General features: G+C 36.2%; 1 protein-coding gene and 4 non-coding genes across 5 annotated transcripts; 4 read left to right on the forward strand and 1 right to left on the reverse strand.

Moving 5' to 3' along the window:
* The first annotated feature begins 22,402 nt into the window (after positions 1 to 22,402).
* On the forward strand, positions 22,403 to 22,474 carry LOC138888849 (small nucleolar RNA Z267). Its single transcript, XR_011406428.1, has one exon. It is a non-coding gene; the product is annotated as a small nucleolar RNA Z267 (small nucleolar RNA).
* A 145-nt stretch (positions 22,475 to 22,619) lies between these two features.
* LOC138888850 (small nucleolar RNA R44/J54/Z268 family) lies at positions 22,620 to 22,715 on the forward strand. The gene has a single exon (XR_011406429.1). It is a non-coding gene; the product is annotated as a small nucleolar RNA R44/J54/Z268 family (small nucleolar RNA).
* A 73-nt stretch (positions 22,716 to 22,788) lies between these two features.
* Positions 22,789 to 22,872, forward strand: LOC138888851 (small nucleolar RNA R44/J54/Z268 family). Its single transcript, XR_011406430.1, has one exon. It is a non-coding gene; the product is annotated as a small nucleolar RNA R44/J54/Z268 family (small nucleolar RNA).
* Positions 22,873 to 23,124: 252 nt separating this feature from the next.
* LOC138888874 (small nucleolar RNA snoR122) lies at positions 23,125 to 23,204 on the forward strand. Its single transcript, XR_011406443.1, has one exon. It is a non-coding gene; the product is annotated as a small nucleolar RNA snoR122 (small nucleolar RNA).
* A 6,226-nt stretch (positions 23,205 to 29,430) lies between these two features.
* LOC104216661 (thioredoxin-like 1-2, chloroplastic) lies at positions 29,431 to 31,130 on the reverse strand. Its single transcript, XM_009766773.2, has 4 exons — positions 30,658 to 31,130; positions 30,378 to 30,560; positions 30,109 to 30,273; positions 29,431 to 29,880 (listed from the first exon to the last, which is right to left on the reverse strand). The coding sequence occupies exons 1-4, from the start codon at positions 30,871 to 30,873 to the stop codon at positions 29,635 to 29,637; spliced, it is 810 nt and encodes a 269-aa protein (XP_009765075.1). The 5' UTR covers positions 30,874 to 31,130; the 3' UTR covers positions 29,431 to 29,634.
* Positions 31,131 to 72,089: the final 40,959 nt, after the last annotated feature.

The following is a 72,089-nucleotide window of genomic DNA, read 5'->3' on the forward strand; positions in this document are numbered from 1 at the left end:
TCTTCCACTTCAGGAATTCCCTCTTTCTTTCGGTAGACCCACTTGCATCCAACTGTCCTCTTCCCTTTTGTCTTTTCACTAAGACTCATGTCTGATTCTTGTGAAGAGACTCCATCCCTTTAGTCATGGCTAACCGTCATTGTACAGCATCCTTGCAAGAAGTTGCTTCAATATACGAGGAAGGCTCCAGATCCTTAATCTCTTCTTGTGCAGCTACGAACGCATATGCAATCAAGTTTGCTTGATCTATAAGGCATTCTGATTCTCGTGTCTGCCTCTTTTCCCTCCCCTTCGCCATTGTGTATGGTTCATTGACAGCAAGTTCTTCAAGGTCTACATCTTCTGTCTCATCTTTAACCTGGGTCTCTTGATCCTTTTCCTTGGCAAGCTCTACCGGAAGCTCCACCTGCTCGTCGTTCTTGTTTCCTGAAAACTCCATGGAAATTTTACGAGGATCAAGTATAGAGGATTCATCGAAGGTGACATCTCTACTAACTATAAATTTGAGTAAAGACAAACACCAAAGTTTGTACCCTTTTACTCCATCCACATACCCTACAAATATGGCCTTCTTAGCCCTTGGTTCAAGCTTTCCTTTATTAATGTGATAATAAGCTGGACACCTAAATACTCGTAAGTATGAATAGTTAGAGGGTTCACCTGACCATACCTCATTCGGAGTCTTAAAGTCAATTGCCAATGCTGGAGATCGATTGATAATGTGAGCAACAGTGTGAACTGCTTCAGCCCAAAATACTTTGGACATTTTGGCCTGTAAGAGCATACAACGAACCTTTTCAAGAAGAGTTCTATTCATTCTCTCGCCAACTCCATTCTGTTGTGGGGTATGCCTGGCAGTGCTATGTCTTGAGATCCCATGAACCTTGCAGAATTCATTAAACTCTTCATTGCAAAACTCCAAGCCATTATCTGTGCGAAGATACTTGATTTTCCGTTCCATTTGATTTTCAACCAAAATCTTCCACTCTTTAAATGCTTCAAAAGCATCACTTTTTGCCTTCAAAAAATGCACCCAAACCTTTCGTGAGAAATCATCAATAAAAGTGAGAAAATACCTCTTTCTGCCCTTCGATAGAAATTTAGAGGTACCCCATAAATCTGAATGGATGTAGTCTAGCACTCCTCTTGTCTTGTGTTTGCCAGTGCTGAAACTGACCTTCTTTTGCTTCCCTAGAACGTAGTGCTCACAGAAGTCAAGTGTGCTGATCTTCTCACCTTCCAAAAGGTTATTATTGCTCAACATCTCCAGTCCACATGCACTCATATGACCTAGTCTCATGTGCTATAGTCTTGCCTTGTCATCATTAGATAACTGCACTGTAGATGCATTTGCGGAGCCAACAATGGTGCTTCCGTCCAATGTGTAAAGGCTGTTCTCCAGCTTGCCTTTCAGCATGACTAAAGAACCTTTAGTCACCTTTATAGTTCCTGCTTCGCTCATGTGCTTGTAGCCTTGTTCATCTAGAGTACTCAGAGAGATCAAATTCTTCTTCAGATCAGGAACATGACGGACTTGTGTAATAGTCCTCACGACTCCATCATAGCAGCGAACCCGAATTGAGTCAATGCCAACTATTGCACAAGTCGCATTATTGCCCATTACTACGGTTCCTCCTCTTTTCTCATAACTGCTAAACCAGTCTTTTCGGAATGTCATATGCAGTGTACAAGCAGAGTCTAACACCCAATTGTTTCCATAACTACTATTATTATTACACGATGTTGTTAGTACATAATCATTATCAAAATCATGTACCTGTTCAACTGTAGATGCACTTGCCTTTTCTTTGGACTTTGACATTGGGCAATCTCGTTCAAAGTGCCCCTTCTTGCCACAACCCCAACACTCTGTATTATTCTTGTTCACACGAGACTTTGATCTGTGCTTTGATTTGCTCTTTCCCTGTTGGCTAGTCCGGCCTCTCACAAAGAGCCCACTTGCATGGTCATCTCTATCTCTTTCAATGTACCTCCGCACATCACTAGAGTTAAGTGCCTACCGCACTTGCTCAAGCTTGATAGGCTCCTTTCTATACATCATTGAATTCTCAATATCACGATATCCTGAAGTCAATGAAAATAGCAAAGCACATGCAAGCGTCTCCTCCTCCTTTTTAATTCCTGCAATCTATAAGTCCATGACAAGTTTATTGAACGCATCTAAATGATCTTGTAACGAAGTATCTGACCTCATCTTAAATGTGTGAAGACGTTGTTGTAACAACATCCTTGTTATCACTGATCGGTCTTGGTATAGCCCTTCTAGCTTTTCCCATAATTGTTTAGCCGTCTCTTCGGTACCCGTACTCACTTCACAAAGCGCGTTAGGTGCAAGGGATAGTTGGATTGCACTCAGTGCATCCCCTTCAATTTTCTTCTTGTCGGGAGCTGATATATCCTTAGGATACTTTCCATCAATAGCATGGATTAAACCTTCCCTCCGCAGTAACGCCATCATCTGGATCTTCCATATATTGAAGTTGTTGCGTCCACTGAATCTATCAATTTCAAACTTCATAGAACTCATCTTTGCTTGTTCTTCCTCCTTGGATCGTTAAAGAATCATGTTGCTCTGATACCAATTGTTAGCGGAAACGTAAAAGAAAGAACACATGATTTAACGTGGTTCGGATCAAAATAATCCTACGTCCACCAGAGAACAGTTGCCTTTTTAATATTAACAAAAGAAGGGGAGATTTCCCAATTACACTTAAGAGAATTTTTCTCTTAACTCTCTACTCACTACAATGTATTGTATTATTTTTGGAATGATTTCTACAAATGAAGGAGTGCATCTATTTATAGAGGTAAAGACCTCCTCTTGATGTCATTGGTGACATCAAACTACCTCTTTTTGATGTCATGGGTGACATCTAAGGAGAAAGCTTCCTCCTAGAATCCACACCAACTCTTTCCACCAACTCTTCCAATTGGTATGCCATTGTTGACTAAACATAAACCAACACTTTCATTGCTTTATTTCTGTTTTAAAATTATTTTACTTCCGCAAGTTTGGTTATCTTCCGCAAATTTAGGCTTACCTAGTTGTAGAGACTAAGTGCCGTCACGATGGTTCACGGAGGGCGAACCGGGGTCGTGACACCAGAACCCGGTGTCACAAGTGCGGAGCAATTTCAAGGAAATAAAGTACAATATGATAACTGTCCGGAATACAATTGGACAGAAAAGAATTACAATACTCTGAAAGAGACTTTGCTGGTTGCGGGTCGTCTCGAGAGATGCATCTCACCTAAGTCTCCATGTCAACCATGCCGCTGCGCCCAACGAGGCTACTAGACATACATGTGCATGTGCATGTGCAACAAAAATGCACAACAATCAAGACTTCATTAGGGAAACAATTATTCAAGGAGGTGTCAATTTCTCTTTTACAAGTCAAGAAAAACGAAGTTTAACTCTCTTTAAAAATCATTTACCACTTCGATATGATTTAAGCAATTTAAACTGTCAATAAGGTTATAATTATTTCAAGTAAATCATACTTTTGGGTTCTAGACTACCCATACTTAAACATAATAGTAGCTACGCACGGACTCTCGTCACCTCATGTGTACATAGCCCCCACAAATAGAAGCACATATCCAATTAATTTACTTATGGGGACAATTCCCTCATACAAGGTTAGAAAAGAGACTTACCTCGCTCCGAAGTTCCAAAACCAGCTCCCAAGCCCTTTTGACGACTCAACCCGATTCCCAACGCTCCAAAACTAGTCAATAATTATGCAAACCTATAAATATATACTCAAATACTCATAACAATTCAATTTATATCAATTCCCAACTCCGCTTGAAAAATTGACAAAATCGCCTTCGGACCCACGTTCCCGGATTTCGAAATTTTTCGAAGATAAAGTTTACCCATAACCTCACGGGCTCAAATATATAATTTAATCTTAGTTTCATTCCCAAATTCGTGGTAAAAATCCAAAATATATAAATTTTTAGGTCTGCTACTAAAAACCCACAATTTCTCCTAATTTCATAATTGAATCCATAATAAAACCATGTATTTAACTTACAAAAGGTGGAATTAACTTAACTCAAGCTTGATGATGAAATCCTCCGTCTTCAAAGGCTCCAAATCGCGCAACCAAAGTGAAAATATGAGGGAAAAGAGCCAAAACTCGATTTTTATAAAACACACTGCCAGCCCCCGATTCTCGCACCTGCGGTCACTTGACCGCTTCTGCAGTTTCGCAGGTGCGGCACCAATTCCCCTTCTGCGGGAAAGTCTCCAGCTGCCATAGTCCGCTTTTGCGCTGCCTAGACCGCATCTACGATCACGCAGGTGCGAAAATTCTTTCGCACCTGCAGCCTCAGCCTCTTCACTCCCAGCCGATTCTACGATTCACCTCCTCACTTCTGCGGGGCCGTTTATGCGATTAAGCTTCCGCAGAAGCGGTTACACTAGCAACCAGAACCCTCTTCAGCTCTTCCTTTAAATCCAAATCGATATGTTCGCCACCTGAAATCCACCCAAGGCCCTCGGGACCTCAACCAATTATATCAACATATCCTATAACATAACGCGGACCTGCACGAGCCTCAAATCACATCAAACAATGTTAAAACCATGAATCGCACTCCAATTCAAGCTTAATGAACTTTAGAACTTCAAACTTCTACATTCAGTGCCGAAACCTATCAAATCACGTCCGATTGATCTCAAATTTTTCACACAAGTCATATTTGACATTACAGACCTACTCCAACTTCCGAAATAGGAATCCGATCTTGATTTCAAAAAGTTCACTTCCGGTCAAACTTCTCAAAAATCTTCAAATTTCTAACTTTCGCCAAATGACTCCAAAATGACCTATGGATCTCCAAATCCACACCCGATCGCGCGCCCAATACCAGAATCACCATACGAAGCTATTTCTAGACTCATAATCCCAAACAGAGATCGATATCATTGAAATGCACTTTAACCCAAATTTATGAGATTCTTCCAAAATGCTAACTTTCACAATAGGCGCCGAAACGCTCCTGGGTTATCCAAAATCCGATTCGGACATACGTCCAAGTCCAAAATCATAATACGAACTACTTGGAACCTTCAAATTCCGATTCCAAGGTCGTTTATTCATAAATCCAACTTTACTCAATTCTTTCAACTTAAAGCTTCCGAAATGGGAATTTTGCTTTCCAAATCAATTACAAACTTTCCGAAATTCAATTCCGACCATGCGCACAAGTCATAATACCTGAAGTGAAGCTGCTCAGGGTCTCAAACTACTGAACGACGCACTAAAGCTCAAAACGACCGATCAGATCGTTACAAAATCGAATTAATGGATAAAGAAGAACCCGACGATAATTTGTCAGTTCTTTCCAAGAAAATGAAGTTCCACGACTTGTTGTATTGTTCTCTGTTGTTCCACTTGATGTATATTTTTTTTCTGTTAATTACCTTCAAAGACTAGATTTTTATGGTAAAAATCTAAAAGATTTTCTCTAGTACCATTATTTTCTCTAGTACCATGATTTTCGGTGTTGCCTTTAGAGTAGATGTATTTTGGCGCGAAGAGGAAGTAATTATAAGAAGTTCTACCCTAATAGAGACAAGATATTATATGGGAATGAATAAAATAAAGAATTAAATACTTTAACTATGATTAGACTTTATTTTATTTACTTAAATCTCATCCATTTATTTTTAACCATGACAAGTGTCTACCATCCAAGTAAGAACTTAGAAAAAGAGAGAGACTAGGAAATGTAGGGGAGTTGGTTACCTTATATTTTTATCCCACTGATTTTTATGCATAATTTATAATAATCTTCTCTAAATCATGAGAGAGAAAGAAATGAGATAGAAAATAAATGGGACCGAAGGGGAGAGAAAAATGAGATAATTAGGGAGGGGGTTATGGAGAGGGAATAAATAGGAAGTAAGTTTTTTAGGATTTTAGCTATACAATGCTAATTATTTTGGATTGGCTTTGCCAACATAATTTAAAACAAAAAATTTGTCAATTTCTCTTATATGTTGTTAATGGTGTCAATTTTTTTAAAAAAAATAACCCAAGTGCTTCTACATATGGAGGAATGAAAAAAATATTTTGAACAAGTAGTGTCGAGTGGGTCAAAACTTTAACACAATATTCCTCTTATCTATTTTGTGAAGTTGTTCACGAGTTTTGTCGGAATGACAAAATTCCCCCTGAGTCCGAAACTTTTCTAATGCCTTTTTTGGGCAAAAAAAATATGTTTTTACTACTAAAAAAAAGTTACATAATTAACTAAAACGCAGTATTATACTTCGTTTTAATTTAACGGAAAGTTAGCCGTTAAAGTAAAACGTAGTACTATACTGCGTATTATAGAAAAATGCAGTATAATACTGCGTTTTCCTTAAACGCAGTATTGTACTGCGTTTTCCTATTAATATTGGGACCAACTATATTTACTTAAAGGGAAAAGCAGTACAATACTGCGTTTAAGGAAAACGCAATATTATACTGCATTTTGCTTTAAAATAATAAAAAACCCTTCTTTCCCAAGACAACGACAGAACCATCATCATTAAAAAAAAACACCCCTGCTGGTCCCCCCACACACACACACACACAAAATTTAAAAAAAAAATTGGGCCCCACCTGTCACCCAAAAAGCAAAGAGTGTAGGTCCCGCACATAAGACAAGCTTTGGATTCCTTCATTCGGGTGCAAAATTTCGATTTGAATCAATTTCAAAAAACTTAAATCGAGGTATTTCGATTTTGTTTATGTCGAAACTCGTATAGTACATGCATATTTGTATTGTTGAATATGTTTCCACGTTAATTTGTGTTATGTTTGTGTTTAAATTTGTATCTTATTTATACCCGGATTGATTTATTAGCTTTGGGAAAAAAATTGTTAAAATTTGATAAATAATTTTTAATGTTAATGTTATGTTTTTATTTGCTTAAATAATAAATAAATATTATTTATTTAGTTTGTTGTTCATATTTGTATGTTATGTTTGTTGTTTTTATATGTAATAGTGACCTTTTAGCGTAGTAAAATGTAGAGCCTTTTAGCGTAGTAAAATATAGAGCCTTTTAGCGTAGTAAAATATAGAGCCTTTTAGCGTAGTAAAATATATAGCCTTTTAGCGTAGTAAAATGTAGAGCCTTTTAGCGTAGTAAAATATATAGCCTTTTAGCGTAGTAAAATGTAGAGCCTTTTAGCGTAGTAAAATGTAGAGCCTTTTAGCGTAGTAAAATGTAGAGCCTTTTAACGTAGTCGTAGAGTCTCTGTAGTTTAAGTATGTAGTAACTGCAAACTCTATCCAATTACACTTTACTAAATTAATTATTTAATTTATAAAAATAAACTTACAAAAGTAAAAAATTAATATATGTTGTCAAATTAACTCAAATATCAAGCCTGGAACCCATACATGATTATTCAATCCAATATTAAAAATAATTAATTGTTTAATTTATTAAGCTAACAAAATTCTAAAAATATTGAAATTGACACGCATAATAATTAAGGATAGTTTGGTGCTACCGGGCCTCAAATATCGAGCCGGAAACCCATACATAATTATTAAGTCCAATTCAAGGAATTTTAATTTAATTTATTAAACTAACAAAATTCTAAAAATATTGAAATTGACACGCATAATAATTAAGGATAACTTGGTGCTACCGGGCCTCAAATATCGAGCCGGGAACTCATATATAATTATTAAGTCCAAGTCAAAGAATTTTAATTTAATTTATTAAACTAACAAAATTCTAACAATATTGAAATTGACACACATAATAATTAAGGATAGTCTTGGTGCTACCGGGCCTCAAATATCGAGCCTGGAACTCATACATAATTATTCGGTCCAATATTAAAAATAATTAATTATTTAATTTATTAAGCTAAAAAAATTCTAAAAATGTTGAAATTGACACACATAATAATTAAGGATAGGTTGTGTCGGAAGGTCAAGGAAGTTGGTGACCTGATGACAGGGGAGCCGGCGACCGAAGCCCCGGTGAACGGCGGCTGGATTATTCGTAACTGCATATTTACAATATAGGTGTGGTGATCAGTTGGACCTTTGAGGTGCTACCGGGCCTCAAATATCGAGCATGAACCCATACATAATTATTAAGTCCAATTCAAGAAATTTTAATTTAATTTATTAAACTAACAAAATTCTAAAATGTTGAAATTGACACGCATAATAATTAAGGATAATTTGGTGCTACCGGGCCTCAAAAATCGAGACCGGAACCCATAGATAATTACTCAGTCAAATATTAAAAAATAATTATTTAATTTATTAAACTAACACACACAATTAATTTTTTTAAAATTATAGTAGACGACATGGACTTTCCGCCTGCGCATCCTGAACCTGCCGAGGATCAGCTATTAGTGTTGTAGAGCGACCATAGGTCCTATTTTGTATGGGAGGGACAGCTATCGGATGAGCCTCTCCGCGCCAGGAGATCTGACGATTTGTGGGAGTTCATGGCGCAACATCCTTTCCATGCCCGCGTAGTCGCGCGCCTACAGACTACGAGCTTCTATACGATTTTTCGGATTGGGTGGATGCAGCTTGATTGGTCTCTCATCACGGCCTTGGTAGAGCGGTGGAGACCGGAGACACATACTTTTCACTTGCCCACTAGAGAGGCCACCATCACGCTGGAGGATGTTCAGGTTTTGTACGGCCTGCGCATAAATGGACGGGCCGTGGCACTATCCCAGTACATTAGATCCATGATGTGTGGACAGTATTTGGATATAATGGGGCAGTTTACTGGTTATAGACCTCAGGGTGACGCTGTACAGAGAGGGGCAGTCGCGTTGCTTTGTCAGGCATCAGAGATCATATGACATTTTTGCACCCAGACATTACCGGTGAGACGGAGGATCTCCATATTGAGAGGTACACGCGGTTGGCGCTGCTCCTGCTTTTCGGGTGTGTCTTGCTCCCGAACACTTCGGGGAGTCTAGTGAGTATGCGTTTTTTCCATCATCTTCAGCAGCTGGATGATTTACCCTTATACATTTGGGGTGCTGCTATTCTCGCATACCTGTTGTAAGCACGTGATTTTTGCCCAATATGAGAATTCTCCCAAAAAAATTCAAAAATAAAATGATTTTTCTTTGGTGTGCAATTTTGTGATATTTTGTGATATTTTGAAGAATTATTTGTATTTGTCTGTGCGTGTTTATTCGCTAAATTAATAAAAAATACAAAAATATGTCGCATTTTGCATGTATGATTTAATTCTACAATTGTTAGTAATTAAAATTGTTTTACAAAAATTAAAAATTACAAAAATAGGCATCGTTTGCATTTTTAGCATTTAATGTCCAAATATACAATTTTATGCTTAATTAATACTTAATTGTGCGTTAATTGTTATTGGGAGTTAATTTGCGCCTTTATAACTTAATTTAGTTCTTAATAATAGTTTAAGTATTTTTATAATTTAGTTTTAGAAAAATAAAAGAAGAAAAGAGAGCGAAAATATAAAGAAAGTCGGAATTGGGCCTCTTCTTCAATTTCAAGCTATAGGCCCAAAAAATGGCCCAATCTTCCCTACGACCCAGTCCATTTCGAACTGGGTCGACCCAGTCCATAACCCAAAAGACCCAATACCCCTATCTTGCATTTCAAAGACACAAAAAAAAAAAAAAAAAAAAAACCATAAAAATGACCTAAGTCATCCGCCCCCTATCATTCTTCTTCTTCTTTTCTTCTTTCTTCTCCAAACTCTAAAACACACATCCATGGCTGCCATGGCTAAGCTCCAGCAGCTTAATCTCCTTCGACACAAGCGCACACACCACCAAGAAGCCCATCTTCTCCATGTCAAGCTCAAAAGGCTCGTCCATGGCTGCGTCTTCGTCGTCAACCCATCGCCATGTTTGTTGCTTTTTCTTGCTGCCTCTGCGTCGTCCATGGCTTCCCGAACTGCTGCTCCATTTTCTCCATAAGCTGCTGAACGCAGCAGCAGTAGACGACCAGCTGCTGCCCGTGTCCAGCTGCGACGAGCAGCCATGGCTGTCCGCGACGCTGCCGCTGCTCCTCCTTCCTCCGCCGCTGCTTCTACTTCTTCTTCGTCTTCGTCGTCCTTCGTTCGAGCTTTGGTCGAGGCTTGGACAGATTTGTTTACAATCAAAGTTCGTCGTTGATTCATCTCCGGTTAGTTGTTTTTGAGTTTTATTTTTGTTCATATTTTGTTTGATATTTTCCGGATCCAAAATCGTTAAATGATTTAATCCTTGTTTTGTTCGTTGTTCATCTTTGAAATAATTTTCTATTGTGTTCATGTTGTTTGTTAAATTAATTTTCAGATTTCAAAATAGAAGTTTAATTAGTTGTTTTCATGTTTATTTCATGTTTGTATTATTGTTTAAGTAAGTATTTGTTAGTTTGATGTTTGTTAGATTCAAATTGAAATTTAATCAACTATTTCTTCAATTTGTTTCATGTGTTTATGTATTGTTAGAAATTGTTAATATTGTTAAGTTCAAGTTTAAGTTCATAATTGTTTCTTCGTCGATCTTGTTATTTGTTTAAAGAATTTAGTTGTATTAAAGGAATATATTGTTTTAATCGTTTAATCCGTCATGTTTGTTGTCTTAAAATAGATTCATTCATGTTCATACTTTGTTTGGATGATCTTGAATCCGAATTTTGTATAGTTTGATTTCTTGTTTACCATTTATGATTATTGCTTGAATTGTTCTCATAATCTTGTTTTAAGTTTAATATAAGAATTGTTTGTTGTAATGTTGTTAGAGTTGATTTTAAGTTCAATATGATTGAATTTAGAAATCTTCATACTTTGATTGTTGTTGTTGTTGAATCCGAAAATAGGATTGTTTGTTGCTAAAATATTGTTCAATCAAATTTTAGTTGTTCTTTGTTGTTCAATTCGTGTTCATGTGATTTGTTGTTGAAATGTTGTTAAAATCGTGTTCATGTGATATTGTTGTTATGATGTTCATCCATGTTCATATTGTTGTTTGAACATTGTTAGAAATTGATCATATTGTCTATATTTTGGTTAAGTTTGATTAATTGATGTGTTATAGCTGATGGGTAGTTTGGTAAATTTGTAGTACGTTCAGGGGTAGTTTGGTAATTTCAGTAAGGTCGGAAGGGGTAGTTTAGGAATTGTACATTTTGAAATTGTTTATTTGAAGCATGAGGGACAAAATGAAATGGGGTGGGTTGTGATATGATTATTTAATATAAAGGGGGGACAAGATTTAAATTAAAGGGGAATCTTGTATTATTTTAAATAAAGCATGGGGGACAAAATATAATGGGGTGGTGTGATATGTTTATTTAATGTAATGGGGATGTGTGGAAAGATAATGGGTTGGGTAGAGAAAAAGTATTGATTTAATTGATTAAAAGATTTATGGGATGGGATTATATATATGGGAAGTCTTGAAGACAAATGAGAAAGAACGAGAATACAGATAGAGAGAAAAAAAAACGGACAGAGAATAGAAGAGAGAAAAAATTCCGAAAAATATTTAAGTTTTCAAAATAAAAATAAAACTAAAAAAAAATCTACTGCTTTCTTTCATTGTTAGAAATTAGTATTAATGGTTGTTGTTTTATTTAAAGCTTAAAGCTTTTGTTTTTGGGATTACTACTCCACTGGTCTGTTACTGGGTTGTTACTGTTGCTGGGCAGTTGTTGCTATTGTACTGTTATTATTGCTGCTGATTCTCATCATCATTTTCTTTTGCTTCCAATATCAGGTACATATCTGAAAATTCATGTCATGAAAAGTTTCAACATGGCAAGTAAATGAAGTTTGATTATAAGGATGTCTTCTTACTCATTTAAATTTTATTAGTTTAAGTTTCAGTTTTGTTTTAGTTGGTTAATATAGTATTAAATCAATTGGTAGATTAGGTTCTCTTTCTTAATAACAAATGGCTTAGTTATTTTAGGAACGCGATCAACTCATTTCTTTTAATATATGAAATAATGTCAATGATTCTTTACAAAATATAGAGTTAGTGTTTGCAAATATTCGCATAGGCAGAATATAAGAATTGGTTTATTTATCTCAAACCCAATCTTCGTAAGCAAAATTAACCAAACAATTATAACTTTGGACTAAAAACAAGTATATGATAAGGATATGGGATTTACAAGCACGAATTGCAACATTTTATGTCAAGGATATGTAGAAATAGAATTCGCATTAAATGTAACAATAAAAGTTCTGCAGAAACTATTAATTTGTTTATCAAATTAATTCTTTTTCCAGTTTTATATGCGATTCAATTTTTGGATATGTTAATGTTGTATCCACGATAAAAATGGTAGTATTTTTAGTTACATGTTGTTTGTTTCTTTTTCATATCATTAATTCTTTAAAATTTGAATAGTTTTGAGGTATATAATTCATACGCGTAAAATAAGACTTGTAGCAACGCCTAATAAATTTTGAATTCTTTGTCAAGAAATTTGGTGGCATCCCAATCGGTAATTCTCCACGATTCTTACATTTAAAAATAGATAGATGCAATAAACATTTATGGAAAATCTATACTGCTATTAAGAATCTTTTGCGTGATTAGGGATGCGTTCGCGTAACCTGATTATATTTCTAAAAGCAATTCGGATTATGCGTTCGCGCAACTTCGAACGAACATTTAATAAAAAAAGGGGCTCTTCGGAGAATATCAATATTAATTTCATATAACTCGAGATGTGTGGTTCAATATTTAATTATACAAGAGCGACGAACGTTCATAATTTTATTTTAGCACAATTTCGAACTTAAGTCTTTTTTTTATATAATAAAAAAATTCGAAAAAAATAAATAAATAATAATTATTATATTGTGTATACGTACGCGTGACACGATTTTCACGTTAAAAAATATTAATATATAAAACGAATACACGTACGCGTGATTCGATTCGAAGAAGGGTTTTTAATTATAAACAATTTAAATAGAAGCGGTAACAATAAAATCATGCAATAAAAATGTATTTAATAAATCAAAATAATCAAGCCAAATATAACAGTTGAGCGACCGTGCTAGAACCACGGAACTCGGGAATGCCTAACACCTTCTCCCGGGTTAACAGAATTCCTTATCCGGATTTCTGGTTCGCAGAATAATAAACAGAGTCATATTCTCCTCGATTCAGGGATTAAAATTGGTGACTTGGGACGCCTTAAAATTCCCAGGTGGCGACTCTGAAACAAACAAACAAATCCCGTTTCGACTGTCCTTTAATTGGAGAAAACTCCCCACGCGCCTCGCGGGGGCGGAAAAAGGAGGTGTGACACCTGTATAGGAGCATGTGCCGGGCGAGCATGCTTTACGCGGTGGACATATGTGGATTTCTGCCCCTGCTATAGGTGACAACATTTTCGAATACTCTGTTCATTACTCTGAATTCTATATGGTCGAAATGACTCATAAATTTTACATCAACCTTTTATCTTAGGTTTGGGCCTGGCAGCGGATCATGCCGTTGCAGCCACCTCTACCACCACTTGCGCCCGGTGAGGCTTATCCGTTTCTCCCTCTAGCTTCTAGGTGGGTTCTCCGGCGTGGGAACTACCGAGGGACTGATGCTCATCATAATCTCCCCCTTGTCAGGGATGTGTTAGATATGCTGGTGGCCGGACAGGTAAATATGTACCTAAACTTACTTGTTATAAATTCACTAGTGTTGCACATACTCACTTTTATGTTATTATTTGATAGTTTATCTGGACGCTATACAACGATGAGTTGCTAGCTCAGCTGCCCGATTATTGCTCAGTCGACTGACTGCTTTGGAGCACTTCCGTCCCGATGATCTTCTTTGATATGGTTGAGTATCATGCCACATAGCGTGTGATTCGCCAGTTTCACCATCCGCAGCCTATACCGGGGAAGCCTGCATGGGTCCCAACACACTATCAGTGGGATGACCGTGTCAGGGTGGACGATATATTTATGGGATGGCTAGAGCAACAAGTCCATATTTGGGAGCAGCGAGAGTACCGTATTCCGCCACCACCTTCATTTACCCAGGAGGCTACTATTCATCTGTATACGTCATGGTACCGCCATCACACCCGACTGATGATCAGGAACCCCATTCATGTACTTGGCGAGCGCTACAGACCATACGCCGGGAGGCACGACTCATTGGTATGTTTTTGTGACTTAATATCTTATATTTGTTATATAGCGTTATTTTTTTAATATCATAAGTGTTTCACAGGCTATTGGGCATCACCTGGTCTACCAGTTGGGACAGGAGATGCAGCAGCATGCCGACAGTGCTGCACTCGTTGAGTATGGCTGGCGGGTAGTAGATCTAGCTCGTCGAACCCTATTTCAAGCGAGAGATGGCGCGAGGTTGGATCAGGAGGCTCAGTATGTGGTGCCAGAGGACTACCATCGGGGTAGGGCTATCCCACGAGGCAGGGGTAGGGCACGAGGGAGGGGTGCCCCACGAGGCAGGGTGCCCTACGGGGTCGCCGGGGACGGAGAGGAGGTGGTCCCCAGCAAGGGGGCGTTGAGGAACCCGTCAACCCACCTGTTGAGGGACATGATAAGGATTTTGGAGATGAGGATCTTGGAGATAATCGGTCGGGTTATATACCTCAGGTAGATGAGCCTTCCAGCAACATTCTGTCGTATAGCCTTCAGCTATCTCTGCCAGCATCGCAGGTCACCCCGTCAGGAGCATTGTCGATCATGGGTACATTCGACGGGGATGTAGACCAATACTTTGCATGTCCATCTACTGCAGCTGATGATCGGCCGACCCGATACATGGATGGCGGGCACAGGTTGAGTTATGCCTCATCCCCGGCGGTGATGCGGATCTACCACAGGCGCATGTATGTTTGTATTACTTTAAAATTTCAATTTGTTTTCTTTTCCTTAATGAGCTGCCATTAATTAATTTTTAACTTTCTTATGAAGGCTTTGTCCCAGCCCATCTTTGAGGCTACTACATGCTTTGATGAGGACACCACGGATGCATATACTCAGGAGGCCGACGAGACCACAGTGAGAAAATGCTTTTTGACTTAACACGTACAATACAAATATACTTTGTCATATGCTAAGATTAGTACTTGTTTTGTAGGTTGCTGACGGCCTGACAGCCTATTCTTCCGATCCTGCCAGGTGCGGTATCGATGTTGCTGCACATCCTCACATAAAGAGGCGGCTTGATGATGATGATCCAGACAGTGTACCCGGGCGACAGGGGATGTGACTCAGACCAACAGCAGCACTGAAGCACACAGGCTGCGGGACTCATTGATTTAGTTATGTTTTTACTTTGTGTAAATAGTGCATTATGTAAATAATGGTAACAATTATCTTTTAATAACAATTTTATTTTAATTGCGTTTGAACAACAATTTTACTTTAACAGTACAACACGAGCATAAACCTTGCAAACCTAACACAAAAACAAACAGTAGAACTAATGAAAACACTGGACAAAGGAAACATAAAGATACACTACAACGCTCAACACGTACATGTCATTGTTTAGTCACTACCGCCTAGTATTCTCTGCTTCATCCACTCGAGATTGTTTTCCAGATTTTTTTTTCTCTTTTTCCGCCTCCTTGAGTTTCGCCTTCAAGTCTGCAATTTCAGGCTTGGATTGGCGCTCTCTGTCCCACTGCCTCGTACACACATCATGAAGATGATACAATTTCTCTTTGTAATATTCCTGCTCATATGGTTCATCAATCCATACCTTAAAATTGCATGTAGGTATGCCGGGTTGCCTATACAACATGTTCATACACGCCCAGTAGTGGCGTCCAGCTTCTTCCCAACAATCGTACATCATGCTTTTGATTCCACAGTCGCACTTTGGGCAATAAAGGGGTTGTCGAGACATTTTTTAAAGAGAAACTTTGGTTTTATGGAAATATTTGATATAGGTTGTTGTTAAGCGCAGAAAATAACTAGAATGCGCTTGTTATTTATAGGTAAAATTTCACATATAACGTAGTATTATACCACGCTTTACATACACGTAAAAAATAGTATTATACCACGCTTTGCATATTAAATTTCTCTGAAACAACATTGTTTTATCACATGGTTTTCAGCTTTTTCAGAACGACATGATAACTCAACAAAAGCGTAGTATTATACTGCGCTTTACATATTATTAAGATGCACGGAAACAACTTTTTCACATGCGTTTCTAGCAATATGTTGAATATTTGAACAATTCTATGAAGAAAATAATACATTATGTAGATAATGGCAACAATTCTAGTTTAACGACACAGGTTATTGTGACAGAATTTGAACAACAATTTTATTTAAACATGACAAAACAAACACCAACACGACAAATCTAACGATACACATAACAAAAACAAATAGTAGAACTAATGAAAAGATACACTAGAATGTTCAATACATACAAGCCACTGTTTAGTCACGACCGCGTACTACTATTTGCTCCAAGCACTGGAGTTGGTCTTCCAACTTTTTTTTTCTCTTCTTCTACCTCATTGAGTTTCGCCTTCAACTCATCAATTTCTTGGTTGGTTCGGCGCTCGCGTATCGCTTGCCTCGTACAGGTAATATGAAGATCATAATTTCTTTCTTTGTAGTACTCCTGGTTACATAGTTCATCCATCCATACCTCAAATTCACATGTAGGCTTGTTGGGTTGCTCGTCCTCCTTGTTCATACATACCTAGTGGCGGCGTCCACCATCTGGCCACCATTTGTACAAACTGTATTTTTCTCCGTAATAGCACCTTGGGACATAAACGGGTTGTTCAGACATTTCTTAAAGAGAAACTTTGGTTATTGTGAAGTGCAGAACATAAGTAGCATGCGCCCGTTATTTATAGTCAATATTTCACACAAAACGTAGTATTATACTGTATTTTAGTTATTAAAGTTAAACGACATGACAACTCAACAAAACGTAGTATTGTACCACGCTTTACATATTAAAGCTATTCTGCAACAAAACAGGTTTTTCACATGGTTTTCAGTTTTTTCTGAACGACATGACAACTCAACAAAACGTAGTATTATACCACGCTTTACATATTAAAGTTATTCTGCAATTAAACAACTTTTTCCTCAGTCATTCCAACTTTTTGAGAATGACAATACAATAGATAAAACGTATTATTGTACCACGCTTTACATATTAGATTTATTTTTTAATACGTAATTTTTTTTATTCCACATTCTTGGTCTTCTTCACTAACACAAATAAGTTTAATATTTGAACAACCATATCAAAACGTCACGTTAAAAAATAAGATGTAACAAGATTGTGGAACATAATTTTATTAGATATATATTGCAACATACACAAGTACAGACACATATTAAAAAAACAAAACCAAAACAAAAGACTAGGGGTATCCTTGATAGTTGAGTATATTCTACGAACTTGCACCAGGAGCTGGATTACCACCTCCACGCACACCACTTGAAGGACATTTACGACGGTCGTGTCCAGGTTACGAGCATATGCCACATTTACGCGCATAAACGGTGTCACCAACATCTATTTGGTTCTGTATACGTGTTCTCTTTTTCACTTGCAGCTTGCACAAATAGTCCTTGTTACATACCATCTTAAAAGGTTCCGGCCGCCAATATTGCTTAGCACCTAATGGCTGCAACTGCCCGCTATACGTGTCTACGTATTCAGCAATACTGTATTGCCTATCAATATAGTTGGTTGCCCCATACCCAACTTGTTGAAAGCACTTCAATGCATGTGTGCACGACATGTGGTAGATGGTCCATTTCCCACAAGAACAAAATCTTCTGGCTTCATTTATTGTCTGTAAATTATTCCCACGGTATCCGCGGATAGCGGTCTTAACTTCAAAAACACCCCGATCATCATCGTACTGTAGAAACGAATGCCACTGTGCTCGCCTCCTGTACCTTTCAAATCTTCTTATGGGTATTGGTATAAATTGAACACCCTTGTCCATCAATGTTGATGCAGCTCCATGCCTTTCAACTAACCTCTCCGCACTCTGTTTGAATGTCATGCGGACCATGGCAGTGACAGGCAATCCACGGGCAGACTTCAACAAGCCGTTGAATGACTCCGACACGTTTGTAGTGAGGGCTCCCCACCGTCTGCCGCTATCAGCATGCAATGTCCACATGTGAAGCTCATGTCCCATCAACCAAGTATAGGCTCGTGGATCTATCTGCCGAATCGCTTCCATGCGCCAGGTTAATTTGCACTGCTGGTGCTCAGTTGCAGCCATCCACATTAAGTCATGCAAGGCCTTGTCAGGATATTTCTTATGGAAATTGTCCTTCAGGTGCCTCATACAGTAACAGTGGTATGCATATGGTTCCTGCCATTCAGGAAAGTGTCGTACAGAACCTAAAATACCACCATGTCGATCAGATATTAGACAAATACCTGAACGTTGTTTGACAACGTACTGCTTCAAGTGGTTAAAGAAAAGCGTCCACGTCTCTTCGCTTTCATTGGCACAAATGGCAAAAGCTAGTGAAAATATTTGTCCGTTGGCATCTACTACAACTGCAATCAAAAGCTTAATATCATACTTTCTATATACATGAGTACCGTCTATGGAAATTACAGGACGACAATGCACAAAACCATCAATTGTTGCTTTAAATGACCAGAACACAAAGTTGAAAATATATTCAGGTTTGTCCATACTACGCTCACGCCTCCATTCAACAATAGTGTCGGGGTTAAAGTGTTGCAGTGCGGCCATGTACCTGAGCAGATTTGAAAAAGACTTATACCAGTCGCCATAAATAAGTTCAAAGGCACGTTTGCGACCGAGATATGCCTTTCTTTTGGTTATAGTACAACCATACTCTTGGTGGACGGCTGTAATACACTCTTTAATCTTGAACCTAATGGACACTTCCAAATATGAAATCAAGACAAGAGAAATCAAGTCCACATCCAGGTTGAAGTGATTCTCATGGAATGTGTCCATTTCACATCTGTGGGTGCTAATAAATTTACCCACTTTCCACAAACCTGATTTCTTCTTGCTGGCACGCAACATCAGTGACAACCCATAAAGTCTCTACGGCATACAACCTTGTATACCTCCGTAGTTGACTCACTTACTATCATCTCACGACACTCTCTTAAACTGTAGATTTTTACAGCCCTAATTATGCGAGCTTTGTCGGGGAAATACATGCCCTTTGTCAGAACAGCTGGTCTAGACTCATCTCACATTGCTGACCGAATTTCGTCATCATCCCTTGTGAGGGCATCCACGTTCGGCATACTTGGCAAATTATCAAGGTAGGGAATATTACGCTCGTGAAATGACACGTGGACTCGTACACTCTTGGTCTAGCGGGAGGTGGAGGAACATGCTCCCTCGTCAGCTCAAGTTCAACATTCACTTCCTCCTCCTCATCATCCTCATTATGGAAGGGTGTGTCATCTCCAGACTCATCCGCATTGTTGTCATAATCACTATTATCTTCCTAACTCTGCGCATCTGCCAACTCAAGAGTGAATACGTCGTCTATGGGCAACTGTGTGAGGTCAGCAACATCAAGAAACTCGTTTTCACTACACAAAAAGAACAAAATAATAAGTTACCCAACTAGATAAATACTTTAGAAATAGATATATCACTTTACTTACAAGTCGTAATGTCTTGATGTTTCATGATGGATATTTTCTTGTTGGTGATGACTCCCGGATGGACCACCGTGGTCCAATACTCCAGAACTACGCATATTCCAACTAGGTGCGGGGTCATAACTTGTAAAATTCATATCCGGACGGTACCCCTATGAAAAATATGAGTGTTAATACAAATCCAATTCAAATATAAAATAAACATCGCTAAAGCGTAGAAAAATTGAAGTTTACCAATCGTCTTGTGGATTATATAAAGTCGAAAAATTATTTTGTGGGTGCTCATTCGCCGTTGGTGACAAGTTTAAATCAAGGCAAGCTCTTTCATCAGCAATCTGTCCGTGAAAAACTGCTCCAGAATAACCACCCAATGACTGGGGGGTATCCCTACTATGCACACCCTCATTATTGGGAGCGTCTTCCATCTTGACGTACATTTCCAATAATTTTATTACAATAAATTCCCTGTATTCATCCGGAATTCGCAAAAAATCTCTAAGAGTTTCATCATCTTCGATGTTAAACTCAGAGTAATAAGCAAACCCATGCGGAGTCACTGAATACGGAAATCTACCGGTTACTTTAAGGTTAACCGAACGCTTCCTCTGACTCATTTTTTTACGTAACAATGATACCAATTTATCGTACTCCATTGTAAGCGGCAATTTAATATGACACCGTGGAGGTGAGCTATACCTTACAGAGTTATTCTCCAGCACAACCTCACCCCCCCCCCCCGATATAGTGAAACCCTTATTTTTGGCTCTTCAGACATTGTAAAAAATGATTGATAAGAAGAAGAGAGATGTATGAACGGAAGTTTGAAGGAAAATATTGAATGGATTTTCATAAAATTCAAACGCCTTTAAATAAGTTTGGGGTGCAGATTTTTTTTTTATGTAAAACGCAGTACAATACCACATTTTATGTATTTGAATTATCGATGGGCCCAAATTTTAAAGCAAAACGCAGTATTGTACTACGTTTCCCTTTAAGTAAATATAGTTGGACCCAATATTAATAGGAAAACGTAGTACAATACTGCGTTTAAGGAAAACGCAGTATTATACGCAGTATAGTACTACGTTTTAGTTATTTATGTAATCTTTTTTAATAATAAAAACGTATTTTTTGCCCAAAAAGGCATTAGAAAAGTTTCGGACTCAATTCCCCCCTCCCCACCCCTCCTCCACAAGTTATGACATATGAGTCATAACTTTATTGCAATTTTAAAATCTATCTTGTTCATGAATTATGTTGTGGATGCTATAACTATAGTATAATCTGCATTCTACTCGTCTTCAAATTTTTCACATGGCTTCTCGGTTTGGTAGTATTGATACTATCTTTCATTATATCCATTAGCTTAAGAATTTCACAAATCTTGCAGGGTTAAAAAATTTGCATGTGTTGTTTAATAATATATAAATTTGCCGAACTGCAAATCATGATACGTATTCGTTCTACCTGCCAAAATTATTGAAAGAAAATAGTTAATCACTCATATTAGCTACTAAAAAATGGGTTGGATAATGAACTATTTAAAAACGCATTAAATATGGATAAGAACTATATTATCTATTTAGAAAATGGATAACCAATGGGTAACCTATATATAGATAATCAGTGTGTCAAACTTTTACATTTGTAAAGCCTCAAATTGGGGGTTCCTTGAGTTAGGGAGACTACAAATTTTCCCAAAGCCAAAAGTAATCATATGTAAAAAGTCATGGATAATATGGATAACCCATATTATTAGCCGGTTAACCCATTTTTTATCCGTATTAAATATGGGTCGGGTTAGATAATTGATACATTTTTTCATAATCCGTTTTTGACACGAATCATATCCGACCCGAGTCGCTCGCTGGCCACTCCAAGTTCTACCCATCTTGTTTAACTATTCATAAGTTTTACTAGATTGAAAAAGTTTACGTGTAAGGGAATGGAGTGACTTTTGCAGCTAGTACAAAAATGCTTGAAATCCCACACTACTGAATAAGTTAGGGGGTGCAAAAGAACTAGTTTAGAGAACGTTGAGGAAACAAAACTAGGTTAGCGAAGATTATAGGGGTAAAAAAGATGGAAGGAAGACATAAGAGGAACTAAATAGAAAAAGTACAATTAGAGGGGTATCATAGCAAATGCATTCCCCCCCTTTCTTAAACCCTAGTTTCGAACCCTCCATAGATCAGAGTATGCCACACAGTACACATGTATATATAAACACCCCCATTTAGCTTCAATATCCAGGACTAGAAACCCTAGCAGTAACACATCTTCTTTTACGCCCAGCCGACTTCGCTATGAATTCTGCAGAGCTCTGACACTTAATATCTCATTCCTTGTATGTTTTATTTGCTCATTTGGTCGTTTTTGTTTGTGTTATTTGTGTGATTTTTTTTTTGTGGTGTATGAGTATGATGCCCTTTTGCCTCTGATGGTAGTCTTAATTCTCTACAATTACCTTGAGTTATTATTTTGACCGAGGAATTAAGTCATTCTACTCATGAATTACTTTTTATTTGTCCTATTTTTTTTTTTTGAGATCTTAGTTTACAGGATATTAATTCTCCTACTTATTAGATTGGCGCAAGTGATGATATTTAATACACCATACTCCCTTGTGGAGAAGGATGAAGTTTTGTTTACATTGGAAATCAGAATCTCTGATGCGTTTTCTTTTTCTTTTTTCCTTTTGTGATTTCCCTATGATTTCAGTTATTTACATTCATGTTGCCTCTGCCTATGATGGCATTAAATATACTTTGAGTATTTCACTATGAAACTAACTTAACTCTGAGGCTGGAGGTTATATTCCTTTCCCCCCTCCATTCTGCTTTGTCCATTTCTTTTTTAGGTTTCCCCTTTGTATGAAAATGTGATTTATGTTTTCTAGTCATTTTGTTATTGTTTGTAACAAATTAGCTTAGTGTTTCAATGTTACTGTTGTTGATTTGCAAGTGATGATAAAACAGACAGGGACATCAGAACCTCCATTATATGGGGAAAATGTGATGACTTAGTCTAATGGGAATCTCTCTGATGCAAATTCAAGCCAACTTAAAATACCTTTTTCCCATTATTTTTTCTGCTTCTATTTCATTAAGTCTTTTCTTTTGGTGTATGCAAATGATGATAAAACAGACAGGGACATCAGAACCTACAAGGGTATGATGATTTGTCGATGGGAATCTCTCTGATGCACTATACCATTTTGTTTTCAAATGTGATTTTTGCAGCTTAACCTTTTTTTATCAAATAATATAATCCTGGAATTGATGTTCCTAAAACTCCAATTTTTATGATTTTTGCCTGTGATGATTACTAAATGACTTGTGATTTGTGATCATGTCAATGAATCATCGCATCTGAGGCCAAGTAAATGTTTTATTTTGGGTTTTGATGTTGAAATTTTTATTGTGCTCTTTCCCTTTCTATTTTGACCTTTTTCCCTAGTTTGCCAGTGATGCATTCATATTTGCATGTATTATCAGAAACAAGGATGATGATCTGCAAAATTGTCACTACCTCTGAGGCAAACTATCTATCTCCCATCGATATTTTTTTTTTGTTGCTTAAAATGACGAGGGAAGTTTTTGACTTGGGGTGTGTTTTGTTTGCTGAGTTTGTCCCACAAAAACTTCTTTACAAAATGATATCCTTATTATCGGATATTCTCTATTTGTGGGATTTTGTTGGGGAGAAATTAAAAAATAGCCAGATTTACAATTGGTTGTTTAAAAATAGTTCACTTTCAAAAGTAATTGAAATTTAGCCACTTTTTATGTAAAGATAAATTTGAGCAAAAACAGTGCTCCAAACTCGATATGATTTAAGCAATTTAAACTGTCAATAAGGTTACAATTATTTCAAGTAAATCATACTTTTGGGTCCTAGACTACCCGGACTTAAACATAATAGTAGCTACGCACGGACTCTCGTCACCTCATGCGTACATAGCCCCCACAAATAGAAGCACATATCCAATTAATTCACTTATGTGGACAATTTCCTCTTACAAGGTTAGAAAGAGACTTACCTCGCTCCGAAGTTCCAAAACCAGCTCCCAAGCCCTTCTGACCACTCAACCTGATTTCTAACGCTCCAAAACTAGTCAATAATTATGCAAACCTATAAATATATACTCAAATAATCATAACAATTCAATTTATATCAATTCCCAACTCCGCTTGAAAATTTGACAAAATCGCCATCGGGCCCACGTACCCGGATTTCGAAATTTTTCAAAGATAAAGTTTACTCATAACCACACGGGCTCAAATATATAATTTACTCTCAGTTTCATTCCCAAATTCATGGTAAAAATCCAAAATATATAAATTTTTAGGTCTGCTACTAAAAACCCACAATTTCTCCTAATTTCATAATTGAATCCATAATAAAACCATGTATTTAACTTACAAGAGGTGGAACTAACTTACCTCAAGCTTGATGATGAAATCCTCCGTCTTCAAAGGCTCCAAATCGCGCAACCAAAGTGAAAATATGAGGGAAATGAGCCAAAACTTGATTTTTTTAAAATACACTGTCAGCCCCCGATTCTCGCACCTGTGGGTCACTTGACCGCTTCTGCGGTTTCACAGGTGCGGCACCAATTCCCCTTCTGCGGGAAAGTCTCCAGTTGCCCTAGTCCGTTTTTGCGCTGCCTAGACCGCATCTACGATCGCACCTGCAGCCTCAGCCTCTTCACTCCCAACCGATTCTACGGTTCACCTCCTCACTTTTGCGGGGTAGTTTATGCGATGAAGCTTCCGCAGAAGTGGTTACACCAGCAACCAGAACCCCATTCAGCTCCTCCTTCAAATCCAAATCGATCCGTTCGCCACCTGAAATAAACATCGCTAAAGCGTAGAAAAATTGAACTTTACCAATCGTCTTGTGGATTATATAAAGTCGAAAAATTATTTTGTGGTTGCTCATTCGCCGTTGGTGACAAGTTTAAATCAAGGCAAGCTCTTTTATCAGCAACCTGTCCGGTAAAAACTGCTCCAGAATAACCACCCGATGACTGAGGGGTATCCCTATTATGCACGCCCTCATTATTGGGAACGTCTTCCAGCTTGACGAGCATTTCCAACAATTTTATTACAATAAATTTCCTGAATTCATCCGGAATTCGCAAAAAATCTCTAAGAGTTTCATCATCTTCGATGTTAAACTCAGAGTAATAAGCGAACCCCTGCGGAGTCACTGAATACGGAAATCTACCGGTTAATTTAAGGTTAATCGAACGCTTCCTCTGACTCATGTGTTTTACGTAACAATGATACCAATTTATCATACTTCATTGTAAGCGGCAATTTAACATGACACCATACTGTCCGAAAATTTGGCTATTTTTACATTATGCTGTGTATGTTTGGGTCCAAATGACAGCCTGCCTAATGATGCCTGCTCTATGAAAGCTTCTTGTTGCATAATTTATCTGAAGTTATGTATTGAAGAAGGGTATATTATGTTGCTGTTAAATCATTCATTGTCGATGATTAGCTTTTGAATACAGGAATGAAATTTTTATGTATATTAGTAGGATGGATTTATGCTTTGTAATATTTTCACCTCAAATAAATCGTATGTTAAAACAAAGAGTTAATTTGTATGTTAAATTCATTTCGTATATTGACTACTAAAGTGAAGTCAGTTTCAAACGCGAATAAAGGCTAAAGGATTCTATCCAATTATCCATATTTTTCAACCAACTAATATTCGGTTAGTTACACATTTACCCAAATACATAAATGTATAACTTTTACTATAACGATTTATACTTGGTAATTCTTCTTAATATAATAAAAAAATTTAATAGTTTGTCAGCCATCCTACAAGTGCTTCAAAAAAGTTGATTTAAATTTGAAAAGAGATTTTTATATTCCTATATACTATATTAAACTATATTATCTTTCCTATTCAAGTTTTTCTATAATTACATTTTATATATCCAATTATCATTTATGTATATTTTAAGGGAATTAATGATAATAATTAGTATCATAAAATTACTTTAACATATTTTCCATCCCCCACGTTTCTCTCTCCACGTCTCATCCCGTATCTTGTACCCATTCGCAATTCTACCATTGAGAATTCTCTATTTCTCTATCTCTTAATATAAGTTTAGTAATGTAAAATAAAGGAAAAGAGAGCAGTAATATTACTATTGACAGCCATTAAAAAGTTTTGAAGCTTTAAATTCGAATTTGGATTTTCAAAAATCATTATTTGTTTGGATTGAGTGTTGTTGCAAACAATTGAGAATATGGTTTGCAGTTTATATCTCAATTTTGAGAGGTTTTGGTGAAGATTAGACTTGATTTTTGGCTTAATTTCAGATTAAAATTCGATGAAGAATAAGAAGATATGCATACATTATATTTACGAAATTGTAGAAAAATTTTATTTTGTTGTTTATATATTTTTCTTTTATTTATTTGACTATTGTATGAAAGTTGAACAACGTTATATTAAAATTATATTTAAATTGTATGATATTAAAGTTGTATATAACTGAGTAGAAATAATATATAAAAATTGTAGATGTTTTAGCTCATTGGTTAATTTGGGTTGAGTCCAAGTTAACCTATTATTTTTTATAGTTCATTCTGACCTATTAAGCACTCTAAATACAACCCATGAAATTCATCCAAAACAAAGGCATCTCAAGCCAACTCATCTAGAACTTTACTTAGTTGCCCCAATTTTATTTTATTTCTTATTTTTTCCCTCTCCCCTTCCTGCGCAAACCCTCTAAAAAAAAATTTATTATTTTTTTTATTTTTAATTTTCCTGCACCACCCTACCACCGCAAACACTCTCAAAATTTTTTTCTTCAATTTTCTATTTTTTTGTTTTTCTGCACCTACCCCCACCCCCGGTGCAAACCCTCCCAAAATTTTATTTTTTATTTTTTATTTTTTGTATTTTCAATTTTTTTTCTACACCACTCTACATCCCGCAGGGCGCAAACCCCCTAAAAAAATTACTTTTTTTATAATTTAATTTTTTTTTTGCACCACACACGCACTCTAACCCTCAACTCGCAAAATATTTTTCAACTTACACATTTTAAGGTAACATATTTGTTAATGCAAGATGAGCATGGTTCTAAAATATGGGTTAAATTGGGCAAGTTGGGTTATAACTCATTGTTTAGCCAATCTTAGCCCAACTACACTTTGGATTGGGTTGGACAATGATTCATTTATTAACATAACCTATCTTAAGCTGTCCAAACTCAGCCAACCTGTCCATTTACCACCCCTATTTCCAACCCACCATTCAATGGGACTGGGATTTTGAACAATACAAAAATAGTACCGTATATAATATCGACCCAAAATAGCAGTGCGTGTGGGGAAGACAGTAAAATGAGGGGAAATGGTGAAACAAGTAATGAGTAATTGACATGTCAGTACCACGTACCCATCCCTATCCACATTCAAAATCTAGGAGACGTGATATCCCCACATTAAATAGTAAATGGGGCCATCCTCGTCAGCTCCACGGGGTACCCAGCTAAGGGGAACTCTTTTCTGTGGGTAATGTCGTGTGTTCCATTTGTTTCCATAAACAACTGCGCTATTACCAGTACCTTGACACCATGGGAAGCTCCATTTTATTTTCTTGACAATCCATTATTAATACTAGTATTTTATATTTGGCCCATGTTGCCCACTCTCCTTCTCTATTCTTGAATTAGTCAGAGATCTAAAATTAATGAAAATTTAAATTAAAAAAAAAATAGAGGTAGAGTTCTCTCCTTTAATTTATCAAAATTAATTGTGTCTTTGGAAAGAAATGGCAGCCCGGTGTATTCCGCGTTCATGCGGTATCTAGGAAAGGGCCGCACCTCAAAAAAAATATAATATATACAGTCTACCCTGATGCAAGGATCAACGGCTGATTCTATGACTCGAACCCCTAACCTATAGGTCACACAAAAATAATTTTACCGTTGCTCCAAGGGTTTCCTTCTGATCTTTTATGAATGGAAATCAACTCAACGTTCACATGAAGTTCCACTCCATAAATCCTCAAAAGGAAAAAGCATGTCTAATTTCATTCATAATGTTAAGATTGATGGCAGGGCTGAACTTCCAAGAAGAATAACTGAGGAGAAGATGTACAGAAAAGGTGAAAGAATTGAATTTTTCTAATTGTGCACGCTGTAGGGTTATGTCACGGGTCATTTGTTTCACCTCAAATGTATAGGAACACACAATGACAATTTGCAAAGCAAGCATTATTCTTCACAAAATATATTAAAAAAAGTGACATTAATTAAGGGGAAAAGAAAAGCTAGCAAAAGTTATGGAGAACTACATGTTTGAAAATGAGATGAAGAGCGAAAAAGCTGCCTTTAGTAAAATTGTTTACAAAAGATTGAAAAGGACATTGAGAAAAGGTTATGGAGAACTCGTGTTGGTTTTTAAGTCTTCCAACCAAAATATTGATTCCATGTCCACAAATAGCAACAAGTCCTTAAGGCCATAAAATTAAGTTAAAAACTAAAATTAAACCTAGCTAATGATTTGGAGAAAACTAAATTCTTAGGGTCGTTCGGTACGCGGGATAAGGTGAAATAAGATTGGATAAAGTGTGGTACTAAATTTATACTATGTTTGGTTGATGGTATAAATCTATCTCAGTATAAAATTATATCGTCAATCAAACATGGTATAAACTTAGTCCCGAACATAATCCTGGATATCCCATCTTACCCCATCAAATTTGGTATTATTTTATCCCACCTCCCAGGTGGAATAAATTAGTCTAGGGATTATATATAATCCCAGAACTATAATCCTGGGATAATTTAGTCCGCGTACCAAACGACTCTTTAGATCAATATGGGTAGTGGTGGATAGATAGAATCCCTTCAAGAGGTTTGAGGTTCGAACTCTGGATATGAAAAAAAAAGGAATTAATCAAAATACCCGCGAACCCAACTGCTTAAACTAAAAATAGTCAGTGAAGGTATAATATATGAATAATTTGTATATTATGTGTATAATTATGTATAATCAATGTTATAGACTATGTATACGGTTAGAAAAAGTAAACAATTAATATGATGAAAAAAATCCTATTAGAGAGAGCTTCCCCTTAAATGGGCCTTATACGGCGCAACTTCGAATATAGTCGGACTTCAATGCGGGTAACTAAACACCATGTAAGTAAAACCCAACCAAAAAATTAAATTAAATTCTTAGGGTTGGAATCTTGTCGGCGGACGCACATGGTTTTTAGACTTTGTAAAACTTTGAAAGAGCTACAAATTTGTCTTCTTAAAGCTTTCAAACATGGAATCAACGTCGGCAAATTTTGGCTAACAATTACTCTTATTTTGACACTTGGCTGTCAACTAATTTATGTTGAACGCTATCCTGGACTGGCGTTGAGGATATTTGAATTCAAACTTTATACAATAAAATTTCATCAATAGCCTTTTCTATTTCTTTTGAGATACTTTGGTAGTAGGCAATTGATTCTAAATTCTTGTAATAATGTCAAGGTGGATGTCAAGCTACAAGTTTTGAAATTGGTTAAAAGATTTAATAGGAAATTGCTTGAATCACCTGTTAATGAGAGGATGGAATAAATTAACTACGTATCAAATAGCTAAACACATAATACTAATTATTCCTTCGTCGAGGGAAAGTACATTAATTTGATTAAGTTGGAGAAGAGGAGAAAGTAATTTTAACACTAGCATTCTATAAAGGATAATGGATAAGATAAAATGGTAATCGAAAAGATAAGCATAATGTATTTCATTTGCTTAACAAGATAACTATGTCTGATCCAATGACAGATTGACCAAATATGCAGGGCTTATCCAAAAAAACAACCAGCCCTGCTTATGGAAAACCCCAATTAATAATATTTACATTCTCAAAGCAAATTTGCTCTAAATAAATTTCTTGCAATCTTCTATTCAGATCTCCATTTTAGGCCATCAACAACTCGTTGCTTTCTTTCAGCCCCAGATTTTTATCAAAATTGCTGGATAGATCCACCCCTGATAGCACAAAATTTTCCAATCCATCCTTTATTGAATAATCCAAGGATTGATTTCTTGATAATTGACCAATTGAGGCTAAAGCTAACAGCTCGGATTCATCGAGTCCTTTTGCTGGACCAAGACTACACCTATCAGTCCCATACTTCCCTAATGCATCTTTGAATTTCTTGATCTGCATAATTACAAATTTGCCATAAGAAACTAGGATTCCTATATTTTTTAAAGGTGAGAAACTAAAATTCCAAAAAATCTATGTTGCTCAAACTACTCGAAAATGTTGGTCAGGGCATGTCGGATCCTCAAAAAATAGTATATTTCGGAGGATCCAACATGATTGCGATAATATTTTGGAAAGTTCGCGCAACATAGCAAAAAATAACAGTAGTTTTGAGTAACTTACTGTTGCATTAGTACAGCTGAAGCTACAAAGTTTGCCTTCTGCACCCCTATAAAATCTAAAGAAGGGTAAAACATGAATTCTAAGAGTATGACACATGGCTTTGAGTTCTTCATAGTTTACTTTGAGAAAAATTGCATCTGGGTTTGAATCAGCCAGTTGACATATCTACAAACATTGAGGGAAAAAAGGTGAGATTTTTATGACAAACAAATGGAGAGAAAATTAAAAGTCATTTTAGGTAAATTGAACAGATATATTTGCTACAATACCTTAGGATGTAAAGTCCTGCAACCACCACAACCAGGGGAATAAAAGTCAATAATGACCAATTTGTCCCCAGCATTTAACAATGAATCAACAAGCTCTTTTGCTGAATGGATTTCTACCATGTTGGGTTTTAGGGTTTTTTCCCACCATCTTTGAGCTTTGCTTATACATATTGATGCTTGTGCCTAATAGTCAAAAAACACAAAAAGATTCAATCTTTGAACCCAAAAAAGGCCAAATCAAAACATAAAAGAGAAAGTTACTAAATAAAGTTTTACGTACATTAATGGAGATGGGTTTTGGAGCTTTAGCATTCCAATGGTTCGAACCAATCTGATTCGATACAGCCAAAGATTTGCCCAGAAATTCTTTGGGTGTTAAAGCTGTAATTTTTAGAGCCCCAACCGAAGAGCGAACAGAAAAGCCTTTGTTTGTGTTGTTGAAAAAGCAATCGCAGGAACCAGTAACAGAAAATCCAGTTTTCAACGAACAAGCCATTTTTTCTCTCCTAAAAATCTGAGGATTAGTCAAGAATTTAGCATCCAACAACAAATTCCCACAAAACCCACCTACCCTTTTGGATCAAGAATCAATTTCTTCTAATAAAACAAGAATGCAATAACAAAGCAGTAAATTTTTTCAATAAGAAAAGAAAGGATATGATGCAAAAAGATGTGTTCTTTTGGACCAGTATATGTTTTGGTGGTTGAGAGGTAAATAAGGGCCAAAATAGATTGTGGCTTTGTGTTTCTCTCTGAAAACTTATAAAAAGAGACGAATAAATTGAAGAAGAAAAGAATGGTGGAGAAAGAATTATTAAAGGTCAAAAAGTGAAAAGGAAAAGAAAAAGGATTAGGTGGGGTCAATGAGTCAGATATAAACTGTGGGCTTTATCCATAAACAAATTTTTCCTTTTCCTTTTCACTTTCTTTTTCCTTAATAATAGATTAACAACTCCTAAATTTCAGATTTTGGATAAAGTAATTGATAATGCAGACTATGTGTCGGATCTGATTTGGGATGAGGAGAGGATTAAGGCTTTGTTTATTGACGTGCTTGCGTGTATTTGCGTTGGCATTTTCTTTTTTGTTTATTTGTCATGTTTTAAAATTTGAATTAATTGGATTTAATGGGCGTTTAGACATAAGAGTTATGAAATTTTGGAAAAATTTAAAAAAGAAAATTTAAGTGTAAATAATATTTGAAAATTAGATTTGTATTTGGAAATAACTATAATTTGAAGTTGTTTTTTAATTTTTACGAGTAAGTTGAAGTGAAAATTTTAAAAAATAATTTTTTGGAGTTTTATAATTTTCAAAAATTCAATTTCAGGTGAAATTTGAATTTTTTATGATCAAATATTATTTCAAAAAAATGAAAAGATTTTTTAAAAATGTGAATAATTTGTTATAGCCAAATGGGCCCTTAGATGGGTGTTTTTTGGTGGAAAAAATCCAAAAGATGGGCATCTGGAGCTTCGGTGGAGCAGCTGATTAATTGCTATATTATCGGTTTAGGATTTTTGGCAGTAAGTCACTGCATTTTCACCGCGTAGCTGACTGTGTCCTTCTACCAGTTCGGCATATTTTGGATAAAGACCCCACCAAATCACTATTTACAAGGACATTATATGCCGACAATATCATATGTGGATGCACATTATTGAAAAAAATATGCCACATCTTTATATACGTTACTCATACGCATTATCACAATAAAAAGGATTAAAATACACATATTGTATACGGAAAATATATTTGGACAAATCAAGAATGACCTAAATATCCAGAATGGGGTATAATGGTAACTTCGCACGGCTTTTGAGGGCATAATGGATATTTGTGCATTTTCGTTTTCCATATATACCCTTTTTTTCAACAATTATCTCACTAATTTAATTGTCTTACCTTCCCAAGATGTATGCTTCATCATTTTCAATAAAGCACATAAACATATATTATACTAATTAAACGAAATACACTAAAATATATATATATATATATATATATATATATATATATATATATATATACATACTATATCAATTAATCGAAATACACTAAAATATACAGATAATATATTAGAGGAAATTCGTATAAAAATTAAACTGCTGGTATTTATGATTAAAGTAGTCACTTTCTAACCCTAAACACTTAATATATTTGGCCAAACCTAAAAAGCTTTTCCAGCCCCCATTTTTCTATCTTTGTTTTCTCCTTCTTCATCTCTTATATTTCTTAAGGTTAGATAAATGAGTGGATCACGGGAAGAGGAATAATGCTTCGAAAGTTTATGTAGTGTTTCGTGGTAAGAGGCCTGGATTGTACAACTCTTGGCATCGATGTACTCCTATGGTTACTGGTGTCAAGGGCAGCATCTTCAAAGCCTTCAAAACGTATGATGAAGCCATAGCAACTTTTAATGAGTTTAGAAATGGATATCAAGCTGATAATATATCGACATCGAAGGTGTATGTGGTATTTCATGGTAAAAAAGCCAGGATTATACAACTCTTGGTGTGAGTGTGCTCTTATAGTTATAGGTTTCAAAGAAAGCATCTTCAAGTCTTACCAATCTTATGATGAAGCAGTAGCAGCATTCAATGAATTCCAAAAAGAAAATGTTTACAGTGAAGAACAATCTTCAAGTTCGTGTGTTGATGAAAGTGATGTTGGAGCAAGTGCTATGTCATTTGTGTTGTTAGCTTGAATGTTTGTAGGGATGAAGATTTCAAAAAATTGTTCAGTTTTATTGTTGATAAGAGTATTTTGTTCAACTTTTGATTATTGTTTAGTTTGGTTATTATCAGTTTGATTGTTTAGTTTGATATGTTACTGGTTGCCGCATTCAATCTCTGTATAATAGAGTATTTAGGATGCCAAAGCCTTTGTCTTTTATACTCCATATTGGAATGAAATAAAATATGTCTCTTGAATTCATAAAAACTGAATGTTTTAATTTGTCTATATTGTTGGAACCTTTGTAAGTGCCAAAGTGTTATCATTTTGAACTTGTTTTAATCCGTACTACATTGATTCATAAGCACTCAACTATCTTCAAGTACTCATCAACTATCTTCATAAGTTCAATATGTGCTATATTTTGCATCTTGAAGTACTAAACTATCTTCATATTTATTGACAATACATTTTTCTATTGTTCAATGTTGGTGTCATAAGTTGTATATGCTATATTAATTTGAAGACAATAGGACTGTTTTGTTAACTTGAATCAAACGATCATTATGCCTCATTGTTTTTTGAAGGGTTTTCTATACCCTTATTTTGTATCATCAAACTTTATTTTTGCTAATACAAGACCCCAGGTAATCTGGAAAAAGTTCATAAAAAATAAAAAAATAAAAAAAATTCAAACATAATATTAATTTCATTCGTTAATATTAGATTGCATGATAACATCACCAATCCATAACGAGAAAAATAAAAACATCACCATAGGGGGTAGATAACTTCATAGACTAATAGAAAAACATCACCATAATAAAAAAGACAACATGAGATAAAACTTCATAATCCATGGACTACTCAATATTCTGGTTCACGAAAAGAGACTTTGAGGTCTTGGAGGCGAATTCGGTATCACTAGTGATAAAAATGATAGAATTGCTCTTAGCTCCATTCTGGACGGATGGTGTGGGCATATCGTCAAGCATAGTATAGAGTGAAGTTAGGGGATGCTCCTACAACATCACACTTTTTAGGTAATCAATGCTTGAATCACGAACCACCCTCTCAATCAATTCATTAATCTCACGCTTCAGCTTGCTATAGTCACGCTAAAAATCTTGGTACAAAATATTATGACTAACCGGTGAGCCATGGAGCGGTTGTTCAATAGCTTTCTTGGTCGGAGTCCTATTCATCATTATGCTTAGATGTAGTAGTATTTTCAGTTTGATTGTTTTATGTAGATCTAGCATATTTCACTCAAAATATATAGGGAAGATTATAATCTCTCAATTATAATAGTTATTCCACTTCCCAGTAGGAATTAAAGTCTCTACAACCCTATGCAACCATTACACTTTTCAATAGCCATATCCGCTCCTCCATGCGGATATTACACATTCTAGCAGCCCCTTCCACTCCTACATGTATCCATTGCACTTCCCAGTAGCCCCTTCCACTCCTTCATGCAACAATTACACTTTTTAGTAGTCTATTTCACTCCTCTATACACTATTACACTCCTCCATTACTACAATTAATTATAGAAGCTTGTATTTAATTTATCCATCCGCTTATACAGATTGTGATTTTTTTTTAAACTTCTGCCATATAGTGGTAGTGCACTTCATAGGTTTTATCTCATAGTCTTACCTTAGAAGACTTGATTAATCCATATAAAGTTTATTTGATCCATGTTTAGGTTTAGGTTTAGGTTTAGGTTTAGTTTTAGGTTCTCTTTTGATTTAGGTTTGTTTAGGTTTAGGTTTAAGTTTAGGTTTTGATTTTCCGTGTTGATTTTTCCACTTCTCTATGAGCAAATTAATGTCAATTTTTAAATTTTTTAGAAAAAAAGAAAATAATCTTCCTTGTCTTGTTCTTGGTTGTAAAATGATAGAAAAAAATTGGGATACTTCTGCACTAAATATATTGTTTAATGACTTCCTAATTTTAATTGACTATTTATAAACCAGTAGTCTTCTTAAAATAAATAAATATAACAATAATAAATGGAAAAAACACAAACAATATTATAAAGAACAATTATATTAATCCATTACTATGATCCATTTGAAGTCATTACATATAACTAAAGAGAAAAAATTATCAAGCTAAGCATTAGTTAATCCTAGATCTTCAACAGAGAAGATCACAACCCCTGATGTAGCCTCAACTAGTTCAAAGAGAAGGACATTCCCTTTCTTCGGATTATTATCAACAACAGATTGTTTCCACCCATTGACGAGTCTTCTCCCAACACCACTTGTGAGAGTCACAACCCACTCCTTCCCATTACATCGAAGCATTGAAGATAGCCACATATACTCTTTGGAATAACTGCAAGAACATAATGTATAGATAGGGTTCAGGGTTCATGGCTAGTTGGGATAATCAACAGTTATCAAATCATGAAAATTTAAGAAAAATAAAATTACCAGAAAATCATGCTTAATGTACGATTTGGGCACCTTCATCCGAAACCATGGATAGAATTCGTCTTCAATCCATACGTTAGCATTCATGTTTAGAGTATCTATTTTGTTTAGAGAGTTGGAAATGTTGTTCTTGTGTTTAAGAGATATATAAAGAGTAAAAACTTTCAATTTCCCTCCAATTATATTTTTACTTTTCCTCTTGTTTCCCTCCGAAAATTGTATTTAACATTTTAGTCCAAAAATGTCTTCTTGTTTTCCCTCATAAAAAAGAAGCTAGAATACATTAGTCCTAAAATTTAATCATGAATTTTCTTTTATTATAATTAAGATTAACCAATAAAAATATATATAATTATATATTTACTATTATATAAATAAGGTAATACGTATGACCTTAATTAATGAAATTATATAGACGCCTATTATACAAGCAGTTGACATTTCTATGAATCACACCGATATAATTAGCTTAGGTTATATGACTGCAACCATATTAGTGAATGGACTTATATGGTTGATATAGGCCGATATGTATGACCTTAATATAAACGACTATTATATAAGCGGTCGATATTACTATGAATCACAATGATATAATGGACATTACGAAGTTGACCAAAACTATCCACATCTACGGAGTAGTAAAATTCCCTATCTTTTTGCTTCATGTCATTGTCACACCTCCTTTTTCCGCCCCCGCGAAGGGTGAAGGAGTTTTTCCAATTAAAGGACAATCGAAACGGAATTTGTTTATTTATTTCAGAGTCGCCACTTGAGAGATTTAGGGTGTCCCAAGTCACCAATTTAATCCCGAATCGAGGAAAAGAATGACTCCATATTACAGTCTGTGAACCAGAAATGCGGATAAGGAATTCTGTTAACCCGGGAGAAGGTGTTAGGCATTTCCGAATTCTGTGGTTCTAGCACGGTCGCTCAACTGTCATATTCGGCTTGTTTGTCTGATTTTATACAATTATGCGCTCTTATGCAAGTTTTAACTCTTTACCGCTTTTATTATTATATTTTTAAAAGAATGTGAACATCGTTTGAAAAATATGTCTTTGGATTGCATCACATGAAATGCACCCGTAATCCGGAACACAGTTTTATTCAATGTTTTGGGATTTGGATTTGGGTCGCATGAAATGCGGACCCGAGTTTAAGAAGGTAAGATTAATTAAATCGCGCCTAAAGCGATTAGCGTATTTATTATTTGGGGACAGCCGTGAAGTTTGCTAAACGGCTCCTCCCGTTGTCTAAGTGATTAAATGTACATTTATTGAGGGCTCCGCAATCTGTGCGTTTTATTTGGCGAGGCTCGTCTCATTTTTATTTAAAAGGATGAACCTATAGTGACTACATTTTTTTCTATTAGGTTTGTCTCTAAAATAAAAGAAAATCCCTCAATTAATTACATGCTGAAAAAGACGTAACTTATTAGTTATTAGTTTACGGCTAATGCAAATGGAAAACTGCAATTGAGTTTGTACAAAGAGAGATTGCTTTCGTTCTATATTCTATTATTTAATAACACTAGAACATGAGATTGACACACAATAATATCAAAACAGATTAACTATTCTTTGATTAATTTAAACTAACATTATTAGATGAAGGAGTTATTATACATGCGACCCCATTATTCATTAATCAATCAACTACATTTTTATACAAAGAAAGAAAAAATTCTATTCAAACACAAATCTAAACAGGAGGAATTCAACAGGAACAAAGCCTGGTCAATATTTCATTTCGCCTCAAGCCAAAAGTGTACAAATGTGTACCTGGAAATGGCAGTACAAGAAGAAAAGAAGGAGTCAGCAGCAGTAATAACACACCAACAGCAGGTTCAGCAACACCGCAAAACCAGTAACAACCAGTAGAATAACCCAGTAACAGATTGAAAAATCAGTAATACCAAAGTGCAATCGCAGTCAAAGCAGAAGATAGACAGATACAAGATGCAGTAGTTTACTGATTTTGAATAACACTCGAGGAAAGGCAGACAGAAATTATTCAAGTGAAAGTTCAAATTGTCTTTCTCTTTTACTCTCAAATTCCGATTTCTCAAAATTCAGTCAACTCTCTCAACTTTTTTTTTCTTCTTCTAAAAATCTCTTCCTTTCTCTCTCTCTCTAAGTCAAAGTCTTTCTCCTATAAGTCCCGGTCCTTAAGAATGTGTCAAATGACCCTATATATAACAAGACTCTTGTCTTGAACCCCTAACCCAAAATATTCCCATCATTGCATCTTTTGCTTCCCACTTTCTTAAACAAATGAATTATTCCCCACTATTTTGTGTCTTGTCCCCCACTATATTAAACTAAAGAATTATTCCCAACCAATTATGTCTTTTCCCCCATGCCTAATATAAACAATTACAATATTCCCCCCACTACATTATGTCTTGTCCCCCATTATATTAAACAATTATATCAACCCCACCCCATTACATCTTGTCCCTCATGCTTAACATAAAGAATTATTCAAAATGTTCAATTCCAAAACTACCCCTCCGACCTTATTGCAATTACCATTTTACCCCTGAACGTACTGCAATTTAACAAACTACCCCCTCAGCTATAACCAATTCACCTAATCAATTCCAACCAAAATATAGCAAATATGACCAATTTCTAAACAAATTCAAGCTAAATGATGAACAACAAAGAAACAACTAAAATTATTTTGGTTGAACAATATTTTTTAACAACAAACAAACCTACTTTCAGATTCAACAACAACAACAACAACAACAAACAAGTATATTCAGATTTCTAAATTCAATAATCATTTGAACTTAAAATGATATCTAACAACATTACAACCAACAATTTCTATATTAAAACTCAACAAGATCATGAAACAAACTGAAGAAATAATCCAAAATGATAATCAACAAACAAGAAGATCAAACTTATACTAATTTCGGATTCAAGAACAATCAAACAAGGTATGGACATAAATGAAAAGATTCAACAACAATAACAAGCATGTTTCATTCAAATTCGAATTAAACTCGAATTAAGCTTAAACAAAACAAATAAACATATTCAAATCACTAAACTTCAAATAATCAGTTGAGCTTTTAAAATTAATTCCAACAAAATTATAACAAAGATACATTGAATCAAAAAAAATTAAAAACCAAAACAATAACTTCACATTAAATCACTGAATTAAAAACGAACTTCAAACAAAATGAACACGAATTAAATCTATATTAAACAACAAACAACGGATTCAAGCGATTTAAACTAAATCTAACAATTCTTACAAAAATAAACAAGAAAAATAAAACAACTGAATAAAAATCAAGAACAAGAATCAAACATTTAATGATTTCAGATCCGAAAAATATCAAACAAATTACGGACGGGAACGAAACTTAAACCAACTAACCGGATCGAAACTATGATGAACTCGAACGAAAACAAATCTGCCCGGAAACAAATATCGCACCAAAATAACTCGACGCCGAAGACGACCACGAACGGACCATCGAAGAAGATGGTCATTTGTATCGTTTGAAAAAAACGAAGCAGAAGGCAGCATAGGTGAAGAAACAAGAACGCAGCAAGGGCAGCCATCCACAGCTGGAATATGCAACCATGGAAGCAGCGACGCGAAGGAGAAGAAGAACGCAGCAGCGGCCATGGCGACGTGAAGGAAAAGAAAGCGCTGCCACGCAGCAGTGAAGCAGTAGCAACATTGGAGCTTGACTGAAGCAGAAGCTCGTTGAGGGTCGTTCATGGCGGAGTGACAGTGGAGAATACGAGGGGGGTTAGTCAGACGTGGTGCAGTAGTAGCTGCCGCTACTGGCTGGGCAGTGAAGCGGCAGATACGCGACTGTTTTCTGGTGGTCGTCCGACATGGTGAGGAAGAGCTATTGTTGAGGGCAATGAAGGAGATGAAAGAGTAGCCATGGCGGACTGGACTGGAGGTGCAGCAGCTGATGGTGACGACGAGATGGCGACGAAACAATAGCCATGGCTGCGTGGTGAAGGGGTGGTCGTGGTGGTTGTCTTGCAGCAACAGCGTTTGGGTGGCTGCAGCTGCTGGTCGGAGCAGAAGAAGCAGCAGCAATATAGCGGGGGGAAGCCATGGGAGTCGGGGTTTGGAAGGGATTTATGAGAAGAAGAAGAGGGAGGGGCGGGTAGGCTCTTTTAGGGTTTGGGGATACAAAAAATGAAAATGAAGAAAAGGGGTTGGGCGGGTGGTTTAGTTATGGGCGGACCGGGTCGATCCGGGTTGAAATGGACCGGGTCATGGGGAAGGTTGGGTATTTTTTGGGCTTGTGGCTTGAATTTGAAGAAGAGGCCCAATTCCGATTTTCTTTATTTTTTTTTCTTTTCTTCTTTTATTTTTCTAAAACTAAATTCTAAAAATCCTTAAACTATCATATAGAACTATATTAATTTATAAAAGTGCAAATTAACTCCCAACAACAATTAACACACAATTAAGTAATAATTAAGCATAAAATTGTACAATTGGACATTAAATGCTAAAAATGTGAAAGATGCCTATTTTTGTAATTTTTATTTTTGTAAAACAAACTTAATTACTAACAATTGTAGAATTAAATTTTACATGCAAAATGCGATATATTTTTGTATTTTTTATTAATTTAACAAATAAACATGCGCAGACAAATGCAAATAATTATCCAAAATACCACAAAATTCAAAAATTGCACACCAAGGAAAATTGTTTTATTTTGAATTTTTTGGGAGTAATTCTTTCATAGGGCAAAAATCACGTGCTTACAGCTGCCCCTCTTTGCCCGAAGACACGAAGGGTTTTCGTGCAAAGATAAAGTGAGCGATTTTTGCCCATTCGAGTACTCCGTGTGAAGCATTTTTTGAAAGATTTGACCGAACCTTTGCTTCAGAGGTTTCCTACATATCCTGGGCTAAACAGGAATTAGGTCAATGTAGTTCGGGAAGTTTTGGTAGCTGGGACTACCATGGGACTGCAATGTTACTGCTGTTGCATGCTACTTTTACTTGTTTGTTGATCTCCTTATTACACCATGCTTAAAAGAAAAATCAAGAAGTTAGGCTAGACTACAAATTACAAAATCCCATCTATCTTCCATTTGTTCTTGATGCCTTGCTTTCTTGTCGGCTTGCGTCGATTCCGGTGCTTCTTTCTTCCGAGAACTGACGGGGGTGACACCGACCGTTTGCTACTCTGAATACCAATTCTCACTGTCTGGTTTGGTCCGCTGGATATATGGCCTTCTTCATTTAGGCTTTGTTATGCTGGGTATAATTCAATGTTCACAGGCCGCTTCTTTCAAGTCTCTTTTGACTCATGCGCTTGATTTTGCGTTGCGATCTCTTGTTGCAACCTTCTGCTTTCCGGTGTTGGGGATTTTTATTGTTTCCTATTAGGGATTCCTGTTGTAACCTTCTGCCTTCCGGTGGGTTACTGATTTCAAAATTTGCAGTATAAGACTGAAAAGTATTCCTCTCGTTATACAGGTGGGCGTCTGAGTGCAAAATATGAAATGTATGCCCGCATTATACTGGTGGGCGACCGAGGACATGAAATAAAAAGATAGAAATGTATTCCCGCATTATAGTGGTGGGCGCCTAGGACATGAAATGAAAACAGAAATGTATGCCCGCATTATACTCGTGGGCGCCTAGGACATGAAATGAAAACAGAAATGTATTCCCGCATTATACTGGTGGGCGCCTAGGACAAGAAATGAAAACAGAAATGTGTTCCCTTGTGATACAGGTGGGCGCCTAAGACATGAAATGAAAAACAGAAATGTATACCCGCATTATACTGGTGGGCGACCGAGGACATGAAATGAAAAGACAGAAATATATTCCCGCATTATACTGGTGGACGCCTAGGACAAGAAATGAAAAACTGAAAGGTATGCCCGCATTATACTGGTGGGCGATCGAGGACATGAAATGAAAAGACAGAAATGTATTCCCGCATTATACTGGTGGGCGCCTAGGACATGAAATGAAAAACTGAAAGGTATGCCCGCATTATACTGGTGGGCGACCGAGGACATGAAATGAAAAGACAGAAATGTATTCCCGCATTATACTGGTGGGCGCCTAGGACATGAAATGAAAAACAGAAATGTATACCCGTATTATACTGGTGGGCGACCTAGAAATAAAAAACTGAAATGTATACCCGGATTATACTGGTGGGCGACCGAGGACATGAAATGAAAAGACAGAAATGTATTTCTGCATTATACTGGTGGGCGACCGAGGACATGAAATGAAAAACAGAAATGTATACCCGCATTATACTGGTGGGCGACCTAGAACATGAAATAAAAATAGAAATGTATACCCGCATTATACTGGTGGGCGACCTAGAACATGAAATAAAAACAGAAATGTATACCCGCATTATACTGGTGGGCGACCTAGGACATAAAATGAAAACAGAAATGTATTCCCTTGTTATCCAGGTGGGCGCCTAACTTCAACCAACAACTTCAAAAATAAATTCGCCATTCCTCTCTTCAGGTGGGCTCCAGACTTCATCAACAACTTTGAAAATAAAATGTCATTCCTTTCTTCAGGCGGGCTCCTGACTTCAACAAACAACTCTAAAAATAAAATGTCTTTCCTCTCTTCAGGCGGACTCCTGACTTCAACAAACAACTTTGAAAATAAAACGACTTTCCTCTCTTCAGGCGGGCTCCTGATTTCAACTTGAAAAATAAAACGCCTTTCCTCTCTTCAGGCGGGCTCCTGACTTCAACAACTTTGAAAATAAAATATCATTTCTTTCTTTAGGTTGGCGAGATTTCAACAACTTTTACAAATAAAACGCCTTTCCTCTCTTCAGGCGGGCTCCTGACTTCAACAACTTTGAAAAATAAACGTTTTTCCTCTCTTCAGGCGGGCTCCTGATTTCAACAACAACTTTGAAAATAAAGTGTCATTCCTTCCTTTAGGTTGGAGAGATTTAAACAACTTTAAAAATAAAACGTCTTTCCTCTCTTCAGGCGGGCTCCTGACCTCAGCAACAACTTTGAAAATAAAATGTCATTCATTTCTTTAGGTTGGCGAGATTTAAACAACTTGAAAAATAAAACGCCTTTCCTCTCTTCAGGCGGGCTCCTGACTTCAACAACTTTGAAAATAAAATGTCATTCCTTTCTTTAGGCTGGCGAGATTTCAACAACTTTTAAAAATAAAACGCCTTTCCTCTCTTCAGGCGGGCTCCTGATTTCAACAACTTTGAAAATAAAATGCCATTCCTTTCTTTAGGCTGGCGAGATTTAAACAACTTTTAAAAATAAAACGCTTTTCCTCTCTTCAGGCGGGCTCCTGACTTCAACAACTTTGAAAATAAAATGTCATTCTTTTCTTTAGGCTGGCGAGATTTCAACAACTTTTTAAAAATAAAACGCCTTTCCTCTCTTCAGGTGGGCTTCTGACTTCAACAACTTTGAAACTAAAATGCCATTCCTTTCTTTAGGCTGGCGAGATTTCAATAACTTTTAAAAATAAAACGTCTTTCCTCTCTTCAGGCGGGCTCCTGACTTCAACAACTTTGAAAATAAAATCCTATTTGAGGGCGGATGAACCCAACATATCCTATTTTGAGGGCGGATGAACCCAAAATATCCTATTCGAGGGCGGATGAACCCAAAATATCCTATTCGAGGGTGGATGAACCCAAAATATCCTATTCGAGGGCGGATGAACCCAAAATATCCTATTCGAGGGCGGATGAACCCAAGATATCCTATTCGAGGGCGGATGAAACCAAGATATCCTGTTCGAGGGCGGATGAACCCAAAATATCCTATTCGAGGGCGGATGAACCCAACTAGGAAGTGCGTCTCCTAGTGGTAAACTCTCATTTTTAGGAAGTGCGTCTCTTAAAGCAAAATATAACCTGAACAACCCAGACTACGAAATGCATTTTCTAGGGATGAAACTTCAATAATTCAAACTAGGAAGTGCATCTCCTACAAATGAACTTAAATGAACCAGACTAGGAAGTGCGTCTCCTAAGGGTGAAACTTAATTTAGGAAGTGCGTCTCCTATGCATGAAATTAAACTTAGGAAGTCCGTCTCCTAGCATGAAATTAAACTTAGGAAGTGCGTCTCCTAGCATGAAATTAAACTTAGGAAGTGCGTCTCCTAGAGGTAAAAATAAACTTAGGAAGTGTGTCTCCTATGGGTAAAACTTTAATGACTTTAAACTAGGAAGTGCGTCTCCTATGAATGAAAATAAACTCAGGAAGTGTGTCTCCTAGGGTAAAAATAAACTTAGGAAGTGCGTTTCCTATGGTGTAAAAGTAACTTAGGAAGTGCGTCTCCTATGGGTAAAACTAAACTTAGGAAGTGCGTCTCCTATTGGTAAAACTAAACTTAGGAAGTGCATCTCCTATTGGTAAAACTAAACTTAGGAAGTGCGTCTCCTATTGGTAAAACTAAACTTAGGAAGTGTGTCTCCTATGCGTGAACCATTTCCTTAAAAACTTGTGTTGTCTTCCCTCGTAACTGCTGGGGATAACACTGCTGGGGAATTATTTACTTACTTGTTGGGGGATAAAATGTTATCAGCTGGGGATAACGCTGTCGAGGATAACACTGATGGGGGATTTTGATTCTTCAAAACTAGTGCTTCACTCTTCGGAAGGCTGCTGGGAATGGCACTGGCCGGCCTTTTGCTTCTTCGAGCATAAGTTTCATCCTTTTGTTCCATCGGCTGGGGAACAACTTCCTTTATAAAAACTTGTTATGCTGGGGGTGACACTGGTTCAAAGACCACTTCCCTCGATACTGGTACTATCTTTTATTCTTCCCCAAATGGGTACCTGACTTCCAGAAAATTTTCTAAATGAAAGGAAAATTTTCTGCCCCAGTTTGATATTCTCTCTTGTGGCATTCATTTCCGTCATCATTGCCATTTCCTTTACCTGTTTCAAATCAAACAAAATTTGTTAGTTTAAAACACGGTGGTTGGTTGTGATACTCCTACTGGGATGGCTTTTCCCTTTATCCTTCCCTGCTCCGCGTTCCAAAACTTGTTGGGGATGACATTATTTGCTGGGGATAATCCCTTTATGCTGGGGATATCCCTCTTCTTTTGTGGCATAGCTCGGAGACTGGCATTTTCCCGACCTTTTAATCTCGTATGAATTTCCCAAATCATGCTCATTGTTCTCCTTGCTTTGTCCTTTCTTGATTTAGACCATTTGGATGTTCTAATCGGATCCGGTCTTGAATAATTGGAAAGCTGACGGCAGATTTTGAAGTCATTTCTCACTTGTTCTGACCAAACAGACTATACTGGGGAATTTTTCTATGAAAGGAGAAAGATAAAAAGGAACAGAATAAAAGACAAAGGAAAAATACGACTCTTTAACAAAAGAAACTATAAATATAAACCTATCAAGCGCAGATACCGACTCTAATGGTCATGACATGCACATGTGACTTATCCTCCGCCGTCAATCGTCTTTCAAGCTCTTCATTTGGCGATTCCCCATTTGATTCTCAATCTTATTCGACTTGTAGTGCCCGAAGGGTTTTCACTATCAAGCCTCTCTCATTTTTTTTCCAGCTTTCATCGCCTTATGGTGTCCGTGAAGATTTTCACCAATAAGACTCTCTCATTTGTATCACTTCCAGCTGGAGATTTGGAGTGTTGCCGATATGACTCTCTCTGCTGGGGATTAGAGTCCTTTTTGCTGTGGATCAGAGTGTTATGTTCATCGGTAAGACTCTCATTTGTCTGACTTGGCATCTTTTGAAGACTGATCAGAAGGTCTTTCTTTGGACCGTAATGTGGGTTTTTGGATAGGCTAGACAGAAAGGGTATTAAAGGCTCAAAAACAAATCAATTTGAGGTAGAAAATTACAAACTTCGGAACCATATTTGTTTACAACAAGCGCAACCCTTGCCCCAGTTTCTTCTTGGGGATTATTTATTTATTTTTAAATATTTTAACACCATGACCGAGCCGTGAGGCGCCTACGTATCCTTTTTGAGGAATCAGGTCGAACGTAGTTCCCAACTCCTCTTTTTTCATTCTGACTTTTTTTTTGTTATCATTTTTCTTTTCTTTTTTTTCGTTTTGTTGTTTTCTTTTCTTTCTTTTTTTCTTTACCTGCCATGCTTGTGTTTTCTAGTCGTTGCTAATGATTCCGAACGAGGGGTATGAAAGAAAAATAAATAAGGCTCAAAAGGGGTAACGAAGGATAAAGTGTTTAGGTAGCAGAACAAAATGCCTTCGTCATTCCAGTCTTCAAAACATGCCAAGTGTAAATAACACAAAGATTTGTAGCCTCTTCTAAGGGTGCTGGACTTGACAATTATATTCACACATTTGCTTTTTCATTTGTCATTTCTAAAGCACCGTCAGGCGACACTCTCACCCTTATTATCATGAACGACCCTCATGCCAATTTGGCGAATCTTGCTTTTAACGGTTTTCTTTGTGTTTTACTTGCCCTAGTTCCACATGACTCGAGCTCTGAATAATCTCAAACCGTCCTTATTTCTTTTAAACGTTCTGATCACCTTTCCGGGGTTTTATGATTAACTTTTAAGATTAGGCCCAAACCGTGTACGCATGTCATGTCACGAGAATCGGCGCTGAACAAAAATGATAAAAGGACTAAACAAAAAGATGACTGGAAATAATAAAAGAACGGATTTTGCATTAGACTACCGGTGAAATGGTTTGAATAACAAAACAAACAAAAACAAACCAGAATAAAATCCTAAAACAACCTCGACAAAACTTAAACAAACCGCTATGACAAAAATGGAAAGATAAGAAAGTTTGACACAAGACAATATCCGAATTACAACCCTAATAATCCGGACAACAGAAATGACAACAAAATAAGCCACCAAAAGCTTCTCTCTTGCTAACCAAGGAACGAAGCATCCTCCCACTTTATCAAAATTGGCATCTTAGCCACTGAGCTTCGCATCAGTATTGTCCAGACCATTGCCAACTTCAATATCATCAACCTTAGTCAACAATTCCCCAATATGATTCGAGTGCTTCTGTCATCAGGCCTGATCCCCGCAAAGTGTGTATCATGATGTGCAGGTAAAGGATTCCGCGCGATATTCTGGGTGTCATTGTCCGGCTTACCACAAACCAACCACCTTAACTTTCTTTGCGATTCAAAACAAAACAGGTTAGAATGGACTCAGTCGGTCCTCATTATTAACAACTTTTTTTTTCTCTTTTTTCTTCTTCGATTTTTCCATTTTTTTTCATTTTTTCTTTTCTCTTTTTTTCATTTTTTTTTGTGGTCGAATCTTATGGAGATTGCCTACGTATCATGACCCCGCATGAATCAGACCTTGCGTAGTTCGGACAAAATGAAAGGTAACAACAATAAAACATTTTTTTTTTGGAATTATCAATTTTCATAATGAAACAAACTGAGTTTCAAAGGTTTAAAGATGACCTACAAACTTGAAAATCAAACAACCCGCATATTCTAATCAAAAGATTTACAAACTCAAAAACAAACGGTCAGCTTCCTTTCCTCGTTTGACAAATGCAACCAAACGACTATTTTTGCAAATGTGGCCCCTTCCAATTCTCACATGAATTTTGAGGCCGGGGAGGATTATTTTATGACACTTTACAAACTTGTCCGTTCTTTTACGAAAATGGCCTTTCGACAACTGAAAGATACTCTAAGGCTATTTCGGCAATAACGGTTTAAAACGCGGCCGAAGCTGGCTCGACTTATTTTTGACTAAAAATCCAAACGGTATTCACCTGACCGCTGACTCTTTGTTTTTTTTTTCTTTTCAAATTACAATAAAAATCTGGTGTTGCAAACACGGCCCTTCAGCGCCTCGGGGACGAAGATTTTTAAGGCTGTGTGGGTCAACTGGACCGAAAATCCTAAACATGACCCAAAAGGTGGCTGTTTATGCAAAGTCAGTCTTCCGGCGTACCTTTCAGGAACATTCGGCTATTTTTGACAAAACAGCATCACCCGACTTATTCATGACAAAATTAAAATTTTCACATGTTTTTTTGTTTATTTATTTGTTTTTTGGTTATTTTAGCAAAAGGGGAGGCTGGACCCGATGAGGGTTGCCTACGTATCTCACATCCGGTGAGAATCAAACCCCCGTAGTTCGGGACATCATAAATAAATAAACTGACTTTTTTTTTAATTTTTTTTTTGAAGGAAAGACTTATAAAGAAGAAATGGAGCATTTTTTCAAAGAAGGATTTCTAAAAAAATTGAATTTTGAAAGAGAAACTTCTAAAGAAGAAAGAAAATATTTTTGGAATTTTATTTTCAATGAAAGAAATGCTTCTAAAAAATATTTTTGAATTTTGACTTTTCTTTTCAATTTTGAAAGAAGAATGAAAATATTTTCGGATTTTTTGGAAGAAATTAAAAGAAAATATTTTTATTTTTTTTATTCATTTAAAACAATTGAAAAGACTTTCTAAAGACATTAATAATGGAAAATATTTTTGGATTTGTTTCTTGAAAATTGGGGGTCTAAAAAAAAACTTTTCTAGAAAGGAAATAAAGAAAATAATTTTTGGATTTATATATATATATTGCAACAAATCATAAAATACGTTCAACGCTAGACCCTTTTTTTTTTTTTTTTCATTTTTGACATTTTCATAAACAAATAAATAAATAAAAATATTTTAAAAAACAAGACTCTTTTTTCATTTTTATTTTTCATGGCAAGACAAATTATTTTTCGTTTTCTTCTTCTTTTTTTTTTTTATTACATTTTGAAAACAAGACAAAGTGAAGATTTTTTTTTCGTTTCAACAAAATGACTAACCTATTCTTCAACCTAAAAATAAGAGACTCTTTTCTATTTTTTCTATTGCTTTTTTTTTTTGAGTGAAACAAACTATATAAAAAAAATATTTTTCTTTTTTTTATTTTTTCCAAAATTTCGACAGAATGTCGCCAGTATTTGGGGCATTGGTTTTTTTTTTTCTAAAATAGGCAATTAACTCTCTACACAGTTACTTCCTTCTTTTTCGCAATTTTCCAATATTCCCGATTTTTTAAGCCGGTCAGCATGCAAGTCTGAAACAAGTAAATGATAAAGCACACAGGATGCAACAGGATGATCTTTTCATTTCAGGTTGCTAGTCCTAGACGGACCCAACCCCTGTGTTGAGTGCCCTAAGTCAAAAATGCACATGATGCAGATAAGCGTTCCTGCTAGGGATCCGACATGTGGCTATGTTATACTAGGTTCAGAACCTGGGTGTTTGTTCTAGACCTGGATTACCCGAGCGGACAGCTCGAGCCGAGAGGGGGCAGCGTACCGGGAATACAGAAGCTTCACCGGCTTAGCAACTTGTCCGAACCTCGTTCTAAATTGGGATTTGACACTATGCAGAAAAGAAGTCGTACGAAGTACACCCTTCTTCATGATTCAGAAGACTCAGAGAGGAGATGGGTTTCGGCACAGTTTATATACAGTTCACATAATATCAAAGCGGTAAAAGGCAACTAATTAGCACATTGAGCCCAAACATGTAACAAAATCAGATAAAACCAAATATAACAATTTATATAAGCTCGAATTTCTAACCCTGAACCAGTGGTTCTGGCAATTTCTCCAGCAGAGTCGCCAGAGCTGTCACACCTCCTTTTTCCGCCCCCGCGAAGGGTGAAGGAGTTTTTCCAATTAAAGGACACTCGAAACGGGATTTGTTTATTTATTTCAGAGTCGCCACTTGAGAGATTTAGGGTATCCCAAGTCACCAATTTAATCCCGAATCGAGGAAAAGAATGACTCCATATTACAGTCTGCGAACCAGAAATCCGGATAAGGAATTCTGTTAACCCGGGAGAAGGTGTTAGGCATTCCCAAATTCTGTGGTTCTAGCACGGTCGCTCAACTGTCATATTCAGCTTGTTTATCTGATTTTATACAATTATGCGCTCTTATGCAAGTTTTAACTCTTTACCGCTTTTAGAATTATATTTTTAAAAGAATGTGAACATCGTTTAAAAACATGTCTTTGGATTGCGTCACATGAAATGCACCCGCAATCCGGAACACAGTTTTATTCAATGTTTTGGGATTTGGATTTGGGTCGCATGAAATGCGTACCCGAGTTTAAGAAGGTAAGATTAATTAAATCGCGCCTAAAGCGATTAGCGTATTTATTATTTGGGGACAGCCGTGAAGTTTGCTAAACGGCTCCTCCCGAAGTCTAAGTGATTAAATGTACATTTATTGAGGGCCCCGCAATCTGTGCGTTTTATTTGGCGAGACTCGTCTCATTTTTATTTAAAAGGATGAACCTATAGTGATTACATTTTTTTCTATTAGGTTTGTCTCTAAAATAAAAGAAAATCCCTCAATTAATTACATGCTGAAAAAGACGTAATTTATTAGTTTACGGCTAATGCAAATGAAAAACTGCAATCGAGTTTGTACAAAGAGAGATTGCTTTCGTTCTATATTCTATTATTTAATAACACTAGAACATGAGATTGACACACAACAATATCAAAACAGATTAACTATTGTTTGATTAATTTAAACTAACATTAGTAGATGAAGGAGTTATTATACATGCGACCTCATTATTCATTAATCAATCAACTACATTTTTATACAAAGAAAGAAAAAATTCTATTCAAACACAAATCTAAACATGGGGAATTCAACAGGAACAAAGCCTGGTCAATATTTCATTTCGCCTCAAGCCAAAAGTGTACAAATGTGTACCTGGAAATAGCAGTACAAGAAGAAAAGAAGGAGTCAGCAGCAGTAATAACACAGCAACAGCAGGTTCAGCAACACCACAAAACCAGTAACAACCAGTAGAATAACCCAGTAACAGATTGAAAAATCAACAATACCAAAGTGCAATCGCAGTCAAAGCAGAAGAGAGACGGATACAAGATGCAGTAGTTTACTGATTTTGAATAACACTCGAGGAAAGACAAACGGAAATTATTCAAGTGAAAGTTCAAATTGTCTTTCTCTTTTACTCTCAAATTCTGATTTCTCAAAATTCAGTCAACTCTCTCAACTTTTTTTTTTCTTCTTCTAAAAGTCTCTTCCTTTCTCTCTCTCTCTCTCTAAGTCAAAATCTTTCTCCTATAAGTCTCGGTCCTTAAGAATGTGTCAAATGACCCTATATATAACAAGACTCTTGTCTTGAACCCCTAACCCAAAATATTCCCATCATTGCATGCTTTGCTTCCCACTTTCTTAAACAAATGAATTATTCCCCACTATTTTGTGTCTTGTCCCCCACTATATTAAACTAAAGAATTATTCCCAACCAATTATGTCTTGCCCCCATGCCTAATATAAACAATTACAATATTCCCCCCACTACATTATGTCTTGTCCCCTATTATATTAAACAATTATATCAACCCCACCCCATTACATCTTGTCCCCCATGCTTAACATAAAGAATTATTCAAAATGTTCAATTCCAAAACTACCCCTCCAACCTTATTGCAATTACCATTTTACCCCTGAACGTACTGCAATTTAACAAACTACCCCCTCAGCTATAACCAATTCACCTAATCAATTCCAACCAAAATATAGCAAATATGACCAATTTCTAAACAAATTCAAACAACAAATTCAAGCTAAATGATGAACAACAAAGAAACAACTAAAATTATTTTGGTTGAACAATATTTTTTAACAACAAACAAACCTACTTTCAGATTCAACAACAACAACAACAAACAAGTATATTCAGATTTCTAAATTCAATAATCATTTGAACTTAAAATTAAATCTAACAACATTACAACCAACAATTTCTATATTAAAACTCAACAAGATCATGAAACAAACTGAAGAAATAATCCAAAATGATAATCAGCAAACAAGAAGATCAAACTTATACTAATTTCGGATTCAAGAACAATCAAACAAGGTATGGACATAAATGAAAAGATTCAACAACAATAACAAGCATGTTTCATTCAAATTCGAATTAAACTCGAATTAAGCTTAAACAAAACAAATAAACATATTCAAATCACTAAACTTCAAATAATCAGTTGAGCTTTTAAAATTAATTCCAACAAAATTATAACAAAGATACATTGAATCAAAAAAAATTAAAAACCAAAACAATAACTTCACATTAAATCACTGAATTAAAAACGAACTTCAAACAAAATGAACACGAATTAAATCTATATTAAACAACAAACAACGGATTCAAGCGATTTAAACTAAATCTAACAATTCTTACAAAAATAAACAAGAAAAATAAAACAACTGAATAAAAATCAAGAACAAGAATCAAACATTTAATGATTTCAGATCCGAAAAATATCAAACAAATTACGGACGGGAACGAAACTTAAACCAACTAACCGGATCGGAACTATGATGAACTCGAACGAAAACAAATCTGCCCGGAAACAAATATCGCACCAAAATAACTCGACGCCGAAGACGACCACGAACGGACCATCGAAGAAGATGGTCATTTGTATCGTTTGAAAAAACGAAGCAGAAGGCAGCATAGGTGAAGAAACAAGAACGCAGCAAGGGCAGCCATCCACAGCTGGAATATGCAACCATGGAAGCAGCGACGCGAAGGAGAAGAAGAACGCAGCAGCGGCCATGGCGACGTGAAGGAGAAGAAAGCGCTGCCACGCAGCAGTGAAGCAGTAGCAACATTGGAGCTTGACTGAAGCAGAAGCTCGTCGAGGGTCGTTCATGGCGGAGTGACAGTGGAGAATACGAGGGGGGTTAGCCAGACGTGGTGCAGTAGTAGCTGCCGCTACTGGCTGGGCAGTGAAGCGGCAGAAACGCGACTGTTTTCTGGTGGTCGTCCGACATGGTGAGGAGGAGCTATTGTTGAGGGCAATGAAGGAGATGAAAGAGTAACCATGGCGGACTAGACTGGAGGTGCAGCAGCTGATGGTGACGGCGAGATGGCGACGAAACAATAGCCATGGCTGCGTGGTGAAGGGGTGGTTGTGGTGGTTGTCGAGCAGCAGCAGCGTTTGGGTGGCTGCAGCTGCTGGTCGGAGCAGAAGAAGAAGCAGCAATGTAGCGGGGGGAAGCCATGAGAGCCGGGGTTTGGAAGGGATTTTGGAGAAGAAGAAGAGGGATGGGGGTCGGAGCAGAAGAAGAAGAATAGCCATGGCTCCGATTTTCTTTATTGTTTTTCTTTTTTCTTTTCTTCTTTTATTTTTCTAAAACTAAATTCTAAAAATCCTTAAACTATCATATAGAACTAAATAAATTTATAAAAGTGCAAATTAACTCCCAACAACAATTAACACACAATTAAGTAATAATTAAGCATAAAATTGTACAATTGGACATTAAATGCTAAAAATGTGAAAGATGCCTATTTTTGTAATTTTCATTTTTGTAAAACAAACTTAATTACTAACAATTGTAGAATTAAATCCTACATGCAAAATGCGATATATTTTTATATTTTTTATTAATTTAACAAATAAACATGCGCAGACAAATGCAAATAATTATCCAAAATACCACAAAATTCAAAAATTGCACACCAAGGAAAATTGTTTTATTTTGAATTTTTTGGGAGTAATTCTTTCATAGGGCAAAAATCACGTGCTTACAGTCACTGAAGAACTTGAGTAATGATTGTGCATTCCCTTCTTGCAACTGAAGCTTTCTACTCTTCAAAATATAATTTCTACAGTCCTTTGGTGTACAACCTAGATTTTCGGGGTCACCAACAAGTACTTCAACGACTCTTATATTTTTTGAGGGTCTTAAGCCAGCAATATCTTTGGCTGCAAGAGTTCTCTTAAGAGACTTACTAAGCGATCTGTATCTAGCTATCAATCGCGATAGTGCTGGTTTCAATTGATGATTATGTTTTTAACCACCTTTAAAACACGCCATGAACCATTCTCCTCTAAAATTCTATTTATTCTAGCGCGACAGTTCCCCCTCTTGGTAACATGCTTATTCCTTGGTTTCCTAGACCTATCACAATCATATTGCACATACCTAACAATATCACCACCTTTTTTGTTTGATGTTCTTTTGACAATGCAAAACCCCGATAATCTTGCATGTTCTTTGTAAAAATCAAACATAACATCCTTACTACTGAACCGCATCCTAGTAATTGGACCAATTATGAGATCTTCTTTATTGAACTCATTAGGCATTTTCTTGTCCTCTCCAACTTCTCCCTCTTCCTCTAAATAATGGTCGTCGTCATCATCCTCATCCTCCTCCTCCTCCTCATCATCATCGGCAGCATCGTCATCAACATGATTTTCTCCATCATTGAAGTTGTCGTCTGAATTAATCTCGATCGATTCATCTTCATTCATCAAACTGTCATCCGAATTCAACCCCAATGATATGTGTAATGATCTGACCTAGTTTCTAGGTTGTTATTCGGGTTTAATGGCTCCAAACTAGTTTCTAAGTTAGCATTCATGTTTAGGTTAAGGGAAGGGCGGTGAATTATATGTTTAATAAAAGCTCTCTTAACATAAGTATATGGCATGACAAGGAATAACGTATAAATGAAAGAAAAAACAATATTATGTATACATAATAGACTTTTGATCTTCCCATCCGTATAAATTGCATTTAAAAAAACATAATTGTATTTAAAAAAATACGTAATTGTATTTTAAAAAACGTAATGAGCGTATATACAAAGGCTTTTTATCTTCCCATGCATGAGAGAATGATAATTTATGGGATCAATGTTTTGGGATAATCAAAATTTATTAACTAATTTTGGAGGAAAAAATGGCCATTAAGCCAAATGTGAAAATAAGGGTTTTACTGGTATTTCGCGGGTGTGGTCATTGTTGGGCCACACTGAGTTTGGCCGAATAGCAACACTCCATTGTATACTACTTTTTTCGATCTACAATAAGTGACTATTTTACTTTTGGCATACCCATGAAAGAAATACGAATTCCTAGAGAAAAAATGTATTCACAAAATTAACCTTAATTAATTATTACCATGACACATTGGAACAAGTAAATAAGGGCAAATTTTAGAAAAATAAAATTAATTTCTTCTTGATTATGTAAATGGACATTTATTTTGGACCAAAATAAAAAAGTAAAATAATAACTTATTGTAGACAGGAAGAAGTAATTGATTCTTAGTAATCCAGAGGGAAAAAAATCCTAGTAAACTTCTTTATCTAAATAGGAAGATTAAGTTATTTAGGATCTAATATTTGTTAATGTATTTAATTACTATCTAATAAAATTAATAGTAAGAATTATGTCGAAATAAATTTTCTAATTTTTAGTTGAAGTATGTTATGTACTATTATAAATAAGGGGTGCTCTCAGTTATTTTTTGTGGGAAAAAATAATAACAATAGCATACTTGTGTAATTCTACTACTAGTAGGGTCTCGTGAGAAGAAATGCGGAGGGTTTTGAGTTTTGAAGTATTCTTTGGTCTTATATCTTTCATCGTTTTATCAGTTCTGTGATAAAACATTAAAAAAAAAAATTCATCCTTTATGATGGTTGGAAAGAAAAGAATCAGAGATGCCAGTTTGTGAAAAAAGGACCCGTTTGTCCATAATAAAATATAAAATAATTATAATTTTTTTTAAAATATTTTTGTTCATGAAATTTGTAAGTTTTTGGAAATGTTTAGAAAATGAGTTTTTCAAAACCAAAAAGTGATAGACCATTTTTTCAAAATTTTGATGATTTTTTTTTTTGGAAAAATGACATTGTATAGCCACCGTGAAAATAATAGCCGAAAAAGTGTATGAAATTTATATTTTTTTTTGTATATATATACATTTTGTATATTATATACAAAAACTATACAAGTTTTATATACCTTTTCGGCTATCGGATGTAAATAATTTTCGGCGCGGGCTAAAAGTGATAATACTCCAATTTTTTCCCCATTAACAAAACTGGAATATTTTTTCAAGTGAAATGCATGTCCAAACATAATTTCAAATTTCAAATACTATTTTTTTCCCAAAAATTACCATTTTTATGTCCAAATGCCTACTTAGTGTCACCCGCCTGAAGTTCAAATAAAAAATGGTCTATTTTTGTGGTGCAAAAGAGTAAGACATCTAAAAACGGCCTTATAAAAGGAGTGACGAGAATTTTACGAGATCATGAGAAAAGAAGAGTGACCACTTACTTCTTTTTGTTTTTTTTTCCCTTTAACTTTCTTTTTGGGGTGCGTTTATAGTTTTCAATGGAGGAGCAACAAGGTGTGTTGTATGAACTATAAACACTCATTCGAAACTATACCTACAATTTACCTCCAATCCGTTGGACCATTAATACAACAACAACAACGACCCAGTATAATCCCACAAGTGGGGTCTGAGGAAGGTAATATGTACGCAGACCTTACCTCTACCCCGAAGGGTAGAAATACTGTTTCCAGGAGACTCTCAGCTCAAAAAGGTAATAGGAACCGATATATTAGTACCATAAAAATGCCTAATAAAATAACAACAATATAAGAGATATGAAATACAGAATACGAAATACGAAATAGATGACTGGAATAGTAAAACTAGCAGGTAAATCCCTGCATCAATAGACGACCAATGACATTCTTAGACTAACTCCTAACTAGCTAGTCTCACTCTATTGTGCTGTAGAAATATTCACAACTTTCCCCTAATATATATTCTAGAAATCCTTCTGTCCAATTAGTATATTCTAGAAATCCTTCTGTCCAATTCAAGTTATGCCAGAACAAGAAAACAATAGAGATGACTCCACGACCAAAAAAAATAAATCTATGTATGGCAATAATCAGGGTCGGTTAAAGAAAAATTGTGGCTTAAAGCCAAACTTTGTTAAGAGGCCTTAAGTTTTTATAAAAAAAGGTTCAAATATATTTTTATTTTAACTCTATTTTGTCTAGCTTTTGAGATATAAAATCATTAATGGTATGTATATGATTTATTTTAAAGGGGCGTCTTCGCGTAACTGGTAAAGTTGTTGTCATGTGACCATGAGATCATGATCTCAAGCCGTGAAAACAACCTCTTGCAGAAATGCAGAGTCAGACTGCGTATATAGACCCTTGTGATTCGATCTTTCCCCGGACCCCGCGCATAGCGGAAGCTTAGTGCACCAGACTGCTCTTTGATATAATTTATTTTAATCGTTCTTTTCTATTTGACAATATAAATAACCCATTTAATCTTTTTTGAACACCCATGAAAGTATTCAAGTTTCAATAATTATTTTTTAAAAGTTGAGTAACCTTATTCATACTAACATATTTGAATTCTAATTTTAATTGTAAAAAGAATTTTACATCTATGAAGTGAAAACAAACAAAAAATGCAAAGTAAAGTTTCACTACTTTAATTAGTTTTGATTAATATAGTGCGTGCTTGAAAACTTGAGAAATAGTAATGACAATGAATGTACAGTTTAATTTATTCAATGTCCTTGTTCTTGTCCTTGTTTTTGAGAGAATAAATAGCTTTGTAGGAAAAGGAAAAAAAAATACAAGTTTTATTATGAAAAAAGGAGAACACAATATTATAGCCCGTTTGGCCAAGCTGCAAAAATCAGTTTATTTGAGAAGTGCTTTTTTTCAAAAGTACTTTTGGTGAGAAGCAGTTTGTGTTTAGCTAATTAGTTTGAAAAACACTCTTGAGCAGCAATTAGTGTTTGACCAAGCTTTAAAAAACTGCTTCTAAGTGTATTTTTCTCAAAAATGCTTTTCAAAAAAGTACTTTTGGAGAGAAACTATTTTTTCATGCTTTTCCAAAACTGCTTCTGCTTCTCCTCAAAAGCACTTTTTTTCCTTCCAGAAGCTTGGCCAAAAACCTCAAATTGAGGCCAAAAATGCTTTTGGCCCAAAAAAACACTTTTGGCCAAAAATAAACTTGGCCAAAAAGGCTATTAATGTCATACGGTAAATTAACCAACATTCATATTCAATCCTTGAGTAAATAGTTATCTATTCATCTTCTATAAATATTTTATTATTTTTACCTAATATTATTCAAATATTTTTGAAAGAAAATCAATCAAAAACATAATTTAAAATATGGGCCCCAAGAATTGGGGCCTAAAGCCATGGCCTTACCTGCTTGGCCCTTCAGCCGGCCTTGTATAATAATAATAATAATAATAATAATAATAATAATAATAATAATAATAATAATAATAATAATAATAATAATAATAATAATAATAATAATAATAATAATAATAATAATAATAATAATAATAATAATAATAATAATAATAATAATAATAATAATAATAATAATAATAATAATAATAATAATAATAATAATAATAATAATAATAATAATAATAATAATAATAATAATAATAATAATAATAATAATAATAATAATAATAATAATAATAATAATAATAATAATAATAATAATAATAATAATAATAATAATAATCACGGACTTTTTAATCTCATATCTTAAAGCGCATGTATGAAGATGTCCAGAAAATATGGGATTCCTGACGGATTCAAATCAAGGCATTCAATTCTGGGCTCCTCATTCAATAAATTACTGAAAATATGTGCCTTGAGCTTAGTGTCGTCCTTAGAATTTAGTGAATAATAACTAGACCAAAATTAGTCAAAATATTACATAAATAGGTGACAAGTCTTACATGAGTTAGCCCAAATTTCACTCAAATATCCAGATTTTGACTGGTTGGACAATGAATATGTCATAACGGGGTTACTCCTAAAATGACTTGATAAAGTATTTTGAGCTAAAATGGGCTAAAAGATGCAGCAACAGGTTGATTCTAAACCCTCCTAGTGTGTGAAAATAATCACTTAATTCTTTAACTAGAAAATAAAATTAGCGAACCAAAATAACCAATACAGTAAAATATATATTGGTCAAATGGTTACAACTTACAAGTAATTGTTTGAGAAGCAGGACCGTTTGACCATAGATTTTGCCAAATTTTTCACAAATTTTTTTTGGCAAATACATATTTGTTCATAAATTTTATTCATATATTGGCAAGTTCCCAAATCTCAAAGCCCAAAATTTTACTATTACAATTTTTAAAAATATTAAAAAGAGCCCGCCATTTATTATTTTATAACAATATTGTTTCGTCTTTTCGATCATCTGATAGTGTATTATGTAGTTCATGATAAAAATGATAATTTTGTACCAAATTTATTTATGTTCAGGATTATGGTTTGTGATCATGATAATAAATGTTATTGATGAAGGTACCGTTGGGTATTTGTGATAGTTTTTAGAACTTGTGAGTATAAGTCATGTTTCATGTTTTTCAAAAAAAAGAAAGAGTGAAACATGTTTTGAAAACTTATGTCCAAATACATTTTCATCTCCAAACCAAACTTCGTCCAAATCAAATTTTTCAAAACAAATTTGGAAATCTATGGTTAAACGCTAGCTTAGTCTTGAGTTTGACAAAATGGACTCTAACCTACTATTTAACTCATATCCGCTCATTTAACATTAGCAATAACAATGGAATTAGGAGCATATGTCAAACAAAGTCCCGATTCAATACACCATATATCCATTATCCATATGGTGATAGCAAAGGCATAAAACATGTGAACTAGATTTGGTTCCTTAGGGTTGATAGGGGCATGGGAAAAAAAGATATTTTGTTTGAAGAACAAATATGGTGGAAACGTTGTGGGAGGACAGAACAAGAGGTCCATTATATTACATAATACAGAAGCTGATCACTAGTTTGAATTTTAGTTCTCATACATGGGATTTTGTGGATATATTTGGATTAGGTTATTGGGTCCACACTGGATAAAATGTCTTTTGCCCATGGTTTTGGACTGCTGGTTTGCCCTCGCCGACGTTTCTTATTCTTCTACTAGTCGCAGTAAGCTCGTGCTGAGTCCGGCCCCAAATTGGCAAATTCACCGCCGAAAAGTAATATATATGATTAAAAAGAACAATTTGTACTGTGTTTTTATGTTTTCACCAAATATCTTATTTACTCATATTATAAGCAAGATAAATTTCAAATCCACCGGCACATTTTCAGTCTTGTATTCCTTGTGAATCCCGAATTGATATATCATGTGTTATTTTTTAGAGATTTGCTTAGAACTCGTATCAACACAACAAAGAAGCAAATCTAATTACATTATGTTTGAACTCACATGACTTTAGTTTGCTGATTGCTACCTTTAAAATGCAAGATTCTATTTTTATTTAGAGGTAAGATTAACGTGGACATTTAGCGGACATGATCAATATAAATCTGGGGGTTCATAATTTTACTTAAAGGTAACAATATCTCATATATTTATGATCAAAATATCTTGTTGATGTTGTATAGATCTTCGATTTTGGACCTCTGTTCCTTTGCTACATATTGTAGGATAGATAAATATGTCAGCTTTAGTTTAAACTCCAAAAAATTCAAAATCTAACGATAATGATAATAATTATATGTTTTCTTATAAAGATCATCAATCTCATAATTTATAGAGCATATGTTGTCCAAAAATCTATATATATATATCATTTTTCTTTGAAAAGTTTAATTTTGATTTCTAAAAATTAAATTGGAACGATCTTTGAAACAGAAAAAAAGAGAGCACAAAGTTATGTTTTGAAAAAAAATCTAACCAAAATATTCTATACAAAATCAAAAAACTATTTAAAAGACCAAAAAACCTAACCAAGAATTTTTTTTCTTTAAGAATAAGTTTAAAAGGAAAAAAAATAAAATCAAATTAAAATTAGGCAAAGAAGACCAAGGAGACACACATTTATTGATACCCCTAGGAATAACATTACTTAAGTTCCTATAATTTTCTTAACCGAAAAATAAAACTATAAATGTCCACACACCAAAATAAAGTTTAAAAACATTAGGCTCAATATGTTTTACTCTTCTGGTTAATATTTGAACTTTTTCACTTTTAAAGGATGTGTTTATGTTAATGTAGCGATAAAATTATGAAGACTGTTGAATAGAAGTTTGGATGCTTACATATTTTTATTTTGAATTTGTAAAGGTAAAAGGTACATATAAGCTATAGTACTTCAACAATTCTAATTATAGAACCAAACATTTTGGTTAAGATGCAACCATGACTTCATTTGAAGACTTAAGAAAGCCCAAAAAGTTAGTTTTATTTACGAAATATATGAGCGCATCTATTGTAATATTAGGTTAATGTAGAGTGAAAAGGGATAATAGAAACAGAGGCGGATCCAAGATTTTAAGATTTTAAGGTTAAAACTTGTCATAGTGTTACAGCTAGTCAATTTTGCTGTTATTTAAAGAGATTAACTCCATACTTGGTAAATCCAAATTTACAAATAAAACATTAATCATATCAGTTATATAATTATTAAATAATATAATCATAAATCGATTCTGTTCTTACTGTATTAGGTAAAAAGGAAAAGCAAAATGCTAATGAAAAATTAATGCAGTAAATATTGAAGCTTGTGCACGTTTTAATTCAAAAAAAAGCACAAAAACATCAAAAAGCCCTTAAAGCATATAACTAATTATTTATATGTGAATTACTTATTAAAAATCAAACTATTTGTTTGTATTAAAAAATTTTGAACAAAAATATGATTAAGTCATATCCCTTGGATCTTTTATTCACTTCAGTAAAATAAATTTAGAGTAATTCCAGATAGAAACAAATCTCAAACATGAAGTAATAGAGCAGAAAATTAGAGAAAAGAGAAGAAAATAAGAGGTAAAAACGAAATAGAATATGTGGCTGAAGAATCTGAACATAGGACCCAACACCAAATTTTGACCATGGGTTCACATTACACTACACACCAAAATCTTCATAAAATTATATAGAAATACTAGATTATGGCTCCAAACAGGATGGGTTAAAGTGCACCATGATTTGTAGTGTGGATCCGCCACTGAGTAGAAAGATAAGTGTACTATCTCCTACAAAAAAATTATAAAATTATAAAATAGGACTTAAAAGTAGTATTATTAACTCAACACCCACAAAATTAATAAAGTAAAAAATGACAATTTTAAGGGCAATAGTTTTGAAAAGTTGAATGTGAGGACGACAAAAATTTTGGATTGTCTCTTATTAATAATAGTAATAATCACCTTCCCTTCCTGTGTACATGATTAAGATGCAAACTTTCAACAATAAAAATGTCTACTCCTGCAATAAATGTGTAATGACTCGGCCGATCGTTGTGAGAGTTATAGTCCCGATCCCCTATTAACTGCTTCCCCCGTATCTTTTTCTGCTATTGAAACTTGCCGGGAGGTTTCGTTTTAGTTTTTTTGGAGTGTTTTGGGACACTTAGTCCCTAAACGGAGGCTTAAGTCTTAGAATTTAGACCTTAGTCGGAACTGTGTGAAGATGACTCCGCAATGGAGTTCCGTCGATTCCGTTAGCTCCGTTGGGTAATTTTGGGCATAGGGCTCGGATTTGTATTTTGGAGGTCCGTAGCTTATTTAGAATTGAAATGGTGAAAGTCAAATTTTGGAGTTTTGGACCGGTAGTGAAATTTTTGATATCGGGATTGGAATTCGATTCCGCAAGTTGGAGTAGGTCCGTAATCTTGATTATGACTTGTGTGCAAAATTTGAGGTCATTCAGGCATGGTTTGATAGGTTTCGGCATCGGTTATGGAAATTTGAAGTTTCAAGTTCATTAAGTTTGGATTGGAGGGTGCTTTATATTTTTAGCGTAGTTTGATGTGATTTAAAGGCTCGACTAAGTTCGCTTGGTGTTTTAACATTTGTTGGTATGTTTGGTTAAGGTCCTGGGGCCTCGGGTGTGTTTCGGATGCTCAACGGGTTAAAATTTGGACTTATGCAATTTGCTGAAGATTGCTGGTTGTTGGTGCTTTCGCATCTGCGGTTGGGGGACCGCAGGTGCAGAATCGCACGTGCAGAGTGAAGGGCGCAGATGCGGAGTGAAGAGGCTTTACCAGGCATCACAGGTGTGAGGGACGTACCGCATCTGCGATGCCCGCAGATGCATCTAAGGGAACGCAGGTGCAAAGTGAGACCGCAAAAGTGGACCTGTTTCCGAAGGTGCGCACGCGCAGGTGCGGCCACCTTATCGCAGGTCCCTTAAGTCATTTCCGCACCTGCGATATAATTTTCGCAGGTGCGGCGCCGCAGGTGCAATGAAGAGGTCGCAGGAGCGAATTTGCTGGGCAGAAAAGGGGAAATTTCGAGGGTTTGAATTCATTCTTCATTTTTGGAATTGAGAGCTCGGAAATTGGCGATTCTTCAAAGGATTTTCAGAGAGAGCTTTGGGGTAACGATTCCTAACCCGTTTTTTGGTTGTATTCCATTAATCCATAGTTGTTTTCTTCATTAAATTTTGGAATTTGGGTGAAAAGTTGGGAAAATGGGTGAAAGGTTCATCAACCAGATTTCTGAGTTTGATTGGGATTTAGATATCGGATTTGGATAATTTTTGTATGAATAAACTCCTGGGTGAATGAGTGTTCAAAATTTGTGACTTTTACCTGATTCCAAGACATGGGCCCGGGGAGGATATTTAGGGCGATTTTCCAATTTCTTTCTTTAGCCTTGATTTCATTAGCTAGATTAGCTTCTTGCAGTTGTATTTATGATATTTAATTGATTTTAGCTAGATTTGGGCCATTCAGAGTCAGATATTCGTGGAAAGAGCATTATGACTGATTGATTGAGCTTGGTTCGAGGTAAGTGGCTTGCCTAACCTTGTGTGGGAGAACTCCCCTTAGGATTTGGTACTATTTGATATATGAGCGTCGTGTATGTAAGGTGACGAGTGCGTATACGGGCTATTTATTACAAAACTCCATTTTATTAAGTAAAATATCCGTTTTCCTTTAATTGAGCTACACTAGCATATGTAATTATCCTGTTTAATTTAGAACTGCATGTCTACATGTCTTAATTGCTTATTTGAACTCTGTGCAGTATGCTTAGTAAATTTCCTACTTCTTCATTGACTGGTACTTATTCTAAATTGTAGGATTCCATGTTGTAGTTGTAATTCTATTGTTTGAGCTGCATATTTACTTTGGGACTACCGAACGGTGTTTCGGGAGATCCCCCTGTACTGCATATTTACTTTGGGACTACAGAATGGTATTCCGGGAGATCCCCCTGTATTGTATATTTACTTTGGGACTACAGAATGGTATCTCGGGAGATCCCCCTACACATTTACGTTTGGCACTACGGGATAGTATTTTGGGAGCTCCCATTGTTGTTATCTCTTTGCTCTAAGTTGTTGCCTTTCTATGACTGCGTTCCTATTTAATATCAGTATTTATTTTTCCTGCGATATCTCATTCTATCTTATTTTATTATGTTTGCATCAGGAGGGCCCTGACCTGGCCTCGTCATTACTCAATCGAGGTTAGATTTGGCACTTACTAGGTACCGTTGTGGTATACTTATGCCCTTTCATGCATATTTTTTTAATGTGCAGATCCAGGTACTAGTTATCAACCTCATTATCAGTGTGGCGAGCCATCTTTAGAGACTTCAAGGTATATCTGCTGCGTCCACAGACCTTGGAGTCCCTATCTACTCTTCCCCATGTCAAACATTTCTTATATTTTTCTTTTGTTAGACTCTCGAGTATAGAAGTACTGTTTTCTATCTGTAGTTTGTAACTTACGATATTCCGGATTTTGGGAGAGTTTATGTATATTTCGAGAGTGGTTATTGTATATGCCGAGCGACATCTTAATTTCTTATTAAAATTTACCTATTAGTTGTTTGCTTCCATGATCTCGTTTCTTTTCCGCAAATGTTAGGCTTACCTAGTCGTAGAGACTAGGTGCTGTCACGACGGTATGGAGGGAGAACTTGGATCGTGACAAGTTGGTATCAGAGATTTAGTTTCATAGGAGTCGTGAGTCACAATCCGGTTTATTAGAGTCTCGCGGTTCGGTACGGAGACATCTACACTTATCTTCGGGGATGAGGGGGGTATGAAACTGTTTAGAAAATTCCACCTCATTTGATTCCTTGTCGTGCGAGATTATTGACTACGAAATTCTAAACTTTGGTCTTTTATTCTCTCACAGACGGTGAGGACATGTGGCATTGGATATGACCAGGCACTTGCATCCCCTGCTAAAGCTGCCAGAGGCCGAGGACGCCCACGGGGTACAGCCAGAGCACCCGAGCGAGCTGCTACAAAGGAGCGACTAATATCTCCAATTGGAGCACAAGAGACCCTTGCACAGTTCCTGAGCATGTTCGGTACTCTAGTTCAGGCAGAGTTGATTCCCCTTGCTCTAGCTACATCGCAGGCTGGGGGAGGAGCACATACTCCCGCTGCCCGCACCCTAGAGCAGCAGGTTCAGGTTGATCAGATTCCAGAGGTTATACCAGTACCACCTGTAGCCCTAGTTCTGCCTGAGGGTAGGGCAACAGCTTCAGAGGTGGAGCAGCATAGGCTCGAAAGGTACAAGAAGTATGACCCTCATACATTCAGTGGTCTAGCGTCAGAGGATGCTTAGAGATTTCTGGAGAAGTGCCACCCTATCCTCCGTACTATGGGAATAGCAGAATCGGATGAGGTTTCTTTCACTAATTTTCATCTTCGAGGAGCAGCCTATCAGTAGTGGCGTACTTATGAGTTGAACAGTTCGGTTGAGGCAGCTTCCCTTATATGGACTCAGTTCTCGGACATGTTTTTGAGAGAGTATGTCCCTTAGAGCCTCAGAGATGCATGGCATACAGAGTTTGAGCTGTTGTGCCTGGGTGTTATGACTATTTCAGAGTATGCAGTTTGTTTCAGTGACTTGGCTAGACATGCACCGGCCTTGGCTTCTATAGTTCGAGAGATGGTTCGTCGGTTTATTGAGAGACTCATTCCCAGCATTAGGACTAGCATGGCCCGGGAGTTAGAGTTGGATATCTTGTATCAGCAGGTGGTGAGTATTGCTAGGGGAGTGGAGGGCATGCTTGCTCGGGATAGGGAGGAGAGAGAAGCCAAGAGGTCTCGAGAGTCTGGCCATTATTCTGGTGTCCGTGCCCCAACTACAGTTCGTCATAGTTGGGGCTATATGAGTCGCCCCGTTCATTTAGCTCTTTCAGCTGCCAGTGGTATTCCAACTCCTCATAGACTTCAGGAGCCTCATTATGCACCTCTAGTATCTAGCGTGCCTCCTGCACGGGGTGCTATCAGCGATCAGTCTAGCAGACCTAGCCCGAGCCATCCAGAGCCTCCACGCCCTCCTAGATCTTGTTTTGAGTGAGGAGACACTCGCCATATGGTGAGGGGTTGCCCTAGCCTTAGAAAGGGTGCACCTCTACAGACTTCTCAGCCACAGTGTGCTCCACAGGGTTCTCAAGCCATGTTTTTGGCACCAGCTGCCACTCCACCTGCTCAGCCATCTCGAGGTGGAGGTCGGGGAGGTAGAGGTCTCCCTAGAGGGGGAGACCAGGCCAGATACTATGCCCTTACAGCTCGTACAAAGGTTGTTGCTTCCGATTCTGTCATTACAGGTATTGTTCTGGTATGTCATAGAGATGCATCAGTTCTATTCGATCCAGGCTCCACTTATTCCTATGTGTCCTCTTATTTTGCTTGTCATTTGGGCGTATCTCGGGGTTCTTTGAGTTCCCCTATTTATGTGTCTACTCCTGTGGGAGATTCTCTTATTGTGGACTACGTATATCGGTCAAGTTTGATTACTCTTAGTGGTTTTGAGACCAGTCTCGATTTATTATTGCTCAGCATGGTAAATTTTGATATTATCTTGGGTATGGATTGGTTGTTGCCCCATTATGCTATTCTTGATTGTCACGCCAAGACTGCGACGCTGGCTATGCTAGGTGTACTGTAATTAGAGTGGAGGGGTACATTAGATTACACTCCCAACAGAGTTATTTCATTTCTTAAATCTCAACAAATGGTTGAGAAGGAGTGTGACGCGTATCTAGCCTATGTGAGAGATGTCAGTATTGATACCCCTACAGTCGAGTCAGTCGCAATAGTGAGGGATTTCCCTGATGTGTTTCCAGCTGATCTTCCGAGCATGCTACCCGACAGAGATATTGATTTTGGCATTGATTTGTTGCCGACACTCAGCCCCTCTCTATTCCTCCTTATCGTATGGCCCCTCCTGAGTTAAAGGAACATTTATAGGAATTACTTGATAAGGGATTCATTAGGCCCAGTGTATCACCTTGGGGTGTTCTTGTCTTGTTTGTGAAGAAAAAGGATGGTTCTATGCGTATGTGCATTAATTATCTCCAGTTGAACAAAGTTACAGTGAAGAACCAATATCCTTTTCCTCGTATTGATGACATGTTTGATCAGTTACAAGGTGCCCGAGTGTTTTTAAGATTGATTTGCGTTCAGGTTATCATTAGTTGAAGATTCGTGAGCCAGATATCTCGAATACTTCTTTTAGGACTCGGTATGGTCATTACGAGTTCCTTGTGATGTCATTTGGGCTGACCAATGCTCCAACAGCGTTTGTGCATTTGATGCACAATGTATTCTGGCCTTATCTTGACTCGTTCATTATTGTCTCTATTGATGACATTCTGGTGTACTCCAGAAGTCGGGAAGATCATGAGTAGCATCTGAGGACTGTGCTTCATACCTTGGGAGAAAAGAAATTATATGCAAAATTCTCAAAATGTGAGTTCTGGCTGGGTTCCGTGGCATTTTTGGGTCATGTGGTGTCGAGTGAAGGGATCAAAGTGGATCTGGAGAAAGTGGAGGCGGTGTAGAGTTGGACCAAACCGTCCTCAGCTATAAATATCTTGAGCTTCCTTGGTTTGGTGGGGTATTACCATCAATGTTGAGAGATTCTCATCTATTGCAGCACCTATGAGCAGGCTGACCCAGAAAGGCACTCCGTTCAGGTGGACGGAGGAGTGTGAGGAGAGCTTTCAAAAGCTCAAGACAGCTTTGACTACAACCCCAGTATTGGTATTGCTTTCAGGTTCGGGGTCTTATACAGTTTATTGTGATGCATCGCGAGTTGGCCTCGGCGCGGAGTAATGCAGGACCATAGGATGATTGCCTACGCGTCCAGACAACTGAAGGTGCATGAAAGGAACTATCCTGTCCACGACCTCGAGTTAGCTGCTATTGCTCATGCCTTGAATATTTGGAGGAATTATTTGTACGATGTCCCTTGTGAGATCTACACCAATCACTAGAGTTTGCAGCATCTGTTCAAACAAAATGATCTTAATTTGCGTCTAAAAGATGGTTAGAGCTACTTAAGGATTGTGATATCACCATTGTGTACCACGCTGGGAAGGCCAATGTAGTGGTCGATGCTTTGAGTCGCCAGGCAGAGAGTCTGCGGAGTTTAGCATATCTACTAGCAGCAGAGAGGACCATGGTATTGGATGTTCAGGCCTTAGCCAGCCAATTTGTGAGATTTGATATTTTTGAGCCGAGTAGAGTGTTGGCTTGTGTGGTCTCTCGGTCTTCTCTTTATGATCGTATCAGGGAGCGTAAGTATGATAACCCCATCTGCTTGTCCTTAAGGACACGGTCCAGCACAGTGATGCTAAGGAGGTCACTATTGGGGATGATGGTGCATTGAGAATGTAGGGCAGGCTATGTGTGCCTAATGTAAATGGATTGCGTGAGTTGATTCTTCAGGATACTCACAGCTCGCGGTACTCCATTCATCCGGGTGCCACAAAAATATATCAGGACTTGAGGCAACATTATTGGTGGCGTAGGATGAAAAATGACATAGTGGAATATGTAGCCCGGTGTCTGAATTATCAGCAGGTGAAGTATGAGTATCAACGGCCGGGTGGATTGCTTCAGAAGTTAGAGATCCCAGAGTAAAAATAGGAGCGAATCACTATAGATTTTGTTGTTGGACACCCATTGACTCAACGGAGGTTTGATGTAGTTTGGGTAATTGTGGATAGGCTGACCAAGTCAGCTCATTTCCTTCCTGTGATGACTACCTATTCTTCTGAGCAGCTGGCTCGAGTTTATATCTGTGAGATTGTCAGACTTCATGGTGTGCCAGTATCCATCATCTCTGACCGGGGTACGCAACTTACATCACGATTTTGAAGAGACGTACATCATGAGTTGGGTACTCGAGTGGAGCTGAGCACAACATTTCACCCTCAGACGGACGACAGTCCGAGCGTACTATTCAGATTCTTGAGGATATGCTTCGTGCATGTGTGATGGAGTTTGGAGGTTCTTGGGATCAGTTCTTTCCACTTTCGGAGTATGCCTACAACAACAGTTATTAATTTAGTATTCAGATGGCACCGTATGGGGCTCTGTATGGTAGGCAATGTCGGTCCCTAGTGGGTTGGTTCGAGCTAGGCGAGACCAGATTATTGGGTACAGACTTGGTTCAAGATTCCTTGGAAAAGGTTAAGGTGATTCAAGATAGACTTCTCACAGCCCAGTCCATACAGAAGAGTTAGGCGGACCTGAAGGTTCGCGATGTTGCATTCATGGTTGGAGAGCGGGTCTTGCTCCGGATTTCGTCTATGAAGGGCATCATGAAGTTTGGAAAGAAGGGCAAGATGAACCCAAGGTTCATTGTGTTACATCTCACGTTTTCGTACGTTAAAAATTTCGTCTTCAGTTAATTGACGTAGACTCGAGGATGAGATCAACTTGACGTTAACGTATTTACGCTATTTATAACAAGCTATAAATAAATGTCATGAATGATAAAGGGTACACAAATTAAAGAAAACGAGTTTCGTTGAAAGTGGCCAATTTGGAATAAAATACAGGTCGAGCGATAATACCCGATGATTATGAACTAGTACCATGCACGGTACCATATGACCACGGTAGTATAATGTATAAAGTATATATAAAGTATATTAAAAATAAGTAGAATTTTAAGCATATTATAAAAATTATTAAACTATGCGGGTAATTGGTTAATTACTGGATAACGAGACATTACCCAGTTAACTAATAAGTGGATAGAAATTACTAAATTACAGGTGGCAAGAAGCCACAAATCAAGAAGTGACTAAGTAGTTGTAGACATGTGATTTTTGACCATTCCTAAGATTTTACATATTTTAGCATATAAATATTTAGTTTATGCCTAATATCGTTATTTCAATTAGTTTTGTCTCTTTTACTTTATTTTGTCACAAAAATAAAAATTACAAAAATATTCTCTTTTATTTAGCTAATTGATATAAAATAGTTTCACTTTTTAATTTTACTTTAATTAATTAAAAATAATTTCATAATTTTGTACTAGTTGTTATTTTAGGAGCTAATATTTTTAGTCTACTAGAGTTAAATGACCACTTTTAAAGGTATATTTGGTCAAATTTGGCCAAATTCGGATCTAGCCCATAATAACCCAAGCCCAATACCCCTAAAACTCTAGAAAGACACTTAAATAATATCCCTAGACCTAGACCTAGCTAAAACAAATATACCTACAACCTAGAAGAACTCTCAAAAAAAAAAAATCAGCCGCAGTAGCCTAACTGCTTCCTTCTCCGCTCACCTGCCGGAACGTTCTTTTTCGGTGAGAGCAAGGCTCACCACAGCCACCGCCCACTTCCCATTTTCCCATTCTCAGATTCTCAAATCTAACAACTCTTTCATGTTATTCATGTGAAGACTAATGGAAGTCTCAAGTATTTTCAAAATCAGTATGCATTAATTCATTCCTTGTCTTGGAAACTAAATTCGATTACGTACGTTATACCCCTTGATTTCTGCTACCTCTCTTTCTCATCATAATACAAATTGTCAAACCAAAGCCAAGCTGTAAGGAATACACTGGACTTTGATTTTGATGATGATAATGAAGATGAGGACCATACGTTGGCAAAGTCTGTCTGATTTACTCTGAATCAGGAATTTTAAAAAGCACAAATGTCGAGGGTTGGTCTGCTTTGTCAGATATTTGGAGGTTTTTGGTTTATCTGAGGTCGAGTTTGGGTGTCGAGTATTCCGGTGTCGATTTGAGGTTTCGTTTTGAAATTTCGGTATTTCAGTCCGAGGATTGTTGCCTTGTTTAGCCCTATTGATTTGTAATTTTCAGCTTTGTTCATCAATAAAAGGTCCATTTCTCAATTTTCATTCTCATTTCATTTTATTACAATAGCTTGGTGCGTGTGTTGGTTGATTTGTGATTCTCTGTTATTTGAGTAGCATGTCTTAGTTTTCATTTAAATTGTTTTAATTAATTTTTATTTCGATTGTGATGTGTACAGTCTTAGTTATTGAATAAATATTTTTAATTGGGTAGATGAAAAATAAGAGTTGTTTCTTTCTTGGCAAGGAATAAGAATGGACCATAAGGTGAGTCTTGACCCATAAGGAATCTGAGCCAAGTAATATATCATGTTAGCTAGACTATTTGCTCAACAATAATACCTTGTCCATAAATTTGGCATCACAAAAATCTTAAAGATTAGGAAAATAACTCAAATGCGCTAGTTGCTTTAGGCGCGATTAATAAAATTATTGTGATCACGGGTACGGTTCCCGTGGCGTGATCATGATACGTAAATTCCAATTCGGGTGTGCATTTCATGTGACCCGACCACAGCTTCGAATAATAATAATAAAATAAATATGTCGCAAATCGCGGGTGCATTTCATGTAGCGTGGTTTGCAATATGTTCCAAAACGGCAAGTGTACGACAATCGTAACTTGTTCAAGAAATAAATCCATAAATCCTAAAAGCAGTCTAAATAATTAAAAGCGGTTATAAAGTTAAACATGTACAAAAGGTTTAAAATATGTAATTAATCATACAATTAGGCCAATAATAATAGTTGAGCGACCGTGCTAAAATCACGAAACTCGGGAATGCCTAATATCTTCTCCTGGGTTAACAGAATTCCTTACCCGGATTTCTGTGTTTTGCGGACCATAAATAAGAGTCAAACTTCCTCGTGACGACTCTGATAAATAAATAAATAATCCTATTTCTATTAATGTCGCTTAAATTGGAAAAACTCTCTTATATCCCTTTCGGGATAGAAAAAGGAGGTGCCACAATAGTCACTTATGCCTAGGTGTCAACCTAAGCTTAAGAGGGAATTGATGATTATCAAAACAAGACTTATACTAGTCTTGTTACAATTCCATATGAAAAAAATGAGAACCAAAGAAACGTTATGCATTCCAAAAAGTAATTTCGTTCAAATAATTTCATGGTTTGATGTCTAAGAGCTTCAAAGAATCAGAAGCAATTTCATTCCAATATTTCAGGAATCAGAAGCAATTTCGTTCATGAATTTCTATGAAGCAGGGGCAAATTTCGTTCAAGAAATTCAAAAAAGCATAAGCTTAATTCGATTTTTTTGAGTTCTAAGTTCAATCAACGAAAGTTTTCCAATGGAACATTATACGGAGTTTTCCCTACTCCGGGTACGTTAAGGCCATCCCTTCTTTCTTTTAGCATGGCCCAAATTATATAGAAGAAATGAGCAAACACACAGTTTCTATAAATTACTCTATTTCATAAAAATACTAGGGGTATCTATATTCTTGATTCCTCATGAGAATTATAATTATCTTCTGTTCATGGGTCTCAGAATAATACGCAGTTGAAAAAGTTTATCCAGAAGGAATATTGAGATTATTACATATTGTTCATGCATTTCACCCATTTATACACGTGGATTGACCCATGACCATATGGCGTTATAT

The sequence above is a fragment of the Nicotiana sylvestris genome, chromosome 3, assembly GCF_000393655.2.
Source record: "Nicotiana sylvestris chromosome 3, ASM39365v2, whole genome shotgun sequence".
NCBI classification, from domain to species: domain Eukaryota; kingdom Viridiplantae; phylum Streptophyta; class Magnoliopsida; order Solanales; family Solanaceae; genus Nicotiana; species Nicotiana sylvestris.

What these genes read in the sequence shown, in the direction of transcription:
- LOC104216661 (XM_009766773.2), bottom strand. Translation starts at nt 30,873, where the DNA reads ATGGCTTGTTCGTTGAAAACTGGATTTTCTGTTACTGGTTCCTGCGAT. An exon ending in GCAGGACTTTACATCCTAAG is followed by an intron (nt 30,274 to 30,377) that starts GTATTGTAGCAA and finishes CAATGTTTGTAG; the next exon opens with ATATGTCAACTGGCTGATTC. An exon ending in TCAGCTGTACTAATGCAACA is followed by an intron (nt 29,881 to 30,108) that starts GTAAGTTACTCA and finishes GTAATTATGCAG; the next exon opens with ATCAAGAAATTCAAAGATGC.